This window comes from Primulina huaijiensis, chromosome 12 (genome assembly GCF_012295235.1).
Source record: "Primulina huaijiensis isolate GDHJ02 chromosome 12, ASM1229523v2, whole genome shotgun sequence".
In the NCBI taxonomy this organism is placed as follows: Eukaryota; Viridiplantae; Streptophyta; class Magnoliopsida; order Lamiales; family Gesneriaceae; genus Primulina; species Primulina huaijiensis.
This window is the reverse complement of record NC_133317.1, coordinates 17,036,055-17,108,143: the sequence shown is the minus strand read 5'-3', so window position 1 is coordinate 17,108,143 and position 72,089 is coordinate 17,036,055. Positions and strand designations below refer to the sequence as shown.

Here is a 72,089-nt window from a genome sequence, read left to right as displayed (position 1 = left end):
ACCTAAAAACACCTTATATTAATTAATAAAAATTAATCATGTAATAAAAATAATTTTCTTGATAATTTCCCGGTCTCCGTTCCTCGTTCGAGCGCAAAATGCAACTTAAAAATCTAATGCGTGAACTTTAAATACACCATGACTTAAAACACTTATTAATGAAATAAAAATGTATTTAATGCTTTAAAAACAATTTAATAAAATCCCAAGAAATTTAATAACTCACATGTATGTGGTCCACGTGGACCTTCAAATTTTCGGGACGTTACAATATACCCCCCTTAAATTGAATTTCGTCCCCGAAATTCGCTTATCCTCGATAAACAAAAAGTTTAGACTCTTAATTTTAGTATCTCAATAATTCATGCTTCCGCTGCGCTATTCTGATAAAATGAGTGTTAAGCTGTCCTTACGTCTCTTCAATCCTAATTAAATTGCCTACCAAAATTCTTGGTTGCAAATCGTAACTTAAAACGGCTTATGGCGACTTAGTTCTATTCTACTAAGATCTCGAATTTGACTTATCTCGCAATTCCTCATACTAGAGGTTGATGTCCAAACTTATCGCACCTTACTTTTCTTATACTATGCTCATAATGTTCATCAACCTATTACCTTAGCATTTATGCAGTTCGACTTAAGAAACCTTAACACCAAAAGTTACTGATCGACTTTTATCATCGGTAATACACTTAAAAGTTAAACCTTATCTCACCCCATAATAATATTAGTTTAGATCCTTGAATCGAATCCTTATCTTACGGTACCAATCTTTCGTAACTTTAACTACTTACAAGTACATCTCAAATATAACTGTGTTGGAAACCTTGAATTCGAGTATTGTTAGTCCACAAAATCCAAAGTATACCATATCGATCTTCTACCTAAATAATAAAACCCTTCTAGCCACGATTACAGACTTAAAATATTCACTTCCCAATTACAATAAAGTTGAGCCCTAAGACCCTTATACTTTCTTCATTGGAACGAATATCGCATTGTTAATGCAATTAATTCTAGTGTATAAAACTTAATAAGTTATCCCATGGTAGCCTTAGACTAACTCTAATAAATCAACTTCGCTTATAGCCCCTAGAGTTCTAGAATCTCCATATCACGATTTTAGATTTCTTACTCGGTAAAAATCTTAACATTCGTTCATTGATAACCTATGTTCAACATAACTAATTCACTTTTTTTTTTTGATTTCACCCAAAATTTCTCTTCAACAGTTATCTCATAAACTTGTAATTCACTTACATAACTCAAATAGTCTTTAGATAACACAACTCCAATATACATACCTACTTAATTCCAAGTTTCTTAATGGCTTTCAAAAATTCTTCAAGATAAAGTGTCTACCTCAATTCTTACATGTTTCTATTAAAGAACATAATCATCAATCATACCCAACCTTCTAGAAAAATATTAACCCTAGCAAAGGTATAGTTCTAACTGTTAAAATCGTGACTAAAACTTATGACATATCAAATGTAAATTCCCCAAAAATTCGCTGACTCAATGTCTACTCTTATAACTTAGCTAACCGATCATTTTTACGTTAAATTGTCCGCACTCTGAATTCTTAATTTGCCACAGCATTAATTCACTAGCGCTTAAACTTTCAAACCCAATGTTAATTTATCCTACGAAGCCCTTGATTACCATTTCTTATAACATTATAACTCATATGTTTTAAAGTTTTAAATATCCCTTGAAGCCTAAATCATCGAAATTTCTTATCCTTTAAACCATTCGCTTCCCACTTACTGATAAAAAAGTCTCCAAATTTTTTTAAAATTGCAAAATTACTTCTTACTTTCCTCGAATATTATCCAATTTTGTCCTTAATTTCGAAAATTCCACATTTACCCATAAGTTCTTGACGCTCTTAATTCCATTTTATAGGTTTCTCGCAATATAAATTTCAATAATTTTAAGCTTATTAGACCAAAAATCAATTCTCATAACCTCGAAAAATTACTGATTTAACCTAAGTGTTCCTCAAAAGTTCGAATTTAATCCTCAAAAATTCCAGAATTTCGAATGTGGCCCTTAAAGTTCTTAAAAATTACATTTTTTGGCCCTACAACTCTTCGAAATTTGCATTTTTTTCCATAAAAAAAAATTTCGACTTAGCCTCCTTAAACCTTAAAATTCTCGAAACTCAAAATTTAATCCCAAAGTTTGACAAATTCAAAAATAGCCCTTTAGAATTTTATTTTTGCTCTTAGGTCCTAAATTATTGGTTATTACAATTAGGTCCTTAAAATTCTCAATCCATGCAATTCAATCCTTAGGTCCCACTAGGTAGAGCATGCATCCTAAATAAATTCTACATTTTTATACTTCCAAAAATCGTCGTAGTCTTCGAATCATTACACCTTACGTGGAATCCTAAAATTAACTCAACTAGTAACCACAAATCATCAGTAATTTTTAGAAAATCTTCAAGTCCCAAAAGCATTCATAATTGTCAAGTTTAACTTATGACCCACAAGTAGAACATCAGTACTTACTAACCAAAATTAATATAGTCAAATGATTTCCAACCTTATCTAACGCCCAAAAACCAAATTCTTACCAATGTCCAATTCCACCACAAAACCAGTATGCATGAAAATCATATAATTTCTCATTTCATGTCGAAGCATGCCTAAAAATTTTAAATCATCTAACCTCAAACAAAACGACACATAAACATGTACTGCAAATCATATATATATATATATATATCATGTAAACATGCAGGTGATAGCATTAAAAACATTTAAATAATAAAAGCTTACGGACTTGAGGCTTGAAGACTGAGCTGCAGAAGCTGGCGATGGCACAACCCTATACAGGACTCTTGTTCTGATACCAACTGTAACGTCTACTAATTTTAAAAGTGCAGAAATAATTTTTTTTTTTGCTCCCATTTTCGAAATAACATTTAAATATTTTGCATGCATATAACCCTACTGAAAAATATTTCATTTAAAAATAATCATAAATATTTGAAAGTAGAAATAATGCAGTTTAAAATAACCAAACTCATCCCAAAATCATAAGTAAACATGAACCAATCAAAATCTTAAAAATCATCAACATAGGAAAATATTCATCTCCACTCAATCTCACAAATTATAATGCGGAAAATATGTGGTCCTTGGGTCGTGTCACAGCACCCGGTCTGCCTACTCAGAGTTTGGCACTTCCAGTCTCCTCATCATTAAGCTCACCTACATCACACACGCCTAGTGAGTTTAAAGACTCAACACACCTGTACCAGGAATAACAAGTACATATATATGGCACACATCAGTGAAAAATACCACACTCAACATATCTTTCATGGACTTTAAAATCTTAATGTAAACGTGTCAAATGAAATCGTGAAGTGTCAAAACAAATTCATAATTCATCCTTCATCGTTCATCATTTATCATTTATCATTTATCATTCATCATTTATCATTGGTGAATTCAGTTCATTAGAGGTGACTATCGTACATCATTCATCATTTACGATGGATCCATCATACATAGAACCGCGGTACCCGACGACTGTCGAACATCAATGACAGGATCACCCATCCACTGTGCCTAGGTCTCATTATCAACATTTACATATACGTCTTAAACATTTACATATACTTTGATAGCCACAAATAATTCTCATCATTCAAAACATCATCATTTACATCACTTATAAAATTCATGCACCAATGTAATTTTTCTTTAAATTCAAGCATGCTCAGGGCGCTGTCAAGACCAAAATCTCACTCCGGGTGCAAAATGACCATTTTGCCCTTGGAAACCCAAAAATTTCCATTGCCCCTAGACGTAAAATTTCACGTTTTGACATTTTCTTAATTTCATTAAATCTAACATGTCCCAAATAATTATTTAAGCTTACATAAATTTTCCCATATTTGTATTTGGCTTAAATCGATGACTTTTAAATTAATCTTTAAATATAACATATTAATACGTTTTAATCCCGAATTAAACCAAACCTTAGCATAAAATTGCCAAATTAAAAAATTAGACTTCTAATAATTATTTGAGCTTAAATATAATTTTTCAAAATTTTATTAAGCTTAAATCTAGGCGTTTCAATTAATTCTTTAATTAACGTTTCGTGCGGCGATTAAATCTCATATAAATCCAAAACTCATTATTTTGATCCAAAGATTATTAAACTCCTAAAAATCTCCCAAAACATATTTAAAATCATTCCTAGACGTAAACTCGAGCACATTTCATAACATAACCAAATTGTTTTAAAACTTAGACCGGGGTCCCGGTTTTAACCCGAATCGACTCTAAACTCAACCAAATTTCTCCCAAATTTTTACCATATCTTAAAAACATCTATAACACCTTAAAGTCATCAAGATTATGCACCTAGACCTCTCGGCCAAAACCAGAAAGCGGCTGTACCCTTCACCTTATTCTCATTCGAACCATAAGCTCAACTCCTCCCCACCCTTTAGCTCCTAGGCCACCACCAAGCGAACCAGCCCCACCTCACCTCTCCTAGACCACCCTAGGACTCTCCTCAACCTACTGCACCCATGCCATCAGCCCTATGCATCAGGCGTAGACCACCTGATTGCTACACTCCCCCAAAACACCAAACGAACCCAACTCGATCCACAGCGCTTGGGGATGGTTCCAGCACAAGCCGAGCCCTTCCAAGCCTTGTCTCAGACCCACCAGGGTCTGGTCTAAGGCTCAGCTAGGTCCCTGCTCCGTTGGTTGCACCCTGCAAGCTAAAAACCCAATAACCGAGCCATCGTATCGAAATCTTGCTCTCAACCCATCACCCTGTAGAGATCAGCAACGGCCCTAAACCCCAAGACCATCCCTTGCCACCACTTACAGCCCTTAGCATCAAGAACTATCAGCCCTTGCCCAAAAATACCGTAAAAACGTGAACCACCAACATATATTGCAAGAAAACGCACATGAAATTAGAAATCTTTTATGCACATGATGGGATCGAAACTTTCATGCAAGAAACCCATTCAACAGTATATAAAACGAGTGTGAAGCAAAATAAATGATACAATGCGTGCCTTTAATGATTCCTACGCAAGAACGATGAAGAACGGACGTCTGGGGAGCGCCGGGGAATTTCTTTTGCAAGAACAATCCATGGCCGAAGCTTGCTGAGGGCATCTCCAACCCAAGCTTCGCGCTATTTTGCTGCTTGGGCTTCTCCAATGCAGCTCCATTTCCCTCTGCGCTACATTTGGCGCAGAGAGAAGCTCGCCAAATTGGCGCAGAGCATTTTTCTTTTTATTTTTTTAAATGTTTTTTTTGTTTAATTATAAATATTTATATTAAGCCTCAGATGGTATCAGAGCCATGAAAATAGTTTTGGTTGATGATTTAACACTATTTATTCAAATGAATATTTTCAGCATGAAAGAAACTGTTAAAAACAGTTTAAATGAAGAATATGATTTACCTGAAAATTTAGATTTATTAAATAAATGGACTATTCCTAAAATAGAATCTAAAATGATCTATAAATTAGGAACATTTGAAAAAATAGGTTTCAAACAGGTAGTAAAAACTACAGAATCATCAGTACCTCTTCATAAGGAAGAAATGGTTATTAGACTATTGAATAATAAAGATATTTTGCATTATAGGAAAAATTACAAATTTATTCATATAGGTTTAATACAAATTGCTTTTAGACCTTTAACTTTAGAAGATTTACCAGAAAGCTTCATAGCAGCTTTAAGAGATAGTAGAAATTTGAATTGGAAACAATCCCTTATGAGAATAATTCAATCTAGTCTGGCTCATGGTCCAGTATATTTTGATGTTTATCCAAATTTATCTTTATCTTTGTCTGATATAAATATCTTAGACTCTTTAACATTAAATGTTAAAACTCATGGTTATAATTATACTTCTGGTACAGAAGTTATATGTATATGTTATCGTATTTATTATAAACCATTGTTTACACTCAATCCTATGTGTAAAAGAATTGATAAAAAATTAAATGAAACTATTCTTACAGAAACTAATTTTAATAGATCTAATATTACAACTCGTAGATCTATAAAATGGGAAGAAATAGAATTTCCAGAAAACTGGATAATTGAACAGGCTGTTCCTAGAAATCCTATAATAAATAGGGATTTACAGCAAGTTATTCAAAATAATGAAGGATATGTTCAAATACAGTTTAATAATGAACAAAGAAGATTATTACCCTCTTCTGTTTATGCTAGATCAAGATCTAGTCATTCTTTTATTTCACCTCTAGATTATATGGTGGATATTTCACCAACTTCTAGAGCTTCAACTTCTCAAATACGAGAAGAAGTAGAATCTTCAGCAGAAGATTTAATTATTAATCAAAATAATATTGTTCATCAATGTAACTTTCAAAAAGTTAAAGAAACTGATACTGTTTCAGAAATGAATTTTACTATTTAATGGATAGTAAATCGAAAATTGATTTTACTAAAGGATCTTTTGCTAGAGCAAGATCAATACAGAATTTTATTTATCCAAATGGAAATCTTTTAGAGATTGGTATTTTAAAAGTTTCTCTGAAGAAGAATTTGAATATATTGTGACATAATTTTATAAATACTGTGAAAAGCAAAATAGATTAATTCATTTTGTTCCTTGGTTTTTTAAAACATTTATTATAGATTATATTTCTATTCTTGAAAGAAATTATAAATTTCTTTCTGGACAGATTCAAAGATCTGTTTATCCTCCTCAACAATCTTTTATTATAGAAAAGAATAATAAAGTTTTGAATTTTACTGCTTTTTCAAAATTATTTGAAAATGATATGTTACAAATAACCGTTAAACATATTAATCAAATAATTGAAAAACAGAATTATACAAATTTATATCTTACAATAATAGGTGAAGAGATAGTTTCTCTTAAAGATCGTATTGATAAAATTATTTTAGCTATTAATAAAATTAAACCAGATGTTCATATACAAGAACCAGAAACTAATATTGTTTCTATTGCTAGTTCTTCTATTAAATCCCTCCAGAAATTAAAGATTTTAAATTTAAATCTTCTGTTTCTGATTTAGAAAAATTATTAGAAGAAAAATTTAAAAATCTTAATTTAAATACTCTTAATGAAGAGATTCTTAATAATAATACTTTTTCTGATGAAGAAATTAATAAAATAAAATGGGCAGATAAACCTACTCAAACTAAATATTATTATGATAGACTTACTCCCATGGATGTTCTTGTTGAAGAACAAGAATATATTTTCTCTAATAGTTATAATGGGAAAAGTATATATGAATGGAATATTGATGGAATTAGTGATAAACAAATTTATAATACAGCTCACAGAATGCTTATGTATAGTACTGTGTGTAAAAATTCAGGTAATACTGAAAAGAATATTGCTAGAATGATTATAACAGGATTCACTGGCCAACTTAAAGGTTGGTGGGATAATTATTTAAATCAATTTCAGAAAAATAATATTTTCAATTCAATAAATATTGAAGATAATATTCAGGTAGAAAATGTTGTTTATTCATTAATAACAACAATGATTGAACATTTTACTGGTAGATACACTGATAATAGTGAACAAATTCGTACTTTATTAAGTAATCTAAAATGTAAAACACTTACTGATTTTAGATGGAATAAAGATACTTTTTTATCTCGAATTTATGAGATACCAGACTGTAATAATAGTCTTTGGAAAGCCAAATTTATAGATGGTTTACCCTTTTTTCTTTGCAGAAAGAATTAGAAAAGTCTTAAGAAAGGATGATATAAATATTTCTTATGACAGTTATACTTATGGCAAATTAATAAGTATTTGTATCCAAAAGGGTTTAGCTCTCTGTAATGAATTAAAATTAAATAATCAGATTAAAAGACAGAATTTACTTGAGAGAAAACAACTAGGTAAATTTTGTGATCAATTTGGTATGGACCTACCTAATAAGGGAAAAAAGAAAATAATAGATAAAGAAGAAAGACCTTATAGGAAGAAAAAACATTTGTCTGATAGACAAAAAGATAGAAAGAAGAAAAGAAAAGAAAGTCGCGAATTACGGAAAGCTAAAAATTATAAAGCTAAAAATAAAATAATTATTTGTAGAAAATGTAAAAAGCCAGGACATTATGCTAATCAATGTTGGGCTAAAAACAAAATTAATAATTTAGATATTGATGAAAATCTTAAAGATAAAATCAATAAAATAATAATGGATTCTAATCAGATTTCAGATAGTGAATCTATCAATAGTTTAGAATCTTATAATTCAGAAGAAATTTTAGAAAATGTTTACAGTTCTTCAAATCAAGAAGAATGTGATAATTGTATACAAGGAGAATCTTGTATCAATCATCTAAGTGATACTGATAATAAAAATGATGAATTTTATAAACTTATGTCTCAATTTAAAAATTTAAATATTAATGTTTTAACTAATAATAATCTTTTAGAATTCCTTAAAATGATTAAGGATTCAATATTAAAATCTACTATAATAGATCAAATGGAAAACACTGCTTCAACAAGTAGTGGAAATAATATAATTGTTAAACAAGAACAAGCTTATTCTATGCAAGAAGTAAAAAATCTTTTACAGCAAAAATATAGTAAACAGAATCATGTTACTATACAAGACTTGGTAAAAGAGATTAATAATCTTAAAGAACAAATAAAAATTTTACATCAGAATAATACTCATTTAAGTTATCGTCTCTCTGTTATTGAAAATAACAAAGAAGAATCTGACATTATTGATAATAATCAAAATATTTCATTTAATGATGATAATCATTTATCTGTTTTGAGTATGATCATATCTCAAAAATGATATACAAATATTACTTTGTTAATTGATAATTCTTATAAGAAGAATTTCATTGCTATGATAGATAGTGGTGCAGATTTAAATGTTATATAGGAAGGATTAATTCCTACAAAATATTTTCATAAAACTACTCATTCTCTCTCTCATGTCGGAGAAGAACCTTTAGAAATAAATTATAAATTACCTAAAACTTATATTTGCAAAGATAAAAACTATATTCAAACCAGTTTTTTATTAGCAAAAGATATTTCTAGCCAATTAATACTTGGTTTACCTTTTATTTATCAAATTTATCCTTTAAAGCATGTTGATGAAACATTTATAATAGGAACTTATCAAGGTAATCCTATTTCTTTTCAGTTTATAACTAAACATGTTCATAGAATTCTTAATGAATTACAAGAAAAGATTGATAGAAAAATTTTTCAAATTAATTCTTTAAAATAAGAAGTTAAAATTCTAACTATAGATGATACATTAAAAAATCCTAAATTACAGGATAAGATTAAATTTATTTATAATAAATTTTCATTAGAAATATGTAATGATCTTCCAAATGCTTTTTGGAATAGAAAGAAACATATAATCTTTCTTCCATATGAAGAAGATTTTAAGGAAATAAATATTCTTACCAAGGCTCGTCCTTGTCAAATGAATTCTGAATATTTAGAATTATGTAAAAAAGAAATTCATTCTTTATTAGAAAAAAGTTTAATAACACCTTCTCAATCTCCTTGGTCATGTACTGCTTTCTACGTTAATAAACATTCTGAGCAGGAAAGAGAAGTACCTAGATTAGTAATAAACTATAAACCCTTAAATAAGGTTTTAAAATAGATTAGGCATCCTATTCCTAATAAAAAAGATTTATTAGATAGATTAGTCAATGCAATTATATTTTCAAAATTTGATTTAAAATCAGGATTTTGGCAGATTTAAATACAAGAATCTGATAGATATAAAACTGCTTTTAATGTTCCTATAGGACATTATGAATGGACAGTAATGCCATTTGGACTTAAAAATGCCCCTTCAGAATTTCAACAAATTATGAATGATATTTTTTATCAGTATAGCAATTTTATAATTGTTTATATTGATGATATTTTGATATTTTCTAATGATATTGAATCTCATTTTAAACATTTAGAAATGTTTAAACATATTGTTATACAAAATGGTCTTGTTATTTCAAAATCTAAAATGATTTTATTTCAAACTAATATTAGATTTTTAGGNATTATGAATGGACAGTAATGCCATTTGGACTTAAAAATGCCCCTTCAGAATTTCAACAAATTATGAATGATATTTTTTATCAGTATAGCAATTTTATAATTGTTTATATTGATAACATTTTGATATTTTCTAATGATATTGAATCTCATTTTAAACATTTAGAAATGTTTAAACATATTGTTATAAAAAATGGTCTTGTTATTTCAAAATCTAAAATGATTTTATTTCAAATTAATATTAGATTTTTAGGACATATGATTGAAAAAGAAAAAATTATTCCTATTCAAAGAAGCATAGAATTTGGTTCTAAATTCCCTGATATTATAACTGATAAAACTCAGTTACAAAGATTTTTAGGAAGTTTAAATTATATTTCTCCTTATATTCAAAATCTTACTAAAGATTCTACTATCTTATATGATAGACTTAAGAAAAATCCTTTACCTTTGACAGATAAGCATACTAAGGCTGTTCAGATTATAAAAAAAAAAGGTTAAAAACCTTCCTTGCTTAATGTTAGCTAATCCTTTATGGGATAAAATTGTTGAAACAGATGCTTCTGATATAGGTTTTGGTGGAATTTTGAAACAAAAAGATCCCCAAACTAAACAGGAATATTTGATTCGTTTTTATTCTGGGAAATGGAATAATGCCCAAAAGAATTATTCTACACTGGCAAAAGAAATCTTAGCTATTGTTAGATGTATTTTAAAATTTCAAGATGATTTATATAATCAAAAGTTTATTATAAAAACTGATTGTAAATCTGCAAAATTTATGTTTAATAAAGATTTTAAACATGATGTGTCTAAGCAAATGTTTGCAAGATGGCAGACTCATTTAGCCCCTTTTGATTTTGAAATTATTTACAAAAAAGGTGAAGATAATCACCTACCTGATTTCTTAACTCGTGAATATTTATCTTGATGTCTTTCTTTACAGATATGTATTCTAGAGGTAGAGGAGAGTCATCTTATAGAGGGCGAGGTGGTAAAGGAAAACCCCTTAATATAATAGCACAACATGGCAAGCAGAGGCTAATAGCCCAGAACTTATCTAGTTCATCAGCCAGTAATACTGAGCAAAATAATGAGTTATACAATGAGTTTCAAGAATTTTTGAAACAGAAGCAGAAATCTAATACAGATTCTCAATCTTCAGCATCATATGCTAATATCATGAAAGAAGATGATAATGATTCGGCTCTATATACAGAGACCAAACATCGTGAATTAATTCTTCTTATAGAAGAAAAGGATATCCAATGGGAGAAGACTCCGTGAACTATCATGGAGATATATTTAACAAATACATCATATGTATTTGGTTCTTATAAACAAAGAGGATTTTATGAAAATCTTCTGTTATCTACAAAAAGTGTTGATATAACTCACTTTTTCAGTAATACTCAGCAAAAAGGAAGTTATAACTTCTCCAAGTTCATTATCAAAAAGATAATATCTATTGAAGAATGGGATATATCTCCATTGATTGAAAAAGAATTTTATTCTGATACTCATAAAATGAGTTTCAAATTTAATTTTTGGGATTATGTAGAGAGTTTTAATAAAACTCTATTTTATGAAAATGAGAAAAAGAAACATACATGGTTTCTGAAAATTTGTGAAAATATTTTTCATTATCCTGTTCCAAATTGGTTCTTCATATGGTGGAAGATTTTTGGTCCATCAGCAAAAATTTTGCCTGAGGTTTTTATAAAACCAATGAATACTTGGTTAAATGTTTCACCAAGCATTAAAAAATCCTTTTCTGAACATTGGATTGATGGGAAGACTCTATGTCTATTCTTCATGGAATTTGGAATCCCATGGATCTGGAGATGGCAGCCAGAATTTGGTTATACTGATGAAGGTATCCCTTGCTTATGGAGAGTTAGCTCTACTAAATTTTGGGATAAACTTTTAAGAGAAGTCCAGCAACTGGACAGCTTTATGGCTCAGAAACTCTTCATCAAATGGAAGAAAAAATTTCTGTATACCAGAAAGATTTACAGCATCAACAAGAAAAAGAAAAAGATGCAATGAGTCCATTTAAAATTTTGACTCAAAAATATTCAGAGATTTACTCCAAAGAGAAAATGGTAGAAATCTACATTGAAGAGATGAAGAAAGATCTCTACAAGAATATTGGATGTTCTGATTCAAAATCTGACAAGTCTATGGCATCCGAATCAAGTGAAAATCAATTTATTAATCTAATGCATATGCAAGATGCTCAAGATCCAGAGGATGATATTCCTCAATTTTCTCAGATCAATGATATTTTTGAAAATCTAAAAAATTCATTAAAAGATAATATTAAAGATGATTAGGACATCTTTAATATTTTAAATTTTATGCAAGTGGCATATCACGACAGCTGGTGGAAAAGCATAAGTTGGTGGAATCTCACTAGTTGGTGGAATCTCACTATTTACTTTTTGATTTTTGTAACCATGTTACTATTTGCTTTAATAAAGCAATTTACTGTTTATATTTTTAGTTGAAATCCGGGGTTCATGTCCGGCTTTTTCATCTATATATAGGTTTTGTCTGTGTTCTTAGAAGGACACGGTCGAGTTTGCTCCTCTCTATTCCTCTCTTGTAAACATCCCTTCTTAATAAAAGCTTCCACTTATTGAATCAAGGCTTCTATTCTGGTTACAATTCTGTAAGTTTACTGTTTTTATTTTCTGTTTTTATTTACAGTTTTTAATATTTATATTTTATATATTAGCCTGAATGACAGGCTAAAATATTTGTGTTAAATCATCCCAATACTAAACCATGATCTTTATTTATTTGTAACTTGGAATTAAATTGAAATGATAAAAGATTTCATTTAAATTTTGGAATTTGATGTAATATAAGGGTTAATGGTTGGACATAAGGTTTAAAGACGAACCAGGAAATAGTAAACACAAGGTTCGAAGTTAATTAATAGGCATAAATTCATGTTACAGCCCTTCAGCCTGCTTAGCCGAGAGATGGCGTTTAAGGCGTTCATGGGAGATTTTTTATGAATTTATGTTTCTGAAGTTGTCTTCGGGAAATCATCTGTTGTTTAATTTCTCTGGTATATCTTTTGTAATTCCTTTTATGTTTTGTAAAATTGCCATAGATGAACCTTATATTCATTTTTATTCTGGAAATTAAATACCTCCTTTTATTAAGTTCAGTAATTTGAATATGGTATATAGGCTGGAAACCAATAATCTACATGTGTGCGAAAGTCACTAAGGAAACATTTGGTAAAACAATGCCACGTATCAGATTCAATTTGTATTCCAATAGTATAATATTTATTATATTATTATAATAATTAGATAATATTTATTATATAATTTTAATAATTAAATATAAAATCATAAAAATTAAAATATTTAATTATATAAATTTACAAATATGTTTTACAATAATTTTATAATCAAACATCTAACACACAAATTTATTGAATAATATTTAAACCTTCAAGTACACAGTTAAAATAAAAATACGAATTCGAATTCAGATAATTTAAATGCAAACACAATAGAAGATAAACAAACTAAATCGTCAATAATTTGGAAAATCGGATCCGGATCCAGATCCAGATCCTCCAACATCACCAAAATATTTTCCAAATGCGCTTCCCTCATGTTGATGACGTTCTGCATCTTTTTTTTGCATAATTCTTGCTCGTTCATTTTGAACAATTTGAGGCATTTCTGGATCGCCAATTGTGCTGAGATCCATGTACAAAACTTTATTCTCCTCCTGAATTTTAGCCAATTCTATTTGTTGTTGTCGAATTTCTAGTTTTTTTTGCTCATTTTGCAATGCTAACAGCTTAATATCATAATTTTGTTGCATATCAGTAGATCCCTTCTGCAATACATTGATAAGCTCGCGATGTCCTTCCTTCATCGTAGAAATTAATTCCAAAACATTTTCTTCTCTTTTTTTTTCTTTAATTTGGATTTTTTCACTCCAAGAGGTCGTTGAGATGGATTTCCACCTGCATTTTCATCACTGCTTAAATTAATTGAAAATGAATTTACTACAGGGGAACCTGATATTGGAGATTCTGGTTCTTGAGTATCCGATTGTGATGAATCCAAATTTGTGACATGTTGTTTGGATACTGGTATCGGTGCACTGTCGTTGGCCGAAAATTTCTCCATATTTTTCATTATAGGCCAAACATGATCAAACTTGAATCCTTTTTAGTGAAATTTTTATCTTGCATCATTAAATCCTTTGCCATGTTCAACTGCACAGAAATATGTTACTCGTATAAAAAAATAGACTTAGAGTATTCATGTAAATATAATAATAAATACTTACAATATCTTCTTCAGATGCGCCACTCGGCTTCAGTTTTCAATTATACTAACACATCCACATAACTTTCTAACAGCGCTGATGATAACTTGCATTCGACATTGCAATGATCTGATATTGCGTACTTGCATGTTATTCGATTTGCCGGCATTGAAAGCTTCTTCAATCCGACTCCAAAATCGTTCTTTGGATTGGTTTATACCGATGATAGGATTTTGCGAAACGTCAAGATAAACATGACACAAGAGTTTATCTTCTTCAATAGCGTAATTAGTTGTTCGGAAAGTGGAGTCCATTGAATTTCTTTGAGCAATGCGATTTTTTTTGTTGTAGAATGTAATGTTTATGATTTAATCAACAAACAAGAAGTATATTTATAGTGAGAAGGTGACTTACCAGTCAAAAATTCATCTACCAGTCCAAACTCATCTACATGTCAAAACGTATCTACCAATCGAAACTCAGCTACCAGTCCGAACTCATCTACCAGTCAAAACGTATCTACCAGTCCGAACTCATCTACCAGTCCAAACGTATCTACCAGTCAAAAACGTATCTACCAATCAAAACTCAGCTACCGGTCCAAACTCAGCTACCAGTCCAAACCCATCTACCAGTCAAAACTCATCTATCAGTCAAAACTCATCTACCAGTCAAAAACGTATCTACCATTTCAAACTCAGCTACCGGTCAAAACCCATCTACCAGTCAAAACATATCTACAGTCAAAATTCATCTACCAGTCAAAACACATCTACCAGTCAAAAGCATATCTACCAATCAAAACTCAGCTACCGGTCCAAACTCATCTACCAATCCACAATGCATCTACAAAACATCTATATAATGTAACTATAGTTTCATACTTTCATACAGATTTTACCTTCAATCTAAATTAAAAATGAATCTGTATTCTCTATTTGATGCAAACTCATCTAGCTAATCTTCATTGTCAGATAATGAAGATGATATTCAATTAGTTGAAAACTTTGAAAATAGAAGAAGAGCAATACTGTCAACTATAGCGCGAGAACAAGATTTAATTGTTGCCTACATCATCCAACAAGAACAAGAAGCCACAGACGAAGGTCAATTCCAGGTCACATAGTCATCCGACGCGAACGTGAAATTGCTGATCAAAAGTTGTTTAACGACTATTTTGCTGAGAATCCAGTCTATAATGAAGTAATGTTCCGACGAAGATTTCGAATGTCTCGAAATCTTTTCCTTCGGATAATGGATGTCGTAAAGAATCACGATGATTATTTCATATAAAGAAGTGATAGTTTGGGACGGCTCGGGCTATCGACTAATCAAAAAGCAACTGCTTCATTGAGAATGCTAGCATATGGCTTACCTGCGGATGCTACTGACGAATACATCCAAATAAGAGAATCTACTGCAATTCAGTGTATGTAACGCTTTTGTCGAGCTATAGTGGAAGTTTTTGCGGAGCAGTACTTGAGATCACCTACTGCCAATTATGTTGCCAGACTTCTCTATATTGGCAAACAACGAGGTTTTCCTGGAATGTTGGGAAGTCTCGACTATATGCATTGGAGTTGGAAAAATTGCCCCACGGCTTGGGCGGGACAATATGCAGGTCGTATTGGTTCTCCAACAATCATTTTAGAAGCGGTAGCTGATTACGATCTTTGGATATGGCATGCATATTTTGGTATGCCTGGAACCAATAATGATATAAATGTTTTAGAGTCTTCCAGTCTATTTTCCAATCTTGCACAAGGAATTGCTCCTACAGCTCATTATACTATTGGAACAAAAGAATATGACACTGGATATTATTTAGCTGATAGTATTTATCCGAAATGATCAACTATTGTGCAAACTATCCATGATCCGCGTGGTCCGAAGAAGCAGTATTTTGCGATGAAACAAGAGTCATGCAGGAAAGATGTGGAGCGTGCATTTGGAGTTCTTCAATCACGATTTGCGATTGTGGCATCTCCAGCACGTGGTTGGAAGAAAAATCATTTGAATGATATAATGAAAGCATGTATTATAATACACAATATGATAATCGAATATGAACGTGATCTTAGTGCACCGATTGAAGATGCTAGGGAAGCACCGACTCCAGTGGTAGAAATGGCTGTCAATGAACATATCAGATTTCGAGAATTTCTCGCTCGATATAAAAAAATAAAAGACAAAGACGCTCATTATGCATTACAGAATGCTTTAATTGATAATTTATGGGATGAATATGGTCGTTCAAATATTTGAAGTTGTATTTGTAATATATTATTTAATTTAATGTCATGTATTAATTTTATTTCACTAATTTAAATTATTTCTATTTCAATTCGTATAATATAGATTTCAATAATATATTTAAAATAATTAAATTAATCATTTTTGTAATATTATCACAATTATTAAAAATATAATATTAAATATATTCGATATAAAATGTAATTATAATTATATCACTAAATTTAAAAAATATATATATATAATAACTTATAAAAAAATTAAATAAATAAAATAAAAAAGAATATTCCGAGAATATATTTTTTTAGAGTAAGATTTGAGGTAGGTGGGTTGGAGATGAATATTGTATTTGGTGCAGAAACTGCACTATTTTAGAATAGAGTTGCTTTAAAATAGAGTTTTGGGTTGGAGATGGCCTGATAAAAACCATGGAAATGGCTGCTGGAACCCACGAAAATAATGAAAGAGAGAGGGGTTGTGGGCTAGTGGGAGTTAGATTTAGGTTTAGTGGGCCCTTAGGAATAAATAAATAGTTAATTAGTAAGATAACGAGTCCTAAATGATTTTTTAAAAATTTAAAAAGAGTTTTAGCCCAATAAACTTAAAAGTAGGCTCGTTAAATCCCAACATATTCCTGAAAAATATTTTGTATTGGAAAATTTTTGAAAACATTAGCCGAACCCTCAAAAAATCTCCCGATTCGATAAAATTTGCGTGTCGTTAAAAATAAAATCATGCGGGTAAAAATACCCAGTAAAATCCTCTTTTTGAAAAATACACTTAAAAACACCTTATATTAATTAATAAAAATTAATCATGTAATAAAAATATTTTTCTTGATAATTTCCCCGTCTTCGTTCCCCGTTCGAGCGCAAAATGCAACTTAAAAGTCTAATGCGTGAACTTTAAATACACCATGACTTAAAACACTTATTAATGAAATAAACACGCATTTAATATTTTAAAACAATTTAATAAAATCACAAGAAATTTAATAACTCGCATGAATATGTGGTTCACGCATGCATAACTAAATTTTAAATTTTTCTTTGTTTTAATTGACAAGTCTCCTTCTTTAGGAAAAATCACAATTTTTATCCTATAATTTGTACATTAACTATTTTTTTATAATGTTTTCGACCAATTCATAACTTTAGTTTACTAATTTATATTTTTGTTCCATTCCAATATTTGTGTTGAAGTTGAACTATAAAAAATGACGACGTGACTCTAGAAAATGTTGACATGATGTTAAACTTTGTTTATGTATATATCACATCAACATTCAAGTAAAATCACTAAAATTGAATAAAAAAACACAAATGACTGACATCGTGTATGAACCACGAAAAATTTGATTTTTTTCCATCAAATTCTAGTCTTTTGTTTCACAAAAATGCTGAAATTACACAAAAAAACGATGATGTTATACAAGAAAAAGCGTACATGTCCACCATCATGTCGACATTGGAGGAAAAGGGACAAAAATTGAAAAAGTATAATTTAATAGATTAATGCCGGGAATTAAGCCAATTATTATTAACCACAAAAAACATATAAGTTTCAAGAGCAAAACGGTAATTTCACTTTGATGGTGTATATCCAAAGCACAATAATGAAATTGTCGAATGTTTGGGCTAGACGAAGGATTTCATTTTCGTGGTTCTCTTCTGATCCAGTCTATTAGAGGCCCCAAAGATAGGCCTCATCTTGAAGACAGCCCAATTATTTGGTATGGGAAACATGTCTGCATCCAGGCCCAATATTAATTTTTTGGTTTAATCATTATTGTACAAGAAAATAGTTGTTGCAAACATTCCCCTTTAGATTTTTTTTGTTCAGAATTTTCTGAAAATAATTTGCATAAAAGAATTAAAATTAATCGCAGGAAGATTTTCTTGGATTTTTATATGATATTTATCCGGTTTGCCTCTTTTTCCGTGGGAACTTCACATTTATAGCAAAGAACAATCCCTTTTAAAAAAAAATTAAAATCAATTTAGAAGACTTGGGCAAAAAAATTTTGACAAAAACTTGTGTGAGACGGTCTCATGGGTTGTATTTTGTGAGACAGATCTCTTATTTGGGTCATCCATGAAAAAATATTACTTTTTATGTTAAGAGTATTACTTTTTATTGTGAATATCAATAGGGTTGACCTCTCTCACAGATAAAAATTCATGAGAGCCTTTCTCAAAAATTTTATTTCGACACCTTTTTATATGTAGTTGGTTTTCTCAACTAATTTGGTACACCGACCTTAGACCAGTTATTTATATGCATTTATTATTTCTTATTACTTCCATGCATTGAATTTTTCTTTTTTTCATATATATATTTTGTGCATCTCAAAAAGTTTTTTTATTTTTTATTGCGTACAAAATGTGTTACTGTCATTCGTAATTGAAATTTCAGTTTAATGTAAGTCAACTCAGGTCCTTGAGAAAAGTACGAAAGTTTGAAATAATATTTGTATTTTTTAAAAAAAATAATAATTTGAACTTGACAAATGGAAAGAGATGTATGTAATATATATATGAAATACAGAAATAAGTAAAATTAATATAATGGTTTTTGTTTAAAACCAGATAGAGAAATTAATAAGGTTAATTTGCATTTATTATTATTTTTTGAACAATTTATAAGCACTATAAAATAAAATAACACACTAAACAAAAATTTGAGAAAAAATAAATAAATTTGTTGGAATTGGAATTATTATTTTTGATAATCATGAAACATATTTCTTACTGATTGTAATCTCTAAACTAGTTTTTGATTGATGAGCTCTGAGAATTAATATTGACAAGCTCGATTGATAATAGTATTCGTGCTTCCTCGATGCTACGATTCATTAGCAAGGATGTAGGGACATTCGCATTCTAATAGATGCTTATTGAATAAAAATACTTAACTACCCTCGTCCTAAATTTTCTAAGTGGTTATCACTAATCGATTATAATTTATAGTTGTGCACGATTAATCCCCACGACCCAATACACGACTTGATTAGATTATATTTTGATATAATTATTTGAATTTATTTAATGAGATTAGGTGAATTTAATTGTTTAAATTTATTTTGTAGTTCCTAACCCTACTTTTTTTTTATCCCTTGTATGTGAGATGGATGAATTCGGATAAGTTCAGTATACCGGCCCAACACCGAAAGTAAAGAAGAAAATGAAAATCGAATGATACTTTGATGTGAAGGAAGAGTCGTGTGTTGACTGACTTCAATTGAGCATGAATAAATGGTCTTGATGTTGGATATCGGTTTTCTCGGGTTCAAACGCAGCGGAGGTTTTAAAATTTTTAGATCTTGACATTCAAGATATATTTGAGCACTCGTGTGCTTTTAATAAATAAACATACATAGGATGTTTAAAACTTTTACCTTTGGTGAAAGATTCACAAGTCTCCAACTATTCCTGGATTAGCGGAGATAGCTCTTGATGTATTTCCTACTATCTTTCTTTTAAAACTTTTACCTTGGATGAAAGAACAAAAATGTTGAGATGATGAAATTGGTGGAAAATTCAAAAAAGTGGATGTCATGAGAAATGCCGCAAAAGATGGAGAAATAATGGTCCAAGTTTAGCGCAAGGGCCAAAGAAGAACCCACGTGGACATGTATTGGCACAAAACTGAAGAAATATCATGAGGAAAGTTGATGCCCAACCCACGCGGACGATACCTTGGAGTTTTTTTTTTTTTTTTTCTCTCTTTAATTTCAGATTTCATTAGATAAAAATTCCTTGTGTTGATTTCATGGCCCTTTGTGGCTAAGTTTTAATTCTTGGTTGTGGAAGACGATACCTTGGAGTTTTATTTTTCTTGTGAGGTTTGAGTAAAAAGCTTTATTGTTTGATTTGGGTTAGAATATCATCAAGTGCGTTTGGTTGTATTGATTATGCTTGTGTGCTTGATAATTAGCTTGAGCAGCTGATAATTTCTAACGCAATCTAATACTCGATGAAATGTTTGTTAGGATCAGTTAAGGCTAATGATGTATTTAGAAGAGGAGTTTGAATAAACACTTCATTTATGTAATTTTTTTCGAATATAAATCAGTTCGTTAGAACTGATTTAGAAATCTTGTGTGTCGATAGAAATAAGTTAACTAAAGATTTTAGTGCAGAACTAAACTAAAAGATAGATTGAATAAGTTTAGATAAGGTATTGAAAACATAATTAATAGAATGACGAACACAAAAATTTTTATGGATATTCGGAGTTTTTAGCTGCTCCTACGTCACCCGTTCTAACTCAAAGATATGATTTCACTAAAAGACTTTGATTGATTACAAATATTTGTAATAAGCCACTTCAATTGGACTTATACAATGCCAAACTAAAATCTTAGCTTATCTTCTTACTTAACAGTTTGATAACTGAATAGCTCTAATAATTAGTCTGAATGCTACTAATACAACAATGAAATAAGGGCGAAATTGTGCGATTTGGAAAGTGAATAAACTTGAATGTAAATCGCAGATAACTGATAGTTATGTTGGTATTTCGTTTTTGTCTCGTAACCTTTATTCAACTGAACTCATCAGCTATAAATAGTTTTCGATTCCAACGGTCACATTGAATGCATTTGATGGTTAATATTCGTTGAATTGTATTCTAGTCCATGTAGACGACTTTATTCTGATAGAGGTACGATATATCAGACTGTTCTGTTTCATCTGTTCTGCTTTGGTACAGACTATCAGTTTGTCTGCTGAGTATTTCAAAATGTAACTGATGACGTGCTAACTGATCAGTTCAGCTGGACTACATCAGTTCGAACTGATGTCTTCTCAGTTTGAACACTTCAGTTGAGTTAGGTCATTTCAGTTCAGTTTTGTCAAATATTCAATTTTGATCTTCAATCTGTTTAACGAGCTTCGAATCATCAGTTTTAAGACTTATTTATTATTATAAGAACTTTAGTCTATTAACTTTAGTTCTTAATCCATTTAAGTTCGATACTTCTTTCAGTTACGACCTCTCAGTTCAGTTTGGTTCTTCAGTTCTTTTACGAATTTGTTTGTCAAACTCTGAAATATAATTTTCTCCTTTTCGCTGTTTGACAAAACTTAGATTTCTGAACTGTTATACTGATTTATCTGATATTCTTGATATAAATGATATACTGAAACTGATTGTAGATAAAATAATATATAGATTCATACAGAATAAGAAATAATTTTTCATTAAATTTGAAAGATGTAAGTACATATTCGTACAGACATTTCAAAATGAAAATTTTTATACATATAATGTTGAACATTTGATCTTTTCCTTGCTTTCTTTTCAGCCGATCTTTTATCAGTTGGTTTGTCCGGTTCACTGTGTTTCTTGCTTGTCTCTGCTGCTGCTGGCTTCTTTTGTTCTTCCCCCTTTTTTCCAATACCCGCCACTTTTGAAAGGAGAAAGAATGCTGAACTTACTTGAGTTGAAAATTCAGCTAACTGATTCTGCACAATGTCAATCTTCTTAGACAGAGTGGTGTGCACAAAGTCAATCATATTGATGAGTAGTTCATGGAAAGTGATCAGTTTAGGAGTTGTAACTGCTTCTCTTTTCATCTTTTACACTGTAGAGAATAAAGCAGATAGATCCTTAATCAGCTTCTTCAAGTCTTTCATTGTATGATCTTTCGGTGTGTCTAGACTCAAAGAATGTAGCAGTTGAGTAGACTTGACCTGAGATATATTTGACCCAAGATCTGTGAGGTTTGACAGTATACTATTCAACATCACATCAGTTGCTAGTGGGAGTTCAGGGGAGAGTTCTTCAGTTATAGCATTTTCTTTTCCTTTTCCCTTCTGATTGAATTCCACTACTGCTAACTGACCTCGAGCAGCATCTTGGTCATTATCTTCTGCCAAATCTTTTATTGTCTCTTCATGGACTGACGCTCTGAGGCTGATCTTGATGATCAGTTTCAACACTTGGTGCCTCAGATGTCTTCTTGGAGTAGATCAGTTTGTGGGATGCTTCTGAAATGAAGAAAGTCTCAGGAACCACCAAGCCGGTTGAGATCAATTCTGGTAAAACTGATGGTTCATAGACTGTTTGTATAGTTGAATCATCAGCAGTCTGTTCCGTTTCCGATTGAATTGTTTGAGTTTGTGCCTCTGCTTCAATTGTTGGGGCACTTTCTTCTCCGGCTACTGGCACAACAACTTCATTAGCAGCCTGGTCGTCTTTGTATGCCTGTTGAATATCCTTAGCAATTGATAACAACAACTCATCTACATTGGCTAATGATAGCTCTTCTTCAGTGAAGGTAGTTGGATGAACTGTTGGTTTAGAAACTGGAAAAACAATTAACACTATTGAGGAGGAGGTTTGAGTTCATGTGGATGATGGAGGAAAAATCTCTGGAAGCTGCTTGGAAGTTTGTACCAAAGCTTATTCGACCTCAGCTGGAACAGCTAACGGCTCTGCGGCAACTTCAGTCAGTGTCAGCTCCTCAACTGGTGTAGAGCCACTGGTCTCCACTGAAACATGCAACATCTATCTCATCTCCCAATTTTTCGCTTTCATCTAGAGAGTGATGAGATCAGAAACTAGTTGTTGGAATACTACTCTGTCAGCATAAGCAGTTGGACCGGCTGGATCATAATTTGTTTTCAATTCTGTTAGAACATTTCATGATTCGCAATCTTGATTTTGATGTTAACAAAACTTGTTATTATGTTTCTAATATATTTACTCAAGTATGAAGTTATTAAAACAAGAGCAAGCTGAAACTGAATTCTGCACAAACTGAATTTTTGGCGAGCTTCGGTATTTTAATGATATCTCCCAGCTGGATGATTCAAATGACAATCCGCCAATTGAACTGATCAGAAAACTTAATTTGAAACAAGTCGTATTTCACGTCAGTTGGGAAAATTCGGATGTTATCTAGGTCAAACTGATCGTAACTAATCACACAAAGACAACAATCAGTTAGGTTTGAGCAGCTGCGGTATTTTGGTCATATCTCTCAGCTCGGTTATCGAAATGAAGCGATTCATATGCGTTGAAAAGATAAGACAATGATCTACAAATCATCTTCAGAAGTCAAAGTCTGAATCAAAGTTTAAGATGCTGATAAAGGGCGATGAAGCTACTGGTTCTGCACAAACTGAAATCCTAGCTGATTTCAGCACACCAGTTGAACTGAACCTGCTGCTGATCAGATGAACTGAACTGAACTGAACTGAACCAGCTGCTGACCAACTGAACTGAACCAGCAGCTGACCAACTGAACCAGACCAGCTGCTGACCAACTGAACCAGCTGAACTGAGCCGAACCAGCAGCTGACCAACTGAACCAGCTGCTGACCAGTTGAACTGAACGATCAGCTGAGTTGACCAGTCGGGAAAATGTCCAGCAAGGCGTATTTTACCGTTGCAATTTCAGAAACAATACAAAAACTTTTCAAACGGTCATATTCATGTGTCTAACGTATATATCATTGTTGGAGCTTATAAATACAACATCTTGAAGATCAAACAAGAGCTTTTTGAAGGGGATTCAAAGCATGGGCAGTCAGCATGAAGAAATCAGCTAGTTGAGAGAACAAGCCATTGTGTGAGGATACATTTGAGATGTACACTGTAACTGATAAATTCCTCACACACAATCACTCACACATATACAAGAGAGTTGAACTTCAAAAATTAGTTGAGTGAGTCTTTACACAAAGACGTAAAACATTGTGTTTGTAGTCTTTGCATATGAGACATTAAACAATATGTTGATTGTGAGGTGCTGCCTACAATCTTGAGTGCTAGGAGTTTCAGTTAGGCAATAGATAAGTCATAAGTTGAAATGGGTTTGTAAAAGGTATTGAATAAATCAAAGTCTTCTAGTGAATTCTTCCCAAGGGGAAGAAGGGATGACGTAGGAGCATTTGAAGTCTCCGAACATCCATAAACAAATTCGTGTCTATTTGTTTATTGCATTTAATTATTATTTTCATTGCTTTTAAAGATGCATTGTTGAAGCATTTTATGTGTTCTTAAAATATAAAAATATTACATACAAAGTATTTAATAAAATGTTTCAACTAAAATATTTTTACTCATTCAACTTTCGTATATTTTAAATGCTTTACAAAATATTTAATCGGTTTCTACTGTAATACCCGAATTTTGAAAATGTGACAGTAGTTGTGATGGTTTATGACCTTACGTTATGGTATGAATGGTAATGAATGTTATAGAATGGAATAGATAATGGATGGGTAGTATCAGAGGTTGAGTTTGAGCTAAACAGGTAATGTAAGTGCAGAAACGGTATGAAAAATGTGGCAGTAGTTGTGGTTTTTAGCATAATATTTTGTATATTGATCCAATTGATGTGAGGCTACTTTCATTAGAAAGATATGACATAAGGCTATAACTTTTGTATTTTGAGTTTTGTTCAAATCATTAGGGAAGACGAGCCAAAAGTGCCCCGAAGTGTGTCGTGCGTATCGTCGTTCCTACAATGACACATGTTGGGAGATTTAGCATAACGTTTTACTCAGACCTCCAAATGATCTGAAATTTGAAGAGGTTCACGAAAAGACATAGAGCTACAACTTTTTAGTTTACCACTTTTGCAAATTCGGAAGTTAAAAATACCTTTTGGGCAGAATACGGCGTGCCCCTGCGCCAGATCCCGCGCGATGGCGCTCCCGGTGCTGAAATTTTTGTTGTTGGGCTGTATGGTGCGCGCCCCTGGGCCAAATCATGCGCCATGGCGCCCAGCACTTGTACAAAAAACGTGATTTGAGGTTTGGATGGTATATATTTGATTGGAGAATGATTTTTGTATCATTTTCTCTTCTCTTTTTCCAACTCCATCGGTTTAGAGCTAGGGTTCTTCATTTTTCCTTTCATCTTCTAATTTCTTCTTCAATCTATGGGAGATTTGTTCAAGGAAATTATGAAATGAAGTTAGATTTGTGATCCTCTCTCCAAGATCTTCAAGATGGTGTAAGTATGTTATATTTTTATTCAAGTTTGGAAATGGGATGAAGTTTAGAATTGATATTTGTGTTGATATTTGAGATGTTGAAATTGTGTTGGTTTGAATTTAAAATGGAATTGAAGTCAATGGCAAAGTATAGGAGCTAATTTCTTTAGCACGCATGCTATGTGTTTGATGAAATGATTCAATGAATGTTTTTATGGCATATTAACGTTAAGAAATTTACGGATCTTGATTCAAAGCAGTATTGAACTAATTATGAATTTTGAACAGAAATTACTCTGTTTTGATAGATGATCAAAGTCCTTGAGTTATAGTAGAATTCAAAGGTTCAAGACTTCTCACCTACACATTTCGATCTTCTTTTGGTAATATTTAAAAGGTATGTTACGGTCGATAACATACGAGGTAAAAGTATCATTTTTATTTTAAATTGAAAACTCTATGGCTTGATGAACTATTGGTGATTTGATGATGATTGTTGTATTGAGATGAGTTGATTATGATATCGATATGATGATATTGATTTACATCATGACATTGCATATTGAGCCGCTTGTTGATTCAGATTTGATATGGCGGAGGTCGCCTTGATATATTGATTTGTTGGACGTATGGGGCTATAGTTGAGTTGGCATAGTGTATGCGGAGGTCGCTGCTATGGCCTGAACACTCTCTATAGGCGCATCATAGTTCTGGGATTGTAGAACACAGCACCCCACCCCGAGCGGATGAGTCGGTGGATGTTGTTGGGTGATTCTATTCCCTTGGGTACCCTATGACCAGATGATTCACTTGATCTTGAGATTTATTGATAGCCCACAGCTTCTGATCATGCATTGCATTATATTTCATCTTTATGAATTTATATGAAATATTTGAAAATTTAACTCTCATTTGTGATTGATTGTATCATACTGGGTTTATACTCACCGGCATGTCCGGTACCTCTTGTTTTCATGTGCTTGACGGTAGGTGAGGCGAGGCTTGGGATGCCAGAGTCCAGCTACAGGCGAGGAGATACGAGTTAGAGTGGGATTCTCGGGTCTTAGGAGCTATGTGATGATGTTTGGATTTCTTTGGTTCACTACTTCATGTTGGCATGTTGAAAATTTATATTTCAAACATTTGAGACAATTAAATTATTTTGACGATGTTTATGTAAGTTTGTGAACAACAAATTATGTATTTTACTCAATCATTTGGTGTGTGACAATTATAATTATTAGTATTAGATATCGGACCCGGGGCCCCACATTAGGTGGTATCAGAGCGTAAGATATTTGGGAAAAGGTAGATCGAGTCATTTCGAATTGCTTGATCATGTGATATATTTGTTAGCATTTTCATTGTGCCATAATGTGAAATACATGATTTAAATTAAGAAATTATATTGTTGAGCTTTATTCGAGATTTTTGAGATTGTTGAGTCTTGAGAGCCAGAGATGATTGATACAAGATTGAGATGATTGTGATTTTGTGATTTTATCTGTGGTTGATCTATTGTATATCAAACATGGCTACTCGAGGTAGAGGTCGTGGTAGACATAGACAGAACGTACCAGTGGCACAAGATCAGGCCAGTGCTACTCATACTCAGATGGATATAACTCCGACTCCGATGGGGATACTGTTAGCTAGATTTCAGTCTTTGCACCCACCGATGTTGAAGGGTACAGAGAATGCATTAGAGTGTGAGAACTGGTTGGAGAATATGGATCAATTATTTGAATCTCTTGAGTATCCAGATGATCGTAGAATCAAATTAGTTGTTCATCAGTTATTATATGTTGCTAAGAGTTGGTGGATCATGACTAAGAAAGCTTTAGAGGGTCGAGGTACGATTGTTACCTGGGATATCTTTAAATCTGAATTTTATCAGCGTTTCTTTCCTACCTCTTACAGGAAAGATAGGGGAGCCGAGTTTACAAATTTAAAGCAGGAAAATCTGAATATTGAGGACTATGTTGCTAAGTTCTCGAATTTACTGAGATTTGCTCCTCATGTAGCATCCGATGAAGAAGCTAAGGCTGATCACTTCATAAATGGTCTTAATCCTGATATCTTTACCCTGGTTAATACCGGAAGGCCTAACACTTTTGCTGAGGCTCTCGATAGAGCAAAAAGAGCTGAAACTGGGATCATTAGACAGAGAGGTACTCAGTATTCGCAACGACCCCAACAGCCACAATTCCGACAGCAGTTCAGACAGGGTAATACTGGTAGTAAAAGTGGCAACATAAGAGAGCAGTTCAGGGCTAGAGGGAAGCAATTTAAGAGGCATGGCAGTAATTTTTCGAGTTCTAGTAGATCAAGACAATCTAGTTCAGTTCAGAGCACTGGTTATTCAGGTCCGAATAGTGGTCAGTGTGGTGGTAGACATTATACCGATCAGTGTAGAGGAGTATCGGGAGCTTGCCACTTGTGTAACCAGGTGGGACACTATGCTCGAATGTGTCCAAACCGTGGCAGTGATATATCTCAGAGTGGGGGATCATCGAGACAGACACCTCACCAGAATCGTCATACCCCTACAGTTCATTCCAATCAGCAGTCAAACCGGTCAGATCATAACAAACAGAGTGGTAGCCACAGGGTAGGACAACCACCTAGACAGCAGGCTCGAGTTTTGCACTCACTGAGGATAAGGCACATAATGCTCCAGATAATGTTATTTCAGGTAATTGTTTTCTCTCAGGTTATCCTGCTTATGTTATGATGGATACTGGTGCATCACATACTTTCATAGCTGAGCACTTTGTCTCATTGCATTCATTGCATTCTATGCCATTATCATCTACATTATCTATTTCTACTCCATTGGGCAAAGTGATGAGGTCAGCTGAAATGATAAGGTGTTGTGAATTTCGTTATGAGGATAATGTCATTGAGCTTGATTGTATTGTGTTGGAGATGTCTGATTTTGACTGCATACTTGGTATTGACATGTTGAAAAGATACAGGGCTACTGTAGACTGTTTTCTGAAGATTGTTAAGTTTAGGCCTGATTTGACAGATCACTGGACATTCTATGGTAAGGGTTCTCGAGCTAAGATTCCTTTGATATCTGTTTTGTCCATGACTCGTTTGTTACAGAAAAGAGCAGAATGTTTCTTGGTTTATGCAATTGATAATTCAAGGTCAGTACCTAAATTGGCAGATATTCCAATTGTTAGTGAATTTTCAGATGTATTTCCAGATGAAATTCCAGGATTTCCTCCAGTCCGAGAGATTGAGTTCAACATTGAGTTGATGCAAGGTACACAGCCTATTTCTAGAGCTCCTTATAGGATGGCGCCAATTGAACTGAAGGAACTAAAGGAACAACTTGAGGATCTATTGGCTAAAGGATATATAAGACCAAGTGTTTCACCTTGGGGTGCTCCGGTTTTATTCGTAAAGAAGAAAGATGGGTCTATGAGGCTTTGTGTTGATTATAGACAGTTGAATAAAGCCACAGTAAAGAATAAGTATCCTTTGCCAAGGATTGATGATCTCTTTGACCAGTTGCAGGGTTCTTCAGTATATTCTAAGATTGATTTAAGATCTGGATATCATCAGTTAAGAGTCAAAGAGATAGATGTGCCTAAGACTGCTTTTCGTACCAGGTATGGGCATTTTGAATTTTTGGTTATGCCTTTTGGGTTGACCAATGCACCTGCGGTATTTATGAATTTGATGAACCGTGTTTTTCAACGGTATATAGATCAATTTTTTGTGATCTTCATTGATGATATTCTTATTTATTCAAAATCTGAAATTGAGCATGTTAAGCACTTGAGGGCTGTTTTGCAGATTTTGAGAACTGAAAAGTTGTATGCTAAATTATCCAAATGCGAGTTTTGGTTGGATAGAGTGGTTTTCCTTGGACATGTGATTTCAAGTGCAGGTATATCAGTTGATCCGAGTAAAGTTGAGGCAGTCATCAATTGGTCTAGACCGACATCAGTTCCTGAGGTGCGTAGTTTTATGGGTTTGGCAGGATATTATCGCAGATTTATTGAAAGATTCTCACAGATTGCGAGGCCAATTACCCAGCTGACACAAAAGAATGCACCATTTATTTGGTCACAAGCATGTGAGGATAGTTTTGTTGAACTTAAGAAGAGATTGACTAGTGCTCCAGTTCTGACTATTCCATCTGGTGTAGGAGGATTTACAATGCACACTGATACTTCACATCAAGGACTGGGTTGTGTATTAATTCAGCATGGACGTGTTGTTGCCTATGCTTCACGACAGCTGAAGCCACATGAGTCTAGATACCCAGTGCATGACTTGGAACTAGCAGCAGTGGTTTTTGCCTTAAAGATTTGCCGTCACTACTTGTATAGGGAGACATTTGAAATATTCACTGATCATAAGAGTTTGAAATACCTCTTTTCACAAGCGGAGTTGAACATGAGACAGAGACGTTGGTTAGACTTGTTGAAAGACTATGATTGCGAAATAAAATATTATCCAGGAAAGTCTAATGCAGCAGCCGATGCTTTGAGCAGAAAAGTATGTAATATGTCTTTGATCACTAGCAGTGTTTCTGATTTAGTAGAAGAATGTTGTTTCTCTGGTTTGGATTTTGTGGTAGATACTCAACATGTAAGAGTATTTATGATTCAGGCAGAGCCCGAGTTGTTTGTAAAAATTAAAGAGGCCCAAAGGTTGGATCAAAGCATTCAGAAATCAGTTGAACTCGTTAAATCAGGACATCAATCAGAATTTCAGGTCAATAATGAGGGTATTTTGTTTGTGAATGATCGTATTGTAGTTCCTAATATTTCAGAGTTGAGGATGCAGATTTTGCATGATGCTCATTGCAGTAAATTCAGTGTACACCCTGGAAGTAAAAAGATGTACAATGATTTGAAGAAACAATTTTGGTGGAAAAGAATGAAATCTGACATAGTAGAATTTGTATCTCGTTGTTTGAATTGTCAACAAGTGAAAGCAGAAAGAAAGCGACCAGGAGGTCTTTTGCATAGCCTTAAGGTTCCAGAATGGAAGTGGGACCATATCACCATGGACTTTGTCACGAAATTGCCGAGGTCGTCAAGGGGTTGCGATGCAATTTGGGTTATCGTTGACAGATTAACCAAGTCTTCATGTTTCATTCCGTATCAGATGACATATAGGCATGATCAGATGGCCAGATTGTATATCAGAGAAGTTTTGAGATTGCATGGTGTGCCTAAGTCAATTGTATCAGATCGTGATCCCAGATTTTCTTCTCATTTTTGGCAGAGTTTACAAGAGGCTCTTGGTACTCGTTTGCATTTGAGTACAGCATATCATCCTCAGACAGATGGACAGTCAGAACGTACTATTCAGACATTAGAGGATATGTTGAGAGCTGTAGTGATGGATTTTGGTATTGGTTGGCAGGATTCGTTACCACTTGTCGAGTTTTCTTATAACAACAGTTATCAAGTGAGCATTGGAATGTCACCATTTGAAGCACTATATGGCAGGAAATGTAGATCTCCTTTGTATTGGGACGATTTATCTGAAGCACCAATTGTAGGACCTGATATGATAAGAGATATGACAGAGAAGGTGAAATTGATTCAGAGTCGTATGAGAGCTGCTCAGGATAGGCAGGCTAAGTATGCGAACATCAGGAGACGGCCGTTGATTTTTGAGAAAGGTGACAGAGTTTTTCTGAAAATATCTCCTTTCCGTGGTACAGTTAGATTTGGAAAGAAAGGAAAATTATCACCGAGATTTGTAGGTCCGTATGAGATTTTGGAACGTGTGGGTGATTTGGCTTATAGATTAGCTCTTCCTCCTGCGTTATCAGGTGTTCATGATGTTTTTCATGTGTCCATGTTGAGGAAATATCATCCAGATCCATCTCATGTGCTTCCACCTGATGAGGTTGAGTTAGACAAGACTTTGAGCTATATTGAGAGACCGATTCAAATTCTAGACAAAAAAGATAAGCAACTCAGAAATAAATTGATACCGTTGATTAAAATACAGTGGAACAGACATGGTGTCGAAGAGGCAACTTGGGAATTAGAAGATAAAATGAGACAAAAATATCCAGAGTTATTCCAATGAAGTACGCTTCTATTCTCGGTTTTTATTTTCAGTATTGATTATTACATGTTAGACTTGAAAGAGATGATTGATTTCGAGGACGAAATCTATTTTTAGAGGGGAGGAATTGTAATGCCCGAATTTTGAAATATTGTGGCATTAGTTGTGATGGTTTATGACTTTACGTTGTGGTATAAATGGTAATGAATGTTATAGAATGGAATAGATAATTGATGGGTAGAATCAAAGGTTGAATTTGAGCTAAATAGGTGATGGAAGTGCAGAAACGGTATGAAAAATGTGGCAGTAGTTGTGGTTTTTAGCATAATGTTTTGTATATTGATCCAATTGATGTGAGGCTACTTTCATTAAAAAGATATGACATAAGGCTATAACTTTCATGTTTTGAGTTTTGTTCAAATCATTTGGGAAGATGAGCCAAAAGCGCCCCGAAGTGTGTCGTGCGTATCGTCGTTCCTACAATGACACATGTTGGGAGATTTAGCATAACTTTTTACTCAGATCTCCAAATGACATGAGGCCAATTGGAGATGCAAGCCAAGACATAGGGCTACAACTTTGTAGTTTACCACTTTCGCAAATTCTGAAGTTAAAAATGCGTTCTTGGCAGAATACTGCGCGCCCCTGCGCAGGATCCGGCGCCCTAGCGCGCGCAGTGCTGAAATTTTGGTGTTTGGGCAGCAAGGGGCGCGCGGCTGCGCCAAAATCACGCGCCATGGCGCCCAGCACTTGTACAAAAAACGTGTTTTGAGGTTTGGATGGTATATATTTGATTGGGGAATGATTTTTGTATCATTTTCTCTTCTCTTTTTCCTACTCCATCGGTTTAGAGCTAGGGTTCTTCATTTTTCCTTTCATCTTCTAATTTCTTCTTCAATCTATGGGAGATTTGTTCAAGGAAATTATGAAATGAAGTTAGATTTGTGATCCTCTCTCCAAGATCTTCAAGATGGTGTAAGTATGTTATATTTTTATTCAAGTTTGGAAATGGGATGAAGTTTAGAATTGATATTTGTGTTGATATTTGAGATGTTGGAGATGTTGAAATTGTGTTGGTTTGAATTTAAAATGGAATTGAAGCCAATGGCAAAGTATAGGAGCTAATTTCTTTAGCACGCATGCTATGTGTTTGATGAAATGATTCAATGAATGTTTTTATGGCATATTAAGGTTAAGAAATTTACGGATCTTGATTCAAAGCAGTATTGAACTAATTATGAATTTTGAACAGAAATTACTCTGTTTTGATAGATGATCAAAGTCCTTGAGTTATAGTAGAATTCAAAGGTTCAAGACTTCTCATCTACACATTTCGATCTTCTTTTGGTAATATTTGAAAGGTATGTTACGGTCGATAACATACGAGGTAAAAGTATCATTTTTATTTTAAATTGAAAACTCTATGGCTTGATGAACTATTGGTGATTTGATGATGATTGTTGTATTGAGATGAGTTGATTATGATATCGAGATGATGATATTGATTTGCATCATGACATTGCATATTGAGCCACTTGTTGATTCAGATTTGATATGGCGGAGGTCGCCTTGATATATTGATTTGTTGGACGTATGGGGCTATAGTTGAGTTGGCATAGTGTATGCGGAGGTCGCTGCTATGGCCTGAACACTCTCTATAGGCGCACCATAGTCCTGGGATTGTAGAACACAGCACCCCACCCCGAGCGGATGAGTCGGTGGATGTTGCTGGGTGATTCTATTCCCTTGGGTACCCTATGACCAGATGATTCACTTGATCTTGAGATTTATTGATAGCCCACAGCTTCTGATCATGCATTGCATTATATTTCATCTTTATGAATTTATATGAAATATTTGAAAATTTAACTCTCATTTGCGATTGATTGTATCATACCGGGTTTATACTCACCGGCATGTCCGGTACCTCTTGTTTTCATGTGCTTGCCGGTAGGTGAGGCGAGGCTTGGGATGCCAGAGTCCAGATACAGGCGAGGAGATACGAGTTAGAGTGGGATTCTCGGGTCTTATGAGCTATGTGATGATGTTTGGATTACTTTGGTTCCCTACTTCATGTTGGCATGTTGAAAATTTATATTTCAAACATTTGACACAATTAAATTATTTTGACGATGTTTATGTAAGTTTGTGAACAACAAATTATGTATTTTACTCAATCATTTGGTGTGTGACAATTATAATTATTAGTATTACATATCGGACCCGGGGCCCCACATCTACGATGGATTATTTCGAGTATTTTCCGCTTGGTTTGAACACCAAACTCGATTTAATTCATCGGTGTTCAATATTTCAAGAACCGAGCTATTGTAGCTCAACGAAGATCCCCCAACCCGATCCTAACAAATTCAATTGTTACCTCAGCCAGCCTCTTGATTCTCATTAAATCAAAAAATTATGCCCTTCTTTCCATTGCCTGGGCGACTGAAGTAGCCTTCACAGCTTTCATCTATAAGGTCCAAAATGTCAAAAACTTTCCAACACGAAATATTTTTCGATAGTGTGTTTGGATCTAATGGGCCTACTTTTAAGCTTATCGGGCTTAAATAATTTTTAGACCTTTAAATAACAATTAGGGCCCATTAGTTGGTTTATTAACCATTTATATAATATACAATTAACCCTAAACCTAATTAAAATTTGTATTAGCCGACACCTCCCCCTCTACCAACTTTTTCTCTCGGCTCCTTCATCAACAACCCCAAGAAGGCCTTGGTTTTCACTTGTTCTTGCAAGAAAATCCTCTCGGCGTCTCTCTCGTCTCGTTTTTTTGTTCATCAAATCATCAAGACACGCACGTACTTTCGTTTTCTCTTCATACACGCCATTAATATGCTGTTATTTAGGTGTTTGTCTGAAAATTTCATGATCTGCCATGTGCGTGCATTTTCATTCAATTTTGACATGGATATTGCATTCTCTCATGTGTTGCTCACGTTTTTTTTTCTGATATGATGCAAAAGGCTGCCGTTTTGGTGTGTACTAAGAGCTGCTCACGGTGTTAAGCTGGTGTCGGTGTGCTGATGTCGAGGCTTAGTGGAGAGAAGAGGGTGGCTGTGCGTTTTGTTCGTTGCGCGTTGCGGTTGGAGAGCTCGGGTGAGAGTGTGTGGCTAGTGGCGTGGAGAACCCTTCCAGTCCGTGGACCAAACCTGGGCCTGAGTCATGGTCCTGGGTGGTCTCACGCTGCTGGTAGGGGTTTAAGATGGGTTGGAACCTTTGAAATCGTAGGGGGTCGCGATGTGCTTCGATTGGAGCCTAGCGAAGGGTGGTGTTTTGTGGCTTGCATGGGGCTTCGTTCTTGGGGTGGTTCGGTTCAGTATGGTCCTATGGTGGGCTAGGAGAGGCTGGATGGGATCTGGCCTATTCGGCCTTGTACTAGGGGCGAAGTTTTGAAGGGTAGTGCACTTAGAGTTTTCGTTTGGGGGCTTGGCCGAGATTTCCAGCAATTTGTGGCCACTTTTCGTGAGTTTTAGTGAGCTGGAAAATGTGGTGTAGGGTCTAGTAGGACGTATTTTAGGCATGGTTTAAGTTTGGGTTAAATTGGATTAAGTTTCGAGTCGATTCGGGTTAAAACCGGGACCCCAGTCCAAGTTTTAAAACGAATCGGTTAAGTTGTAAAATGGGTGCGAGTTTACGTCTAGGAATGCTTATAAAAATGTTTTGGGGCATTTTAAGGAGATTGGTAAGCTTCGGGTCAATTTTAGAGGTCAATGGGCAAAATGATCATTTTGCACTCGGGATGAGATTTTGGTCCTGACAGCGCCCTGAGCACAAATTTATGATATTTTAAATGTTTATGCATCACGCTTATGATTTTTATGAAATTATGATAAATACGGTGCATGCTTGGTTTTAAGGAAAAAGATAAGTATATGCATGTTTTTATTTAAGTGATGAATATGATAACACGTTTTTGAAGAAAGTGATTTAGTTGTGACTAACACGATGACACGATGACATGTAAGGTTGGGACTCAGTGGGCGTGTAATGCTGTCACTGATGATGCTCGCCGCCGGGTACCACGGTTACACGTTGATGGATCCATCGACTGACATGATGATACGAAAGTCACAGCTGATGAACGGAATTCAAATTAAAAAATTTAACATGTATATGCTAATACGATGATACATGCAATGATTATTACCATGTTTTGACATGAAACATTTATGTATACGATTTTACTTCAGACATGAAATGTATGTTGATTATGCTATTTTTCACTGCTGTGTGCTACGTATATGTACTTGTTATTATTAGTACAGGTGTGTTGAGTCTTTAGACTCACTAGGCGTGTGTGATGCAAGTGAGAATTTTGATCAGGGGAACGGAGGTGCCGAAGACTGTGTAGGCAGACGGGATGTGCGGTGACACGAACTGAGGACCATTATTTTTCCGCATATTGATCCATGTGTTTTGAGAGGAGTTACACATTTTTATATGTTGATGATATTACGATTTTTACACGTTTACGTTTAAGTTGATTTTGGATAACGTTAGTATATTTTAAATTGCGCTACTTTTATTGGCAAATAAATACGATTATTTTAAATGTTATTTTGTAATTGCGAGATTTTAAAAAATAAAAATATTTCCACACTTTTAAAACGATAGACGTTGTAAAATGTATGTTTTTTTATAGGGTAATCGACTAGTGACTATCAATAAACCTGGTTTGTAAAAGACGGAGTCAACTTCACAACTGTCTCACAACTACGATCCTCCATGAAGTCTACCTCTTCTGAAGGATCTAGCAGAAACAAGTGATTTTGTTCCTGGGATTTGTTTTTTTGTTTTTTTTGGCTAGTAAGATTTTCGGATTTGAATTCTTTCATTAAACAAGATATTGTAACTTTTGTTGGTAGTACTCTTACTTTGAATGTACGGAGAAGTTTGTGCTATTTTGGTTGAGGTTTGGTTGGTGGTACTCTTATTTTGAAAATATGGAGAAGTTGGTGCTTATCAATTGGAACAAATGGGATAAAATTTAGCACCTCAACTGTCAAAAATTCATTCCAAACCAGAAAATATCAAGGCTGCATATATATCATTGGATTCAATTCTCTACAATATTTTCAAAAATAAACCTTTGAAAACGTAAGGACCAAACTTAATCTGAAAGGTTACAAAATAATATTGGATTCAATTCTCTACAATCTATTGTGCGCTCAATACATTCCATTAAAAGTTTACAAAATAATATTGTGTGCTCGATACAATCCATTAAAAGGTTAAAAGATAATACAACATGCTCAATATAATCCATCAGTTGTCATCACCATTAATCTTTAGAGATTCGATTTGTTGTTTTATCTACTCCGTTATCTGTAGCGCTCTTACTCAAGCCACTACTAAACAGACTAATAAGCATGCAACATTAAATCTTAATAACAACAATTAAACAGCGGAAACCAAATAACTTAATCATCTTACAACCCAAACGAAAACAGAACAAACAACAGCAGTCTTAAACATTAATGCAATCATATCGAAAACATAATTCTGAACGAGAAAACGATAAACCACACATAAAACCTCCACTGGATCACCACCGAAAACCCAACTGCTCTAGCCATTGCCCTGGTCTTCCGAACCGTCCAACCTAAGACCTGCCCCGTGGAATGGGGTGCCCAAGATGAAAACAAAGACGTGAGCTACAATCGCCCAATACGAGAATGTACGAGTATACAAACTGATATGATGCATGCGAAATGCAATATACTTGGATATCAAAGATCAAGTCAAGAATCTCATGCTCAGTCTAGAGGCGCCTGAGTGTGTAGTCTTTGATCTGCCCTAGGCATGTTTTGGCTCCCACACTCATCATCAAGACGTGGACCTACAATGTCCAGTCATCAGAGCCCGCGGGTCCCATCGGACACTGTAGTTCTCGATGCCACATCGTCCACAATACAGAATAGGGTTGAGCGGCCCCAACAAAAGAGGTATATCTCAAAAGATATCAGGCTCAACATGATATGCCATGCATAATATGCCAAAGCAGTAAAACATGTATAATGCAACACATAAATATGCAGCATATAAGTGTGTATACTACGCTTGGATATCTCAGTCAGTACATCACGTACCTCACTAAAACAATCTGACAGAAAGCTCTTAACCTAGACAATACCAACAATATGAAATCACTATCAAACCAGATTCTGAATTACCAAACATGCTATAAAGTTCTTCCTAAAGGCTTTAGGATTATACCTGCGTTCGTCGTCAGCCCGCTGATGATGTCTCGATCTCAGTTCACCGACCCCCCCTCGAGTCGACACTAGCTCCGAAACTTCCCGACACCAAAGTGCCCTAGAAACTAGCTAGAAAACCTAAGATAAAAGACTAGAACTCTCTCTCTGAAGGATGCGGTGTAGGAACAAAAGAATCTGGCTTCCATTTATAGGCTGCATCCGGACTATTTCAGAAATCCGAATCAATCTTATCTGCCACGTGTCAGAATCTCATTCGTCTGGTTGGATTTCTCGAGATAACGTAATCGGAAGTAGATCGGGTTATCCATTTAAAATTCGGTGGATCCAACAAATTAATCCCAAATTATCAATTCGTTAATAATACTTAATTAACAACTCTTTAATTATCTCTTAATTAATACTTCATTCAAAATAAGAATTCGGGTCATTACTTTATCTTTACTAAAGTTGATAGCGCCTCGGTCAATTTATCTATTTTTCCAGCTTGAGTGGGTTTTGTACTCGCACTTGCATCTGAATTTGCACTAGAAGTTGTGTTCGACGTTTCTTCGACAGTATTGGTAGAGGAAGAAGCTTGCTTGTCCATATAAGAATCGAAAGCTTTTACAGCCCCCTCGCCACTCAAGAATGACCTGTGGGATGCGTCGCTAAATTTATTGACTTGTTTTTATGCCTCTTTCCAAGTCTCATATATATCGGCTTTACGTACAATAAAAACTACATATGTTTTACCATATATCACAACAAAAATATAAGAACAATTAATTATTTCACACAAGCAAACAAACATAATATAATTTCATGAAAAAATTTTAAAAAAAATGAAGCTCACCATTTACGAAAATAGAGTTATACCGAAGTTTTGTTTTGTTTTACCACACATGAAAACAATATCTTGCTCCTCTGTATTTTGAACTCTGGATGCAACATCATCTAATAGGAATTTGATTTCACAGATGTTACTTTCGGCTGTTAATAAATTTCAAGCAATTAGCTTACGTGTGAAAATCAAATATTTGAACAATTAAAATAAATTGGAATTGCCCATCATCAACCAAACTGAGCAGGGCTGAAGGGAAAAAAAAAAAAATTTAGCCCAATTTCAAGCTAATATCTCTATCAATGAATTCACGATACTTCGATTTCACGTGCAAATAAAAAAATTGTTACCAGCAGCAATTGCGTACTTACCTTGAGATGATGACAGAGAGGTATCGATGAGCAATTAGGGATTTTTTGCGATTTTTAGAGCGTAAAAAAGCTAGTGGATTTTTTGAGATTTTTCATTTGATAAATTGATTTACAAATCTTTATCTTCTGCTTAGTTTAACCGCAAATTAACTAAGAAATTGGATTAAGAAAACTTTTGAAACGCTTGGACTAAATCGGCTCATAAAATTTGTTTAGGACTAAATCGAGTGTTTGGGACTGAATCGAGATTTTAGCCTAAGCACTCACATGAACTCGAGGCTTACAATCATCCACCATGCAATCATATCACATATAATTACAACATATTAAATTAAACTAATTAAATCACATGAAATTAAATAAAATAATTAATTTATTCTATGATTTTCCAATAACATTGTCATTTATTGAAAATATATTAATTAAAAAATTAAATGAAACAACATTTTAAATTAAACTAATTACAATCACATGCAATTAAATAAAACAGTTTCGAATTGGCAAGCAGTATACCTACAAAAAAAAAAATTATTTTATTAAATTAAATGGGCCAGCGTGATGAATATTTTAGTATGCTGCTCAAAGGGACACTCCTTGCAAATTCTGAAAATTGGAGATGGTTGAGGACATGAATGTGAGATATGTGACAGAAGAAGAATATAATCGTAGCCAATTATTAAATTAAAATAAATTAGGACATCAGGGCTGTTTTATTTTTTCATATCATATACGCAAAATTGTTCAATATTTTTTGATTAAAACTAATATAGGTATCCGATCTCAATCCGACATTTTATAATTCAAGTTCGAGGTAATACCTAAACCCGATCGTTTTAAAGAAAAGCAACCCAACCCGAAAGGGTAATAGGTAGAGGGTACTCTACCTAATTTCCTACCCTAATCGTCTAGATTGAAAGAAAAGGTTGAAATTAATATAAATTTGTATATCAGAATATAATATATTAAGACATGGAGGTTATGTTACACATGTTTACAATAATGGTAATCTAGACTCATGGAATGTATATAATCTCAACCCTTTAATTAAGATTTTGAACTAACAACATAAAAAATAATTCAAATTAGACGAATCGGAACCGTTCAAACCGAATCGGCCTTAATTAGGGTCTTGAACTAACACACATAAAAAATAATTCAAATTAGACGAATCGGAACCGTTCAAACCGAATCGGCCTTAATTAGGGTTTTGAACTAACAACATAAAAAATAATTCCAATTAGACGAATCGGAAACGTTCAAACTGAATCGGCTTTAATTAGGGTTTTGAACTAACAAACATAAAAAATAATTCAAATTAGACGAATCGGAACCGTTCAAACCGAATCGGCCTTCATGTATGTATATACACTCACCATCGATACACGAATATCCCAACCCAATGAGAATAACATTGTTTTTATAGGACAATTGATGGAATTTGGGTGACGAGATTGATGATGATGATTATTATTATTATTATTATTATTATTATTATTATTATTATTATTATTATTTAGGTAATAATGTGCAACTTTCACTTGAGCTGCCCCCAATGTGTTCATTCAAGTGTGGTGATAAATGAGTCATTATTGGGTAGTTGAAAGGGCTCATTGCACCCACTCTCATTAATAATTTTTATTCCTTACTTTCCCAATAATTCACATGTGACCACATTTAATATATTTAATTTAAAATATATAAAATATAAATGAACCTTGCTACACAGTAAATTAAATCAAGGTTTTAAAAAAACTTAAAGACTCGTCGACGAGTTGAGGTTTCAAGTTTAAGTGTGATTAATATGAATTTAAACGTTTTTTTTTCAATTTTTACTATAATTTTAATCATTTTAATTTAAATAATAAATAAAAGGATAGAATTACCATAAATTTAAAATAAATGAATAAATTTTTCAAGTTCTAAATAACATATATTAATATTAAAACTGCAATAATTAATATTTCATACAAATCAACAAAATATTATATATAAAAAAATAAACTTATAATTATGGATCAGTATGTCATATTTATGCTTGTTAATTATGGAAGTTCGTTGATAAATCTTCTACGTCTCTTATTCTTCTGTTTTCATAAGTTTTTCATTAAAAGATTTGGTTAATACAACTCTTTGTATAAACTTATTTCAGTTCGGTTAATCAACTTTATTGAGTTGAAACTCCTAGCAACTATATGTCTATCTCAATCTGTTCAGAAACAACTTTTTTTAAATTCATATAAGTCACCAAAACTTAAGTCTAATTTTTTTTTTCCTTAAAAAGAAAAAAAAAAGAAGAAAGAAAGACCAGTTGTTTCACAAGTAATCTTTTAGTTGTTCACGTCAATATTTTTTTTTTAAAAGTCCAACATGAATGTGTGATAGAAAATTATTAGTGTTCATGATTTCCCAAACGAAAAGGAAGTCGCAGATTACGGAGTACAAATTAAATATGAAACAAAAAAGTTTGAAAAAAAAGGTAAACATATTTGAACTAGTAAACTACGATGTAATCAAAGGGGAATTTGTTTAGGTTCCGCGATATAATCGAATATTACATGTCATATAGTTTGACTAACCCGATGTCATAAAATTACAATTATTTTACGTCCCCATCACCATGGAAGGTCTATATTGTATTTTGACTCCAATAAATTTGAATGCGATTAGGATAGAAAAGTACTTTAAAAAATAATATAGTTTTTTTAAAAAAAATAGATTTTGTTATAATTTATAATTATTGTACGCAAAAAAATCTTTGTTAAATTCTAATAATTGCACTCATTTAAACTAATATGAATCAAATTTATGACGTTGAATCTGATATCAATTATAATATCAAACGTTACCGCTTTAGTCAAGTGAATACGCAAAAGAAAGAAAGTGTAATATAAGTGAAAATATAATATGTGCCAGTGATGATATTAATCCCCACCTCCAGATTTTACCTCTGTCAGGGGTATTTATAGGTTGCTGAGATCGTGGATCATCTCGAGATGCTCGGATAGTGGTCACGACGTGGAACTGTGACTCATGTTCTGACTTCCTAACTATCAGTGAACGTGGGGTGGGAAAAGATCCCTAGATTTTCGGTGGACAAGATCCACGATCATTTTGATTTAGTTATCTTAAGTTGCTTGGGATCGGATACGGAACCGAGCTTGTGTGAACCTGTAACGATGTAATAAGCTACTCGTGCCAGATGCCAGTGCAAGCCCTGGGTGATAGAGACAAAGTACTTTTTCCTTACTCGAAGTGATTTTTCGGGTGGTTATGTATCGAGATAGCGATTGTGATCTCAGGTGAATGTTGACATGGTTGGGCTAACTCCCAACCCCATACTCCCGTGACTAGTTTTGGGTTGGCCGTGCCTCGGTTTCTATTTCCATGCCCGAATCTAAAGATGATCCGAGCTCTTATCGAGATAACATCAACTATCACATTCCCCCCTTCCCAGCTTCTCTTTCTCAACTATTTGTTTCACAACTGTATTATTTTTAAATTTTAAAAATTATTGCACATTATATTAATTACGTCCACAATTTCGTTCTAAAATTATAAATATATGGTAATCCATATATGTACGCAAGGGTATTTGACTGAGCTTCTTGAAATAGTTTATTACCATTTGAAAGTTCATGAGTTCTAAAAATGTAAGGTAAAAAATTCCAAATGATATTATCCTCCCCTTTATTTGAGGGTCGATCGCCTGTGATCCTTGAAAAAAAAAAGAAATAAATGTTTTTTTAATTTTAAAATGAAATCTAATAATTTTTAATTTAAAATGATAGATTCATTTTTTTAAAAAAAAAATTTGAAATGATAGAAGATAACAGATAAGATAAAAAAATGATTTATTAGTAATATATAATATAATAAAAATATTTTTATTTTTATAAAATGTATTGTATTTTAAAAAAACAAAAAATGAAATCATGACCCATATACTTTAAAAAAACTGGGTTACCGTAACTTAATTTTAAAATCAAATTTTTAATTTTTAAAATATAAAAAATCTATATAAATTTGGTTGTACATCAAATATAACTTGCCATGACATGAAACCAAACCATATCTTGTAACGCTCACGAAAAAAATTATTTGTGAAAATATTTTCGTTAATATTTTCTCGAAAATAAGTATAATTTTATTTATTGAATATTTTTTATTTATTCAAAAAAATCACCCGCTAAACTTTTAAATGCAAATATTTCAATATATGTATGCCCTATTATCTTTTTTTAAAATTTAAATATATTAACAGTTTATTGTTAAAATAAGAGTTAATAGTTTTTAAGATCTTCAAGAAATTTAAAGAATGTCGAAAACTATAAACTATTTAAAATAAATTTAACCAAATATTCATTAAATTGACAATTATTATAATGTCTAAAAAACCAATCATTGTGTAACTTTGATAATATATAGAACATTATAAAATAATTTGAATAAATCTAACCAAATATTCATTAAATTACCGATGATTGTCTTAGATAATTATTTATATTTTGAAAAAGAGATTTCATATTTACACTCTAAATTACACTTTACTTATAAAATATATGTCAAATTTATTAACAAATAAAATATAAATAATAAAAATCTGAATGTTCCGTTTGAAAAAAAAAAAATATTTTGTAACTTTTAGTGATCGAACTAATTTTAAAAATATATCTTAAATTGAAAAATAATGTTTTTAATCTAAAAAAAATAATTTTTTATGAATTAGATCGAGTTAAATATTTATCTCATAAAAAATTTATTCATGAGACTTTCTCACAAGGTTATTTGTGTATTAATTATCCAATCAATTAAAATAATTTTTTTTTGGAAACAAAAATAAAAATTGTTTATTAAATAAAGTTTGCGATTTTTTTTACCAAGTCTTTGCCGTTTGAGTTTTCTTTTCTTCCTCACTAAAGTCTTGTGGAGTAATATGAATGAATCCCTTTGTAAAGTAATGTCTATTTTTTCTCAAAAATTTTGAATATTTCCAAGAAAATCTAGCATACTGTAACGTATTATAGCCGGGATTCAGGCGCCTGATTTTCTTTTGACCGTCGGATTTGTGGACTTTGACTTTTTTGTTGATCGGAGGACCAGATTCTATAAGATCCGGCCATTGTTCGCAGCTAACAAAGCTGAGCTCTGGTCGGTTTGCCGAAGATTTGGGTTTACTTTTGGGTATAGATTCTTGAATGGGGCATTGTTGCAGCAAGAATGTTTTAGTTTCTGTCGATAAAGACGAAGTCGCTCCAACTTCCTCCGCCGCCGACAACGGCCGCCGTCAAACTCCAGAATCGGCACCGCACACTCCGTTTGCTACTGCGAATGGGGCAGCGCGTACCCCGGCGCACTACTCCTCGGCGAGTCCGTGGCAGAGTCCGTACCCTGCCGGGGTTGCACCGTCGCCTTCACCGGCGAGGACTCCGGGTCGGAAGTTTAGGTGGCCCTTGCCTCCTCCATCGCCGGCGAAGCCGATTATGTCGGCATTTTTTAAGCGGCAACCCGTGGCGACGCCAACGAAGCCTATACCGGAGGAAGCCGGAGGTAGCGGAGAGGGGGCCGAGCGGGCCCTCGATAAGAGCTTTGGATATTCTAGGAATTTTTCGGCCAAGTATGAGTTGGGTAAGGAGGTGGGGCGAGGCCATTTCGGCCATACCTGCTGGGCGAAGGGGAAAAAAGGAGATCTGAAGAATCAACAGGTGGCTGTAAAGATCATTTCCAAAGCTAAGGTGTGTGGTATGTGCTTACAATTTTGATGTAATTTTTGCTTCTTTTTCTGAAAAATCTTTGGTGGTCGCCATTTCTTTGAGCTTTTTTAAGTGATTCCTAATCTGAAAATAACCGGGTTTTTTGTTGACATTTGGATTCGCTAGAAACACGATAATTCACAATTTGAAACTTGTAGAATAATTGGATTCTTTCTGTTCGCTAAATTCCTGGAAAAAGGTCCAGTAACCGAGCTTAGATGCCAGCTGGAGTGTGTTCTTGCGATGTCATATTTTTAATTATTATTATTGTTATTATTATTGACGTTGATTTACTTCTCCTTTTCCACATTGATGGGAATTTTAATAGATATGTTGAAATTGAATATCGTTGCTCAAAATATAGATTTTCGTTTTGCAGATGACAACAGCTATAGCGATTGAAGACGTACGGAGAGAGGTGAAGATATTGAAAGCTTTGTCTGGACATAAAAACCTGATCCAGTTTTACGAAGCTTTCGAGGATATACATAACGTTTATGTTGTTATGGAGTAGGTGTATCTTTTCAAGTTTTCTTCTTGCCATGAGATTATCCTGGTTTAATTTTCCTCTGTCCTGTTCCAGATTATTGTTATTTGCTATTGCAATGCAACCAATGAAAACTCTGTCTTATGTTCTATGTTTATGCCCCTTATTTCAAATAAGCTTCTACTAATACAAATGTAGCTGGAGAAATGTGTCTATTACAAAGTGCTTAACATTGGCTTTTGACAGATTGTGTGAAGGTGGTGAGCTGCTGGATAGAATTTTAGCACGGTAATTTGGGTTGAGTATTCATCTTACTGCACTGAACTTTATATAATCAGCTTGAAAGTATATCTCACTACTTTTATGTTGCAGAGGTGGTAGGTATACAGAAGATGATGCCAAGAATATAGTTGTGCAGATGTTGAGTGTTGTTTCCTTTTGTCATCTCCAAGGCGTTGTGCACCGGGACCTAAAGCCAGAGGTACGACGATCTCATATTGCTGTGTAAATTTATGTGACATGTTGTGTGACTTTGAATTGTACAAAAGAAATTGTATGTTGTGGTTCACCACATTCTCGTACCCTGGAATATGAATTATCTTTACATTTTCCCAGCAGAATTTTTTATTTGCCACGAAAGATGAAGATGCTCCCATGAAGGTCATAGATTTTGGTCTTTCTGATTTCATTAGGCCAGGTAGAAATTCTCTCACTTGCACTCTATTCAATGATTGATATATAGATTCATCGTCAGTTTTTCAGACCTTTAGGGTCACCTTTATTAGGTTGACACTATCATCTTTACTTAGCTCCCGATCTTCATTATTTCACCCGCTGTCTATGTTTATACTTTATTCTATCCCCGTGCTTATGCTTTGAAACGTTCAATCCCATTTGAATTTTTTTTAATCATGATGTATGGTTCTGTTCTCATTTATACTTTATTCTAACCTGTTATGCATATGGTCCTCTACTGTATGGCGATTGAAGCAAGAATATCTTGTCCGGTCAATTTTTCCCTCACTCAAAATTCGTAAAGATTTGAACGCTTGTCTAATTGTTTTTATGTTCTAATGATATTTGAGATGATCGGTGCATTAATTGAAAAGTACCATATGCAATCCAGAGTACGTAAGATTTGGTGAAATAGACTAACAATGAAATTGCTTATAATTCAACTTGTAGAATGGGCTATATCACCGCACATTTGATGCGGGTATTTAATATTATATGTTATATATAAATAATATATTTCTATTTTTTAAATAATTAATTTAGTTATAATTTTTATAAAATTAGGATTTTCTCAAATATTTGATAATTATGATTTCTTACATCTAAAATGATATATAAATAAATTGAAAAGTTATTTATCTTATCTATAATAGTTAGTTGAGAAAGATATTGAAAAAAATTGATGAGAAATGTGTAAAATTACTAATATGAAATCAAATTTACATATTATTATCGTATAAGGCAAATCTGGAAAAAAAATTGGTGTCACCTCCAATAGGCTCAAGGATTATGTTATAATGTAGTATAGATATAGGTTTGAACTTCTTAATCATATTAAATGCAGCGCGAAGGAACTTAAACGATACTCTTTGACTATAAAGGTTCTAGCACTGTGAAATAAATGTCCAAACTAGCTTTTATCCCATGCTAAGTCAGAAGCATGTATGACTGCGTATGTATACAAGCTTTGCTCAACCATGATCTTTCCTCGTTCTGATTCTGAGGAGCTTGCTATTATGTACATGCAGATTCATTTCTTATTATATTTTTGGGACTTGGGTTACATTTTTTGTGAAGTCATACTCTCTGCATATGCATTGGATTTTGTTCTTTTCATCAATCTTCAATTTCAAATTTCAAAGGAGTCACAAATGTCATTTGCAGATCAGCGCCTCAATGATATTGTGGGCAGTGCATACTATGTGGCACCTGAAGTACTTCACAGATCATACTGCAGTGAAGCTGATATTTGGAGTATTGGTGTAATAACTTACATCTTATTATGCGGTAGCAGACCTTTTTGGGCTCGCACGGAATCAGGAATTTTTCGATCCGTTCTGCGAGCGGATCCTAATTTCTATGATGCACCATGGCCAGCTGTATCTGCAGAAGCCAAAGATTTTGTGAAAAAGCTTCTAAATAGGGACCATAGGAAGAGGATGACTGCTGCCCAAGCACTTGGTAAGTTGGAAATTGTTTTTCATCATATTTTTGTTGTGTGCTTAATGTATAAGGAAGGTTTTCGATTTCAGCTATTATTGCCATGTATTATTCTTGAAGTGACCTTTTTTTAATCTGCAGCCCATCCATGGGTAAGGGGACTAAACTGTGCTGTACCATTGGATATGCTAGTGTACAAATTAATTAAGTCATATATTCGAGCCACTCCTTTAAGACGTGCTGCCTTGAGAGTATGTATTAATTATATGGTCATGGGTGAATCAAAATTTCTTATAGCGTCTTTGAAAATGGTAAATTCAGATTTCTGAATAATGCAGGCACTTTCGAAAGCTTTGACGGATGAAGAACTATTTTACTTAAAGGCTCAATTTAAGCTTCTGGAACCACAGGATGGTTGTGTTTCTCTCGATAATTTTAGAACAGTTAGTGATTCTTTGTCTCCTCGCTCCTTGCCTTTTGTGATGAGTGATCGATGTGTTTTATGTTCAAATATTGAAAATTTTCTCCACTTTTTCATTGATAGGCTCTCTTGACAGTTGCAACTGATGCCATGAGAGAATCAAGAGTTGCTGACATTTTGAATCAGGTGAGACACCCTATGGTTTATTCTTAAACATAAAAAGTTGAGTGTCCCCCAGTTGATACCTTTTTGTGGAAAAAGTTGTTCCTGCTCCACGTTGGATATGAAGTTTCGTAAAAAATATTATATCTTGTAAACCTCTTTCTTGGGTTTGTGTCGTCTTATTTATTTTTTCCTTAAGTAATAATTGTGTCCTTTTTCCCTCCCTTGTATCATAATCAAATGTTGAACTTTATGGGTTTTCTCGAATTGCTCGTTGCTTTCATGTAACCCTTCTTGAAAAGGTATTGTTTTATTTAACCCTTATTGAAAAGGTATGTTTTATTCTCAATGTTCATTGCTACCTCAAACTTAAAAGAGTTTTTGATACATGAATTGAAGATGGAACCTCTATCCTACAAAAAGATGGATTTTGAAGAGTTTTGTGCTGCATCTATTAGTCCATATCAACTTGAGGCTCTTGAGAGATGGGAGGATATGGCAAGTGAAGCATTTCAGTATTTCGAACAAGAAGGAAATCGTGTCACTTCTGTCGAGGAACTGGCGCAGGTTTGCACCTCAGCCTTGTTTGTGACTTCTCGAATTCATTTCACCGCACGCCCCTCACCGACACACAATCTCTGTTTCAGGAATTCAACTTGGGCCCTACTTCTTATTCCCTACTCAAAGATTGGATCAGACCATCAGATGGAAAATTGAGTTTTCTCGGCTACACCAAGTTCTTGCACGGTGTAACTGTTCGAAGTTTGAATACAAGACAAAGACAATAGCCACGAATGCCAGTATTTCGAATACATTTTTCCTCCAGGCGAAAAGGCTATTGTAGTTCTCTGAGTTTTTATATTTTCAGTTTCTTCTTTTGATATTGTGTGATGATGGGTGAAGAAATTTTCGAAAGTTACCATTAGGACGGGCATTTACTGCGATTTATTTCCCAGTTTTTTCTGTTCTTTCATGTGTTCTTGTCTTTGTGATAGATTTGACTAGGTGGGAACAAATTCAGAATGTATAGGGTAGATGGAGATGCTGAAATTGATTTCTTGATTTAATACACGAAGTCTCTGAATTGCGTGTTGAATTTTTAATTTTTATGGGATATTTGGCATACATACTTAAGATAAAGAGATCAATCCGTTACTTTTAGAAAAACTTCAATGAATATCTCACAAAATTGAATCATTATATTGATTTTTCCATAAATTCGATTTTTGAAAAATATTATTTTTATATTAAAATTATTATTTTTTATTATATAAATAATTGTTTAATTGATATCTTTTGGTGGTAATGTATTTAATAAAGAGGATACTACGTAAATTTCATTAATCTAATAACGATTAACTGACAAAAATATATTTTAATCTAGTCTATATATTGAACTATAAAAAACTGTAAACCAGTCAAAAACTGTAAACCAGTCAAGAATTTCTAATCCATGTTCATCTTACCAATTCTTCCCGTCTCAACCATTTTCCTTCATCCGGCGCTATCATTTGAGAACAAGCACACATGTATTTTTACGATCGAGTGCTGTGTATGTCATCAATAGTCTCCCCCCCAAATCACCGCCGTTGTCCATACATCGCTCGTCTAAAGATGACGATCTCGAAAACCATACACTTGCTCCGAGTCAAAATTTCAACTTCAGTTTCTACAAAAGCTTATAGGACAGTTTGTTCACCTGTCATCTACGGTGGAATGGGAAATAAAAAGTTTCAATGTTTTTTTATTCATTTTGGGAGTTTAGGATGTAAACGAGCCGAACATTTTGTGAGCTATTCAGAACTCGGCTAAGTTAAAGATCGTTCCAGTTCATTCGTTAAATTTATCGAGCTGAGCCCGAGCGTGATTTCAAGCTTGGAAATTTTATTGAGCCGAGCTTGAGCTTGAAGGTATTCGGCTCGTGAGTTTGACGACATATTTGTCAATAAGCTCGCAAGTTTGAGCTCGAGCTCGGCTTGTTTAAGTGGCTCACCAGCTCGTGAGTTAGACGACATATTTGTCAATAAGCTTGCGAGTTTGAGCTCGAACTCGGCTCATTTAGATGGCTCACCAGCTCGCTCATAGTTGTGTGTGAGAAATTTAGTAATGGATTTTATGGTAATGTTATTTTTATTTGGTATTTGGAAGTTGAATATATTATTTTGGGATGTTCAATAATGTGTTAAGTTTATTTTTTAAGTTATTAAGTTTGTACTTTTAGTTATTTATGAAAAAAATTATTTTTTCCTATTTGAGTTTTTGAATTAATTTATAGAGTTGCATTATATTGTATGTTTGAGCTCAGTTTAATCTTTAACGAGCTCAAATAAAACTCAAACTCGAGTTAAGTTTTATGTTTGACGAGTTCGAAACTCGAGTTACTGTTAAAATGCTATTTTTGGAAAGCTATGATATTTTATGTTCTAAAAGAAAAAGAAAAATATTTTGAGGGATGTGAATTGACTGTGACAAATGATATATGATATGTGGGGGATCCATTTTAAGAAGGAACGGTGAATTTACAACTTTGTGGAGCTGTCGTGAGTGAAAAGGTCTTAGAGAGAGCCCGTTTATGGGAAACGGACCCAGAGGGAGCCCGACGATCGTATTTCCATGGCGGAGCTTAGTGCCCGCCCCCATGGGCCATGTTGAGCTGAATACTGATCAGTCGATCAGAGGATAAAAACTAGTCACTTTCAAGGACCAAACTTCACCCAAAATAATAAAGGATGCAAAGCTTTACGATTATATGCTTTTACGATTTACGATTTATTTATGTTTAAAATTATTTTAAATAAAAGTATGATTTTTAATGCATGTGATTATATATATATTTTTGTTACTCATGTTCAGAACGTGCTGAGTCATTAGACTCACTAGGTTTTTATGATGTGGGATTTGATGATATTATGGGAGGCACTTACGCTTAAGTGGATCGAGTGCGGCAGTACACTCCCGATGGATATTTATTTTTCGCACTAGTTTGTTAGATAGAAAGATTCGAAAGATTATTGTTAATGATTTTATTAGGGAGTTTTATGCTTTATTTTATTGTTAATTGATCTTTTTAAAGGTCGATGTAGGATTTTTGGTCATTTGACGATTTAGAGATTTCTACGCTCTTGATATTTTAGTTGTTAATTTATTATGATTTATGAATATGTTAAGTTGTTTTAGTTGTCAATATTCGAGTATATGATTTAAAAAAAAATCGAGATCGTTTAATATATATATATTAAACGAGTCGAGCTTGATACTCATGACAAAAGCTCGAACCGAGATTGAGCATGATATTGCTCTGCTCAGCTCAGCTCATTTATATCCCTAATTGGAAGGAGAACATTGAAATAAAACTGGTGATGTTATTGGTTTGAAAAGGAACATGATATTTATTTATTGCAAATGAACTCTCCCTAAAACTGGAAAAATCATATCCATAATAGGACATAATAAATTTCTAGATTATCTGGTTATCCAATTTGATAGTACAAAATGTAATTGGTTTTCACCGAAATTTATGTTTGAATCAAGCGTTGACCACTAGACCAAAAACTGTAGCTATTAATCAAGAAGCAAATTTATTTTTTTTATACTTGTGGCAACGCATAGTACACCTACTTGGATACTAAAAAGTCAAGATATTAAGTCCACGAGTTCGGGGAGGTGTGTGTCTTTTTGCTGTGTTGTCTCGTATCTTTTAGAGATCAGTCTTACTATTTTGCTACCTTTGTCCCTATCCCCAGCAAAGACAATATTATCCGTTAAAATTTGGCTTCACTCTTTAACGACCCAACCAGCTCAAGCGATGCAACGTCAGCAGCTTGACGCACGAGAACTTCCCAAGAGATCAATGATTAAAGTACTACTCTTACTCATGCACGTTTAACCCACCATTCTTCTCCCAAGGACTATAAAAATATGCTTCTTGAGATACTTGAACTCATGATCTCGCTCTGATACAAATTGTTAAAATCAAGCGCTTACCATTATGCCAAAACTATATTTATTAGCCAAGACACAAATTTATTTTCTTGTACTTTTGACAACGCAGAGTATATCTACTTGAGTGATAATAGGACTATTAGCCATATGAGCCCGGGGAGGTGCATGTCTCATATTCCTTAGAGATCAGTCTTACCCTATCTCTACGTACCGTCAGCCGGCCCTGTCTCAGCAGAGATAATATTACCCGTTAAGATCCGACCTCAATTTTTTACGGTCTACTAAATCAACTAGATCAAACGAAACAACGTCAACAGATTGATGCACGAGAACTTATCATGTGGGTAATAATTGACTTACTAAATATGTTGAATATTTGTAGATGGGTAGCCGATTCTTTACTTTACTAATAATTGCGGCAAAAAAATAAAAAAAAAAAGAATTGATGACTTTATAAAAATTAATAATGACCACCTTTTACGAAAAAGTCTCCCACGTTTTGGGGAAGAAAATAAGAGAAGAGTAACATGATGCTAGTTGTTTACAACTCGCGAGCCTTTGATCATGTTTGGTGTTATTCAAAATTTTTCCTTTACGTGTGATGATTTAATATTTTAGAAATTAAAATAAATTGAAACTAAAAGTATTAATAAAGATAGCATAAATTAATAAAAACATAAAATAAAATAAATTGATGGATTATTTATTAGATTAGATTCAAAAAAAATTTTATATGACAATGATGCCCTTGCACTCATAATTTTTTTAATACACAATTTTCTATACTGATTAATTTTCATGTTGGCAAAAATTTGTGTGAGACGGTCTCACGGGTCGTATTTGTGAGACAGATATCTTATTTGGGTCATCCATGAAAAAGTATTACTTTTTATGCCAAGAGTATTACTTTTTGTTGTGAATATGGAGGTATGGTTGACTCGTCTCACAGATTATGATCCGTGAGACGGTCTCACATGAGATCCACTCTTTCATGTTATATTCAAAGATTAAAATGATGAATTAAATATTCAAAAACTTAGACTATAATTTTTTGTAAAAAAATTAATATAAAATATAATAATTATAGATTATAGATGATAATATATTTGTAATTTTAATTTAAGTTCCACCAAATAGTTTTACTAATAAAACCTAATAAATCGACAACGTGTGAAAGCCATCATCATTCATGAAGAAGCCTTGAAGCACAAGAAACGGTGATGGTGATGGTGATGGTTGTGCTGCTGATGCGACGCCGTTTCCTTGTCGATCAAGTCAGTCACCTCCGAGAACTCCTCCACACGGCACGGGATACTGATCGCGCCCTCCTGATTGAACCCGTACTCCTCCTCTGCGTCCTTCAGCAGTCGCGTGAACCGCGGGTGGTTCAAGTACTCCACCGGAATAACGAACCTCCGCTGCTCCGCCCCTTGCCCCACCATGATCGCCAGACACCCCTTCCGAACCCCGCTCCCGATCACCTCCCGCCTCCCGCGTCCGTGGTGGTGGAGGAAGTGCATGTGCGGCATCTGTGACTGTACGCGCCTTTCCCTGCAACCGGAGTTTATGTATATATATATAATATACGACCGGAGAAAACGGCCAAGGATCGGAGGCGGATATATGTGTATGATCACTGTGAGGCGTATGATATTATAGAATAAGTACTGGTTTGTGTTGGGGATCTCCTGAACTTGAATTTTTCTTTTGTTCTTGGAGAGGATGAATTGAAATCGACATATATATTAGTCAAACAAAGTTGTCTCCTACTAGGATTCTCCTAATTGTAATCGAAGAAGACTCGTGGTATTTGGAGGAATGTGATATCATCTCCAAATATCCTTTTGATAACAATTGGATTACCAAATCAAAAATTTATTTTTAAAAAAATTAAACAAATATTCAAGATTTTTTATTTATTTATTTTTTAAAAATGATATCAAACCCTCGGTTTATCAAAGCGTTCGAGTTTGAAACCTCGAGTCAGGATCATATCCCCTTTAAAATATTTATTTATTTATTTTTAAAAAAATTTAATGATAAAAATAATAATGGTAGAAAATTTTAGAAATCAATTTGTGTTAGTAGTATAGCATTTGTGTACAAACTCATATTTAAAAAAAATATAAAAATCTAATAATATTGATAAAAAAATATTAATATTTTTAAAAAATAACTCAAAAAACAGTGATTAAGAACGGTCTATACCGTCGGAAAACCATCACAAAATTGAAATTAGCGTCATTTTGTCGATGTTCTTTGTAAAGGTCGTTTTTTTCGTTGAATTTTGCTGATTTTTTTTGTAAACCACCATTAATATGCTACATTTGTTTGTTGCAAATAGCAACAGAACATAATAAGAAGATTTTCTGATGACTTCTCGAGGTATGAATATATGTATTTAATGAAATATAAAATGTAGTTTTTAAAAAATTCAAAGAATTCAGATATGAAATAGAGAAACAATTAGGAAAAAGTATTAAAAAACTTCGATCTGATCGAGACGGAGAATACTTAAATACTGAATTTTAATATTACTTTAAAGAGAATGAGATTTTCTCATAGTAGACTCCACCTGCCAGTTGAATGGTGTACGTGTTAGAACGGCACAAACGAACATTGATGGACATGCTTCGATCTATAATGAGATTCATTAAATTGTCGTCATCTCTTTGAGGATTTGCATTTTAAAATGCGGTAATATTGTTGAACAAAACTCATACAAAGGCAATATTGGTAAAACTCCATACAAGATATAGATGAGAAGACCTCCAAAATATTTTTTCTTAAGAGTATGAAAATGACCTGCTTATGTGAATCCGACAGTGTGAGACAAATTGTATAGTAGAGTTAATTTGTGCTACTTTGTGGGATATCCAAAGAATTCTATTCGATATTATTTCTATGGTCCAAATGAAACAAAAATGTTTGTTTCAAACAATGTCACTTTTTTAGATAAGGAGTTTCTATTGGATTGAAAAGATGGAATGATATAACTCGAAAGATTCGAGAACCACCTACTTCTGAAATAGTAGAACACACACCTTAGGGGTGTCAAAATCGGACATGTCTCACCAATTCGACACGGTTCGATCAGAAAAAATCAAGTTTGAGTTTGGGTCAGGTCGGGTTGGATCCAATATCTAATCCGAAAAATAATCGGGCTTGGATCAACCCGGGTTAAATCAAAAATTTTAATTTTTTTTAAAATATTTATAATTAATAAATATTACATACATTTTTATATATTGTGTGTATGAAAAAAATTTCTCGTATATTTATATCATAAATTTTATAATTTAATATTTCTTTTGTACATTTTTTATTTGTTAAATAATTTTTTATTTGATTTAGTAAGTATACTTTAATTCTGTACAATTAAAATTTCAAATTAAATAATATATAATAGAGATTTTGTTATTAAATTTTAAATTAAAACATTATTATTATTTTTTTGAATTTTATTTTATTTTTTTTAAAATAAAACAATCAAAATCGAGTTGAGTTGGGTCGGTCGGGTTCGCGTTATGTGTTTTAAGATTGATTAAGGTCGGGTCGGGTCGGGTCGGGTCCGGTCGAGAATTTTTTAAATAGTACTATGCGTCAACCAACCTGACCTACCCGAATTGACAACCCTACCACACTCCAACGACCAGATGAAGAAACACAAACTCTTAGAAGATCTGAAATGGTCTCGAAACCACTTAAGTGGATGAGCTTTATTCTTGAAAAATGTCAAGATGATCTCATTCCAGAATGTGATCCAAGAAACTTGAAAGAAGTATTGTCTGATACCGATTCATCTAAATGATATGAATCCATGCAGTCCGAGATGGACTACATGTATTCGAACCAAGTATGGTCCTCCACATGATGAAATTGTTCTCATAGGAAATGTAATTTCCAAAAATAAGATGACGTAATTCAACTGCATGCAAATCAATAGAAAATGGAAAGTAGCTACTTAAATGATTTTAATTGCATAAATTAATTATGTTAGATATGTTTATATGGTTAGGATGTAGTTTTCTACTTGGATGCATGAAACTATTTTTTTAAAAGTTATTCGATATGCGATTGAAGAACGGAGACCGATGACTGAAAAAAGAAAAATATTTTTATCAAATAATTGTTTTTAATTATTTAAAATAAAGTTGATGCTAAATGATATTTTTAAGAATAAGGAGTTTTGAGGTGATTTTATACGCCGAGTCGTATTTTTTAGCGGTATTCGATTTTCAACTAAAATATGAATTTTTTGAGAACTCAACTAATATTTTCACGAAATTTCCTAAATGAAATATTTTAAATATTCATAACTTAATGGGCCTATTAAACCATGTTAATGTGCCAAGGCTTGAACACATGATTTAAGTAAAATAAATAAGCACAAACCCTCCCCCCATTCCACAAAGCTCACGCCCCTTCCCCTCAAATCACAAGGACTCTCCCTCCCCCAAAACACAACACAAACATGCACGAATTTCTTCAAGGAAAGCATCTGTTTTCATAGGATTTTCAGTCTAGGAGTTTTACGTCGCCGTTCTTCGCATCGTCAATTTGTTTTCGAGCGTAATTTACGCAAATCTTAACTTCCTTTCAAACGTATTTCACACCATATTATGTATATTTGTTTAACTTTGCATGAAAAATATGTCGCACAAGTTGTATTTTCGTTTTATTGATTATACATGCATATAACTTGTGTTTTGTTGATTTAAAACTCTTCCTAATGATTCATAAAGGGGCTGCCATGGTAAGGTAACATGGAGGGATGTTTTTCCAACACAATAAGGGTCCCTAGGTGCCAAACCGAAAGCTGCACACGCATAGGATAGGGCTTGAACGAAAAATTGCATGTATGGTTCACAAGGGTTCGGTTAAGTGGTTATACACCGAGGGCTTGGCTGGGGCTCTGTGAGGGTCATGGTTAAGGGGCTGGAAGGGTCCTAGCCATGGATGGTTGCTAGGGAAGAGCCCATGATCGCATGGACTCTTCCCATGCGAAGAGGGTGCGGTGCGACCACGAGGGGCGGCTGCATAGAGGGTCCAGGCTTGGGTAGAGTGGTCTAGGCTAGGTCTCAGGGTGGTCCAAGGTCATTCCAGATGGTTTGGGCTCAGGAGGTGGCTTGGGCGAGGAGCTTTAGTCAAGGGAAAAGAGTCCTAGGCTCTTAGGGAACTCGCACGGCTCTTGTTGTTGACAGGAGGCTGCTACGTGGGTTAGGTTGAGTCTAGAGGGTCCAGTAGGGTCAATGGGAGGTATGGTCAGGGGTTGGATCAAGGTGGCTCGGGCATGGCTCGATGAAACCGAGAGTTGGCTCGAGGGGTTCAAGTAAGGGTTCGATTTTTAGAGTTAAAATGCTAGAGCATTAAGCCATGGTCCACGGGAGTTGAATCATAGTTCACAAGGGTAGTTTAGGCATGAAAAGTTTATGTTTAAAATTTTGGAAGAAAATATTAAAGTTTGATTTAATTCGGGATTAAAACGCTCTATGAATTAATAATTATGAAATTAAATCGAAAGCCATGAATTTAAGTTAAATAAAAATATAAGAAATTTAATTTAAACTTAAATAATTATTTGAGATGGTCTAGTGTCAGCGAAAGTAAGAAAAAGTCAAAATCGAGAAATTTTTATTTCTAGGAGTAAAATGGTCATTTTACACCTGAAAAATAGTAAACGTCCTTGCAATGCCCTGAATGCTGTAAAATATGTTAATATATTCATTTTAAATGTTTGCAAAATTTTATGATGAAATATTAATTCTAAAAGACATGTTACATGCTTGGTTTAAAAGAAAAATGATTTATATATGTTTAAATTTTTATAAGTGATGAAAATACGAAAAGTTGAAGGAGGTGAAGTGATTGTGACTAATACGATGATACGATGATTATGATGATATGATAGGCCAAAGCTCAGTTGACGGATGAGAGTTTCGCCGATGTCTCCGTCGCCCAATACTGTGGTTACACATAGATGGATCAATCGACCTTCAGCTGATACAAAAATCACAATTAACGATCTAAATTCAATCAAAGACAAACGTATACGTATATGATGAAAAGGATAATGGTTATGATGAAAAGAAAAATGTTTATGTTTATGCATGTTCATGAAATGTTATATTAAGTAAAAGTATTTTCACTGTTGCATGTGATTGTATATGTACTACTTGCTATCATGGTTATGGTTTTGCTGAGTCAATAGACTCACTAGATGTGATCGATGCAGGTGAGCATGATGTTGATGTTGTTGAGGGACTTGATTGTAACGCCTCGAAAATTTGAAGGTCCACACAAACCACATGCCTACGAGTTATTAAATTCTTTGTGTATTTTAATTAATTGTTTTAATTGCATAAATTAATTATGTTGTGCATTTTGACATGTTCAAAATATATTTTTTTACATGGTTGCATTAAAATGTTTTTTTAAAGGTTATTCGAGTTGCGATCGAGGAATGGAGACTGAGGGCTGAAAAATAGAAAATGTTTTTATTAAATAATTGTTATTTAAAATATGAGTGATGCTTTGTCTTATTTTTGAAAATAAGTACACGTCACACACCTAAATATTTCAAGGAGAAGGTTCGGTTATTGCAAAGAAATTCAAGCCATGGTCTGAAACTTCTGCTTATTCGTTTTCTTAAAAAGTACTAGAATTTTTTTTTTTACCTTCACATTTTCGGCCTATACATATACATACCTATACATAAACTAATTTTGCGCCATTTTAAAATAAAACCTCCAACTAGTACTTGAAAATCCAAAGGAAATAGTCAAACAAGAAATCATATCATTTTACCAAACCTAAAAGCAATAAATGTTGAAAAGTGTAGCTCATACTAAACCTCTCAAAATCTTTCGAAACATAAGTAAAATGTCGTAGAAATCTTTAACTTAAAATCATAAACTTTAAATGCGGAAATAGAAGCGCTGGTCCTCGGATTATGTGCACCGACAGTCCAGCAAGTCACTCGTCAAGACCTCCAATATCATAGTTATTTATATCACCTGCATCATACACACCTAGTGAGTCTAAAGACTCAACACGTCCTATCTTTGATAACAAGTAATACGTAATACAGTCAACATATAACAGTGAAAAATACTTGTACTTAAAATATCATTTTCTTAATAATGCATAACTTTAAACTTAAACATTTTTCCAAAAACTTAAACATATCACGTAAACATATTCATTTCATATCCATATTCGTGTCCATGTTCATATTCGTATCCATATTCATATTCATGTTCATGTTCATGTTCGTGTTTGTTGAATTCAGATCGTGATTGTGACTCGTATTCTTAATCTTCATGGGCGATGGATCCATCTACAGAAAACCTCAGTACTGGGCGGCGGGGGACACCAGCAACACTCTCACCGGTCAACTGGGCCCTGGCCTACGTATTAACATATTCGTATTCATATTCGTATTCGTATACAAGGAAACACGATCGTCGGGCTCCCACTGGGACCATAACCCTCACGATATTTCCAACATGTAGTAGTCACAATCCCTCACATCCTTCAACATGTTATCACCACTTAATAAAAACATGTATATCAAATCATTTTATTTTGAACCCAAGCATGCAACATATCTTTTAAATGTCCAATTTAATCCTCAATAAATCCATGAACATTTAAAAAATAATATTTCAGCATATAAAAATTCATAGACATGTTACATAATCATATTAGCATATGAAACAGCAAATAGAGCACTGCCATGACGTTTACTAATTTCTAGGTGTGAAAAGACTGTTTTACCTCTAGACGTAAAATTTTACGTTTTTGACTTTTTCTTAATTTTATTGACTCTAACATGTCCCAAATAGTTATTAAAGCCTACATGAATTTTCTCATATTTTTATTTATCTTAATTCGACGACTTCTAAATTAATCTTTAAATATAACGTATTAATGCGTTTTAATCCTGAATTAAACCAAAACTTAATATAAAACTCCCAAATTTAAAAATTAGACTTTTAATAATTATTTGAGTTTAAATACAATTTTCCATAATTTTATGAAGCCTAAAACTATGCGTTTTAATTAGCTCGTTAATTAGCGTTTCGTGCGGCAATTAAATCCCGAATAAATCCAAAACTCGTTATTTTGATCCCAAATTTTAAACATAGGATTTTTATTATTTATTCTACCCTTTCAAGTCATGAGCCACGCCCGTGGACCCATGGATTCATTTTTATCCTTTTAATTTTTGTTTTTGACACACTAACGAACCCACCGAGCCATCTCCCGATTTACTCGAGCCACGCCCGAGCCACCTTAAGCCAAAACCTAGCAAACCCACCTAGGGACCCTACAAACCTAGCCCAGCCCATAAAACAAGCCCTGGCCCGACCAAAAACTTGCTGGAACTCGCCCTAAAATTCTGCACGTGTGTGTTTGTAGTGTCCTTGTTGTATTGGGACTCCTAGCTGTCTAGGACTCTACCAGCCCTTAACCACCGACCACCCACCTATCCCTAACAATCCCTGGACCAAGCCCAGCCACCAGAACCCACGCACGCAGCACTGAAACGTGACAGCAACATCACGCGCAGCACTTGCTGCCATGCATATCTCACGTCTTCTTGAACCAGCAGCTAACCAGGCCTCCACAGCCCCTGCCCAGGCCCTTAAGCACCCTCCTAAGACCATAAAGAGTTGACCTAACCCAGCCTAGAGCCCCCAGGCCGAGCTCCTTAACCCTGCACCTGCTGAACACCTGCGCAGCCCCTTAATTCCTCTCGGGTGGGAGTCCTTCTTGGATAGGACTCCTCCCAGCCCACTTGTCTTGAGTCCTAGCATGGCTAGGACTCTTCCCCTGACTCACACATGACCCTAGCCCAGTCTGGTCCAGCCCCAGCCAAGCCAAGCCACAAGCACCCGTCAACCGAGCCCTCAAGACACACATATTCGTAAATGGGTTTCCAGCTTCTGTTAATATTTGTGCAACTTATTGTGCATGTTTCTAGGCCCTTAAAATTGTATAAAACAACCCTTAATCCATACCCTAATCATGGCAGCCCCTTAGACAATACAAACACATGATTTTGGTAAACAAAAACTCAAGTTTAGAACCCATGTGCATGTAATTTCGAAAATAATTATCATGGCACTTGATTTTTCATTCAAAACATGCAATAAATCATAATATGGTGTGATGATATTTGAAGGAAAGAATAGGCATGCCTTTGCGTAATTAACGCATGATTTTATGTTGACGGTTGCGAAGAACGGAGCAAAAACCGTGGCTTGAAATCTCCTAGAAGCTTCCCCAATTTTTCTTCAAATTCACGTGAGTTGTGTGCCGTGTGATGGTGAGGAGATTTGGTGTGCAAAACTTTCAGAAAGTGAGGCGTGGGTTGAAGGGTTTTGGGGTGGGGTTTATTATATATTATATAGTAATTAATTCACTAATTAAGGCTTAGGCGTATTAAGAATAATCTAGGCCCATTAAATGCTTAATTAGAATTAAATTAGAATATTAAAATATTTTTGGTAAAAATAGTTTGCGAATTAAATGCCGGGTTGCCAAAAAGTTCGTATTTTTGTTGAAAAACCACCCCGATAAAATTTACGTCCCGGCGTATAAAGTTACCTCAAAACCCCTTATTTTCAAAAATAAGAAAAAGCATCACCCTTAATTTAAATAATTTAAAAACAATTATTTAATAAAAACACTTTCTATTTTTTTCAGCCGTCGGTCTCCGTTCCTCGATCGCAACTCGAATAACCTTTTAAGAATACATTTTAATGCAACAATGTAGAAAAATATATTTTAAACATACAAATATGCAAAACATAGTTAATTCATGCAATTAAAACATTTAATTAAAATACAAGAGAATTTAATAATTGCATGCATGTGGTTTGCGTGGATCTTTAAATTTTCGGGGCGTTACATGGTCCCTTCGTCATCGTTCTTCGATTCGTCGACGTTAAATGGTGCGTTTAAAACGCAAAGGCATGCCATATTTTTTTCCTTCAAACATTTATCACACCCTAGTAGTTGTATGATCTTGAATTGCATGGAAAAATAAGATGCACTTTTATTATTTTCGTTTTTATGCAAACATGAATTTTTAAAGCTTGGGTTTTGATCCAAAAACATGATTTATTTGTTCTTAAGGGGCTGTCATGATTAGGGATTGAACTTGTGTGGTTTTTACACGTTTTAAAGGGTCATAGAATGCACTTTAATCATAGCATACGTCACAAGGGTTCGGTTCATGGGTGTTGCTACTGGACTTGGGTTCGGTTGGGACCAGGGCTTGGCTAGGGTCTGGGAGGGGTCAAGAAAAGAGTCTTATCCACACTAGGACTCAAGACAAGAGTAGGACTCCAACATGTGAGCTGCAAGGAAAGTAGTGCAGGTTGGCAGCTGGTGCAGGGAAGAAGGAGCTCGGCCTGGGGGGTTTGGGATGGGCTAAGCTAGGTCCTTAGGGTCCCAAGAGAGTGCACAAGGGTCTGGTAAGGGGCTGGGGCAGCTTGGTTCGCTGCTGGTTCAAGAAAACCGTGAGGAAAGCCATGCATGCAGGTTGTTGTGTAGAGTTCAGGAGTTCGCTGCTCAGGTCTAGGGGCTTGGGCTGGTCTGGGGGTGGTCCAGGGATTGTTAGGGTCGTGTGGGCTCGGTGGTTAAGGGCTGGTAGACTCCTAGGCGGCTAGGAGTCCCAATACAACAAGGACACTACAAACGCACACACGCATGCACCTGGGGTCGAGTTCCAGGAGGTGTTTGAGAGGTCCAAGGCTGGTTATTTGGGCTGGGATTGGTCAGTAGGGTCCTTAGGTTGGTTGGCTAGGTTTTGGCTCAAGCTGGCTCAGACGTGGCTCGAGTATTTTGGGAGATGGCTCGGTGTGTTCGTATATGTGTCAATTTCGAAATAATAAGACTAAAATTGTATCCATGGGTCCACGGGTGTGACTCATGAATTGGAAGGGTAGAATAAATACTAAAAATGTTATGTTTAAAATTTGGGATCAAAATAATGAGTTTTGGATTTATGCGAGATTTAATCGCCGCACGAAACGATTATTAACGAATAATTAAAAAGCCTTGTTTTAAGCTTAATAAAATTATGAAAAAATTATATTTAAGCTCAAATAATTATTAAAAGTCTAGTTTTTTAATTTGAGAATTTTATATTAAGGTTTGGTTTAATTCGAGATTAAGACGTATTAATATGTTATATTTAAAGATTAATTTAAAAGTCCTCGATTTAAGATAGATCAAAATACGAGAAAATTCATGTAAGCTTCAATAATTATTTGGGACATGTTAGAGTCAATGAAATTAAGAAAAAGTCAAAAACGTGAAAATTTACGTCTAGGGGTAAAACAGTAATTTTATACCTAGAAATTAGTATACGTCATGGCTGAATGTTATTTTACATGCTAATATGATTATTTCAAATGTTTATGAATTTCATTGACATTGATTTTAAATGTTTATGATTTATTATGCCAAATTGTTATTTTAAATGTTTACGATTTATTATGTCAAGATAATATTTTAAAAGGTTATGATTTAATATGTTAAAATGTTTATGATTTAAATGTATATTGTAAATGTTTATGATGCTCAAATGTTTATTTAAAAGATTTATAGATTTTTATATGTTAAAAGGTTTCTTTTAAAATGTTTATGTATTTTTATGAGGAAACGATAACGTTAAAAGATATGTTGCATGCTTGTTTTTAAAAGAAAAAGGATATTAAAGGCATGATTTTTATAAAGTAATGAAAATGTGAAACATTGGAGGATGTGAAGTAATTGTGACTATTGAGGATATGAGGATAAGAATAGGGATATCGTGAGGGAAAAGACCCTAGAGGGAGCCCATTTATGGGAGAAAGCCCCAGAGGGAGTCCGACGATCGTATTTCCATTCGATGAGGATAGGCCAATGCTCAGTTGACGAGAGAGTCGCTGATGTCTCCGTCGCCCAGTATTGTGGTTTCATGTATATGGATCCATCGATTTTTGAGGATGAAGAAAGTCACAATTAACGATCTCAATTCAATAAAAAAGAAATATGCATATGCTCATGATGAAAGAATATATGTTATGAAATAAGGAAAAAGAAAAATGTTGACGTTAAATTTTGCATGTTCATATGAATATGAATTTTGCATGTCATCTTCATGAAAACGATATTGATATTAAAAGGTCTACGAAAATGTTTATGAAAAGTTTATGAAAATGTTTACGTTTAAAGTTGATGCATCATTATGAAAATGTTTTTTTTTAAAGTTTATGCATCATGAAAATGGTTATGATTAAAGTTTATGCATCTTCATGAAAACGATATTTTAAGTACAAGTATTTTTCATTGCTGCATGTGATGTGTATATGTATTACTCGTTATCAAGATTATGGTGTGCTGAGTTTTAGATTCACTATTGGTGATTAATGCAGGTGATTATGATAATAATGTTAAGGGAGGCTTGATGGTTGATTTTGCTGGACCGAAGGTGCACATAACCCGAGGACGGACGCTAGATTTCCGCAGTATATGATTATGATTTATGTTAAAAGATATTTTTACAACTATTTATTTATGTTTATGAGTGGGTTTTGAAAGGTTATAGTATGAGCTATACTTTTAAAATAATGTTTTTAGGTTTGGTAAAATGTTAATGATTTTACGATTTAATTTTTTTTCCTTTGGTATGCAAATGTTAGTCGATTGTTTATTTAAAAAAAAATAGTGGCAAGGTATTTTAAAGTATATATATGTATATTTTGAATTATGGAGATTAAGGAGAAAAAAAAATTTCTAGCGCATTCTAAGAAAACGAATAGCTGACGTTTCATTGATGGTTGATCTTACTGGACTGAAGGTGCACACAACCGGAAGACCAGCGCTAGTTTTTCGCATTTATATTAAGTTTATGATTTAAGTTTAAGTTAAATATTTTCACGACTTTTATGTTGCTTTTGACAAGATGTTAGAGTTAGGTTTATTTTTGAAATATTGCTAAGTTTATGTTTGGTAAAGTTTGACGATTTATGTTTCGAATTATTATCTTTTGGTTTTTCAAATATAGTAGGTTGTTTTATTTTTAAAAATGGTGCAAAGCTATTTTAAAAATATATATATGTTTATAGATGTATTCGACCGATTTATTAGAAAAAAAATTTCTAGTATTTTTTTTAAAAAAACGGGTAGTTGACATTTCAGGAAGCAAATGGATTTACAAAAGAAAACTTGGGACCGATGAGGAGATAATGACCTTCAAAGCAAGATTGTTAGCAAAATGAAATACCCATTATCCAGTTGCAATGTTCAAGCCCATTAAGATATTGTTAGCCATAACAACATGGTATGAATATGACGGATGGATGTGAAGATAGTGTTCTTTAATGGTGACAATAAGGAAGAGATTTACATGTCTCAACTTGAAGGATTCACATCAGTAGGAAGTGAGCATAAAGTATGCAAACTTCAAAGATCAATATATGGAATTAAACAAACATCAAGGAGTGGTAACTTTAGATTTAACAACACTATCAAAGAGTTTGATTTTGTCAAGAAACCTGAAGAACCTTGTGGATATAAAAAAGTTAGAGGGAATACCGTGACATTCATAATACTTTATGTTGATGACATACTACTCATCAGGAACGATGTAGAGATGCTGCAGTCAACTAAATTATGATTGGTTAGTAAATTATCCATGAAGGATATGAGTGAAACGTAATTTGTATTATGAATCCAGATCTATATTTATAGATCAAAGAAGATGCTATAGCTCATCCAATCCACTTATATCGATACTATATTGAGGAGATTCTCTATGGAGGAGTCCAAGAAAGAATATCTCCAAACGTGTCATGGTGTGACTCTTTCTAAGTCTATTTTTTTTTAAGACTGATGATGAGATAGAAACCATGAGCTGCATCATATATGCATCTGCCATAGGCAGTATAATTGAAACGTCTACTACTCATAATACTACTAGAAATTTTTTTTTATGTAAGCTCGTTTTCGGAAATATACATCTTTAAGCATGCATGCGATAAAAGCTAAAAATTTCATATTTTAAAAATAAAAGTATTCAACTATCAGTAAAAACACTGCAGTTAAAAATAGACAAATCATCAACCCTAGTTTTACGTTTTAAAATAATGCAAATACGACATGTGTGAAAATCTTGTCAAACATCAACATACTAAAAAGACATAGTATGAAAATATCCAAAAATCACTCCATCTCAAAACACATGATGTGCGGAAAATACGGTCATCGGGTTCACGTGCGCACAACCAACTCTATCTACTCAGTCTTCGATACCTCCGATCTCCTGATCAATAGGCTCAGCTACATCATTCACACCTAGTGAGTCTAAAGGCTCAAAACACCCGTAACATTATAGCAAGTACATATACATAGCAGACAACAGTGAAAAGTACCGTAGTAAAAATACATTTCATGATCTTTAAAGCGTAAACATAAACATAATAAAGCATAAGTTTCAAATCATGTCTCAACATATCATCATATACGTGTTCATTTCTTTTAATGAATTCTGTTCATTAGTTGTGACTTTCGTATCATCTCTATCGTATCAATTCTATTCAATGGATCCACCTACGTATAACTGTGGTACCCGGCGACGGGGACATTAGCCAGAGTATTGTCCATCCACTGACCCTTGACCATACAACTCATCGTATACATTTACATATTAGTCACAACCAACTCCATTCCTTCAAAACGTGTCATCATTTTCATCACTTATAAAAATAATGCATATACGTAAATTTTCCTTTAAATCAAGCATGCATTTCATAATTTCATAAAAGTCGTATACATGATAACATAAACATTTAAAACATGTCAAAATCGTGTTTAGGGCGCTGCCCGGACTAAAAACTCGACCGGTTCTGGAAACCCTAATCGACCATTATACCCATTGACCTCAAAATTTCGACTCGAATCCTATGAAACTCTGTAAAACACCTCAAAACATATTAAAAAGCATTTCTTTTTGCTCCTGGAAACCCTAATTGACCATTATACCCATTGACCTCAAAATTTCGACTCGAATCCTATGAAACTCTGTAAAACACCTCAAAACATATTAAAAAGCATTTCTTAGATATAAACAAACTCGAGCTTGTTCCAAAACTTATACGATTCGTTTTAAAACTTAGACCGGGATCCCGGTTTAACCCAAATCAACCAAAAACTTAACCAAATTTTTTCCCAACTTAATCCGTGACTTGAACCTACACAACCAGGCTTAAACCACTCGTTCCAAACCTCTAGGACCTATGAACCACGCCTGAAAGTTGATGAAAATTTCCAGCGCGCACAAACCGTAATCCTAGTTGCACCAAACCGTGTTAAATCGGTCGTCGCCTGAATGCCGACGTGTCCAACCCTCAACTCGACACCCTAGGGATAAAACCGAGCCAAGGACCCCATTCTGGACCCCTCAACCCGCGCCTACAGCCCCATGCACTCAACCCTACGTGACACGCTCGGTGAATGCCAAAAACCTACGCCCACTTGTTTCTTGCGACTCGACCTACTCCAAGGCCATGACTAGCTGTTCACAGCCCTCTCCCAGCCCTGTCACGGACCCAAGAGGGTCAGTTTCCTGGCTGGAATCGAGCCATGCATGGCTGCACACACAAAACCCTCGATCTCGCCAAACCCGAGCCAAAACACCAACAAATACCTATCGCCCCTCACGAAAATCTCAACCAGCTCATGACTCCAGCTCCTAGAAGCGTTCACTATTGACATAAACAGCCCCCTAGGGTCCTTACATGGCAGTCCCTTTGCACCAAGGTAACAAGAAACATGAGTATAAATCAAGAGAAAGCATATTTCGTGTCAAACCTTTGAAAAAATGATACCACAAGATAAATCAAATCATTCTCCATGCAATTACATATACATCAGCATATAAATGGTGTAAATGATGAGAAAAAGAGATGCATGACTTGTCTTAACATTTGTGTGCTCGGAAACTCGAAGGTACGCGCGTAGGACTTGCACCGGAGAGGTGGAGAAGAAGCTTTCTTGAAAACCTATGGAGAACTCAAAGGAGGCTGCTGGATTTTTTTTTTGAAAAGCTGCTGAATGAGAGGGAGGGGACGGCCGTGGGGTAGGTTTAGGGTTAGGGTTTGACGGGGGTAGGGTTTAAGTAGAAAATTCATGCATAAATGGGCCCTAATAAAAAATTAAATGAATTTAAAAGGTCTTTGGGCCATCTAAGCACTAAAATAAACTCATTGAGCCCAAACACACTCTCGAAAAATATTTCGTTTAGGTACATTTTTGGAAAAATTGCCCGCACACTCAAAAAGTCATCCGAATCGTTAAAATTTATGTACCGGCTAAAAATATAACCCGACGAGTAAAAATACCCAACCAAAGCCCATTTCCAAAAATCATACTTAAATACACCATATCTTAAATAATTTAAAATAATTATTTAATAAAAACATTTTTCCAGAATATCCCCGTCTCCATTCTTCGTTCGAGCGTGAAATGCAATTTAAAACCCTAATGCATGAAACTTTAAAGTAACCATGAAATAAACACTTATCCATGCAATATTCATGCGTTAAATGCATAAAAATCATTAAATACATATTTTAAATAAAAATCCTAGATTGCATGCAGTCGGGTTACGTAGTTCGAATTTTTTAGACCTTACAATAATATATGGTATGAAATCTACTCGACCTGATATAGCTTTTGCACTAAGTGTTGCAAACTGATATCAGTCGAATACCGATCCATTGCATTTCCGATCCCGGTTTACTGCGACGACACTGGTGCAAAGAGTATCCGACCAGAGCAAGACATGTGCTTTAAGGAAATGTATTTTCCTAGTTGCACTTACAATGTCACTATTATTACTCAAAGATATATCATATCGTTATCGAGTTCATTGCAACTCTCGGTATACCAATGTTTACAGATTCGATCGAGATATATTTATTGAAGGGACCCTATTGTACGGAACTATAACTTAAGTTCTTCCAGGAATCACTACACCAAAAACAACAAACGACAACGGATAAAGTCCGTTGTCGTAGCCTTCTTAAAATTGTTGTAACTGAGGGTGTTTTTGAAAGTCCGTTCAACGACAACAGTTTTTATCCGATGTGATAGGTCAAATTTGCGACGGTTTACTTAATTAATATCAAGAAGTAGTAAACCGTTCTTGATAGGGTGTTCTTGATTAATATCGCACATTAAACCGTCGCTAGTTCAAATGTGCAACGGTTTACTTAACCGTCGCTAATTTGAAATTAGCGACAGTTATCAATCAAGACCGTCGCTAATATTAGCGATAGTTATTAATCACAATTTTCGTCGCTAATTTGTTTCGAAAAATAAAANAGTTATTAATCACAATTTTCGTCGCTAATTTGTTTCAAAAAATAAAAAAAAAACTTTTAATAATTTAATAAATCTAAAAAAAACTTATAATCGAAACTAAAATCGTGTAAAAGAAAAAAATTTTAAGTGTTGTGAAGTAGTAAAATCGTGTAAGATAGAAAAATTTTACGTGTTTGTGAAATTGTATAAGAGAGAAAAAATTTTGAAGTGGTTAGAAAAATTTTAGGTGTTGTGTGAAATTGTGTAAGCGAAAAAAATTTGAAGTATTGTGTGAAGTGATAAAATGGTGTAAGAAAGAAAAATTTTAAGTGTTGTGAAGTGGTGAGAAAAATTTTAAGTGTTGTGTGAAGTGATAAAATGGTGTAAAAGAAAAAATTTTAAGTATTGTGAAGTGTTCTGGAGGAAAATGAACCGAAAATGTGATATTTATAGACAATTTGCGACGGTTGTTGTTTAAACCGTTGATATTGGCGACGGTAATGTTGAAACCGTCGTATGATTTAAATTTGCAACGGTTTATATTTAAACCGTCGCTAAATTTAGCGACGGTTTCAGAACACTGTCGCTAAATTTAGCGACGGGTTTTGTAAAACCGTCGCTAATTTTAAACATGCGACGGATTTTGTTAAAACCGTCGCTAAATTTAAATCATACGACGGTTTTTGAAACATCGTCGCTAAATATTGCAACGTTTTCCAAAATCGTTGTTGTTTGTCCGAAAACCACGCTAATCGACAACGATTTCTTAAAACCGTTGTCGATTATCCAAAAAAACACGCTAATAGACAACGGTTCAAAACGCTCAAAGACAACGGCTTTATAGAACCGTTGTAATTGACCCCAAAAACCGTTGTCTTTGACCCTGAAAAGACAACGGTTTGTAAAAACTGTTGTCTTTGACCCCCCAAAGACAATGGTTTTTAAAAACCGTTGTCTTTGACCCTCAAAAGACAACGGTTTTGGATAAAACCGTTGTTAAAAACATACGACAACGGTTTTTCACAAAAACTATTGTCGTATGTGCGTTGTTGTATGCAGAATTTCTTGTAGTGAATATCAGTGATACCTAGCGGATAATGAGGTAATGCTACTAGATGCTCTTAACATGATCCGATGGGTGCAATAAGACTCGAGTTCTGACATTCTTGATCAAGATGTTGATGTAAAGAATGAGGCTAATTATAGTAAGTCCGAATAAGAATAAATCTTATTATGAATCACATGAAGTTGCGAACCCACAGATAGCTATATTTCTGAACCATTGAGGACCACAAAAGTATCATATTTTGTATTTTATTTGAGACAGTCAAGTTCAAGAAGTTAAATTTTACAACTGTAATTTGATGAAGATCAAACAAATTGCTTTTAAAGGAGTTTATAAGTGAATTCAATGCATTAAAAATTGTGGAAGTTAGCTTGACTGTTAATTAAGTAAGGAGAGTGGAAATGCATGTTTTGCTGAAGGAGTTTACAAAACTGGCAGCTGACATAAAATGGATCAGTGAAAATTTTGATTTTCGAAATATTTAAAATTTATTATATGAAAAATATTTGTATCCTCAATACATCGGCGTCCTCTGATCATCGATCAGAGTTATAACGAGTTCACAATTATTTATTTAGTAAATCAAGAATTTATTAATTAAATAATATTGTTAGTAGTTGTGACTACTATACGTAGATGTTTTTCATTGATTATTCTAGAGATGTCTAGAATTTATTGACAATTAATTAAGAAGTTAAATAATAGTTATGTAATTTTACTTATATGTCTATGTATGTACATATGTGTATGTATGTAGAGATGTATTTATATAAATAAAAAAATAAATAAATATATATATAATATATATATATATATGTGTGTGTGTGTGTAATTTACACTTTGATTCGTTTACTGACTCAGTTTAGGGTCATCAGATGGCGAGGTTGAGTGTAGTTTCGAATCATGATTCGTTTACCGCTCGCCTACGGAGAATATATTCTATGTGATCTGATGAGTTAAGAGTGTAACGAGTATTTGGCCAGAGCAAGACATGTGCTTTATGGAAATGTGTTTTCCTAGTTACACATACGATGTCACTATTATTATTCAAATATATATCACATCGTTATCGAATTCATTTGCAACTTTCGATATACCTATGATTGCATATTCGATCGAGATATGTGAGTTAAAAGGACCATACTATACGCTAACCATAACTTAAAGTTTTTGCATCAGCTATACATTGGGTGTGAGAAAATAGTACTCTAACACGATGAACCTTTTTTCACATACATCGTGCATGACACACCCATGACCCAAATATTGTGCAAACATGATTATACGACCTTAAACGAGATCACTATTTATTTTTCTAAATTGCATATAAGGTAAGGTTACCATTGAATATTAGTCCAACCTAAAGATATCTCAAAAATTCTTTTTAGGCACACGAATCTTTTGATGTCGTTAGGGCTCAAGAATGCTAGATCGATAATTATATCAACCATGATAAAAGTGCATATGAGATATAATTGGTATTGGAGTTCTTTTTATGGGCTGGATGGCCAAAGTTAACATATGTGTGTGCACAATTGGTGTATTAAACTTGGGTCAATTTATATATTGGGCTTGTTGTTGAAGACTATGATCAGTATAAACAAAAGTAATTCAGGCCTCATTTCAAAAAAAATCACCAAAAAATAGAATGATTATC

General features: G+C 33.8%; 1 protein-coding gene across 3 annotated transcripts; it reads left to right on the top strand.

Moving 5' to 3' along the window:
- The first annotated feature begins 43,928 nt into the window (after window positions 1-43,928).
- On the top strand, window positions 43,929-49,156 carry LOC140989865 (CDPK-related kinase 3-like). 3 transcript variants are annotated; one of them, XM_073459352.1, is made up of 11 exons: window positions 43,929-44,797; window positions 45,195-45,325; window positions 45,549-45,590; window positions 45,675-45,783; window positions 45,921-45,999; window positions 47,202-47,498; window positions 47,619-47,728; window positions 47,816-47,920; window positions 48,022-48,084; window positions 48,460-48,627; window positions 48,708-49,156. In XM_073459352.1, the coding sequence occupies exons 1-11, from the start codon at window positions 44,261-44,263 to the stop codon at window positions 48,846-48,848; spliced, it is 1,782 nt and encodes a 593-aa protein (XP_073315453.1). In that variant the 5' UTR covers window positions 43,929-44,260; the 3' UTR covers window positions 48,849-49,156. The 3 variants fall into 3 exon arrangements, with proteins under 3 accessions (XP_073315453.1, XP_073315452.1, XP_073315454.1); XM_073459351.1 differs by having other exon boundaries at window positions 45,918-45,999; XM_073459353.1 differs by having other exon boundaries at window positions 44,626-44,804; window positions 45,918-45,999.
- The last annotated feature ends 22,933 nt before the right edge of the window (window positions 49,157-72,089 follow it).

Coding starts and splice junctions, on each gene's coding strand:
- LOC140989865 (XM_073459351.1), top strand. CDS start 44,261: ATGGGGCATTGTTGCAGCAAGAATGTTTTAGTTTCTGTCGATAAAGAC. Junction 44,798..45,194: donor AGATCATTTCCAAAGCTAAG/GTGTGTGGTATG, acceptor TTCGTTTTGCAG/ATGACAACAGCTATAGCGAT. Junction 47,921..48,021: donor CTCTCGATAATTTTAGAACA/GTTAGTGATTCT, acceptor TTTCATTGATAG/GCTCTCTTGACAGTTGCAAC.